The sequence below is a fragment of the Myotis yumanensis genome, unplaced genomic scaffold, assembly GCF_028538775.1.
Source record: "Myotis yumanensis isolate MYYU_CA2020_CCGP unplaced genomic scaffold, mMyoYum1.0.hap1 SCAF_14, whole genome shotgun sequence".
Classification (NCBI taxonomy): Eukaryota; Metazoa; Chordata; class Mammalia; order Chiroptera; family Vespertilionidae; genus Myotis; species Myotis yumanensis.
In genome coordinates this window covers 37,110,108-37,181,693 of record NW_027223765.1, presented here as the reverse complement: position 1 = coordinate 37,181,693, position 71,586 = coordinate 37,110,108, and the positions used below count along the sequence as shown (strand labels likewise).

General features: G+C 49.2%; 1 protein-coding gene across 1 annotated transcript; it reads left to right on the top strand.

Moving 5' to 3' along the window:
• Window positions 1–12,277: 12,277 nt before the first annotated feature.
• LMCD1 (LIM and cysteine rich domains 1) lies at window positions 12,278–71,106 on the top strand. Its single transcript, XM_070390692.1, has 6 exons — window positions 12,278–12,436; window positions 45,954–46,042; window positions 50,773–51,028; window positions 54,543–54,872; window positions 69,052–69,267; window positions 70,462–71,106. Exons 1-6 carry the CDS (start codon window positions 12,395–12,397, stop codon window positions 70,618–70,620), a joined length of 1,092 nt encoding a protein of 363 aa, XP_070246793.1. The 5' UTR covers window positions 12,278–12,394; the 3' UTR covers window positions 70,621–71,106.
• Window positions 71,107–71,586: the final 480 nt, after the last annotated feature.

Here is a 71,586-nt window from a genome sequence, read left to right as displayed (position 1 = left end):
GGCTTATCCTCTGGGAGCCTCAGCCTCCTCATCTGTGAAATGGGGACACTGAGAGTGCCTCACTGAGGATTATTGGGAGGATTAAGTGTGAGCATATTTGTAAAGGGTTTGGCTCAGTGCCTGGCTACATGGCAAGAGCTCCACAAATGTTAGCTCTTAATCCTTCTAATGGAGGAGTATTTGGAGTTATTTATTCAGACACCCCAGAAGTAAAGCCACTTGAAACTGATGTTTTAGGTAATAAAAAACTGTAATCTCCGGCCAAACCAAACTTTCACCTCAGGGCCCACGCTTCTCTGATCATGACGCTCCCCATTCATCACCTTAGTTGTAATTGCTTGTTTAAGATCTGTCTTCCCAAGGAGAATAGATCCTGTGAATCCTTTTTCATTTCGCATGCCCAACACCCAGCAGAGCTCTTGGTACAGAAAGAGATATACAATAGTAATTTGTCGAACGACTGAAAGATTGAATGACTGATGCACCGATGGGATGACAGACTGAATGAATGAACCACAGACCAAATGGCTGAATGACCAACTGAGTGAGTGACTGACTGACTGAATGAATGAATGAGTCATCTAAACTCAACTGGATGATATGAAACTACTTTCCTAGCATGACAAAAGATGAGACTACTAAATACAAGATTTTTAATTTGAAAAGATAGCATCTTGGGGGGGGGATATATTTATAACTGTTTTTTAACATCTTACAATTCAATTCTTTACTCCCTAACCACCCCCCCAAAGATGGGATAGATGTTAATATCCTACTGGAAAACATTACTCACTCCACACTCACGTGGCCCTCAAAATGCATATCCCCCAACCTCCATCATAATCCAGGATCTGCTTGACAGCTTCTGGCCTCAGTGTGTCTATCCATGTCAGATGACATCATGGCCAAACCATGTGTCTTGGGCTATGAGAACAACTGGGGGAATCAACAGGAAGCCCCAGACCTTCCACTGCCTGACTTCTGATAACTAAGAATCTTTCCTGAAATCTCCCACCCACCCCTTTCTTCTGGGTGAGCTCATCCAGGCTTTCCAGAAAGGCTGGTCAGGGGTCAGGCATTGCTGGACTTCGTCAGGGGGATTTGGTGTCTTCATACCTTCTTCATCAGACACAGGACACACTCATCTCTCAGAAGCTCTGGAATTCTGCCATGGACGTCTGGACATTCCATCGCATTCCCACGGGGCCTCTTAGGGTGTACATGGTTACGCCATAGGAGATCCAAATTGTTTTTAAATTAAAACCTGCCTCAAAAGAACATCTTAAAACAACCGCTGAACTAGTGTTTTGACTAGTCTATCCTCCTACAAAGAATCTGTGATTGTAATGAAATAAGTGAAACACATATTCAATGTCATTTTCCTGGTAAAAGGGAGGGGGAATCTCCTAAATTCAGGCTGATCAAAACCCTAGAAGTCACAGGGAAGATTTTCTAATAAGAGAACCAAACATGGTGACTGCCTACCTGGCAATTCCTAAATAACAATTACACAGCTGCCAAGAATCAAACACCTTCTTCAGGCCAGGCACCAGAACACATGTTTTCTATATATCAGAACATCTCATCTGCATGGCAGTACTATGACACAGGTATTATTGCTTCCATTTTATGGAGGGGTAAACTGAGGTTCCCAGCAGGTGCCCAAGCAGGAATTTGAAGCAAATCGTCTGACTTCAAAGCTGGTGCTCCTACCCCTCCACAGGCTGCACCACAGCCACCAAGATAGGAGGGAAGGATGACTGCCGATGAGGTGGGATGGAATGGTGGGATATAATTTAGGCGGAATAAAACAATGCCTGAAATCTGGAGAAAAGCATGGAGAGAAGACCGCGTGAACACATGACCACAGTTTTCTAATAGATCCACTGTCATCAACGGGAGAGCCCCTCAATGGGTTCCAAGGGCTGGAAAGAACAGACGGGTGACAGCGCTGGGCACACAGTGTCAGCCCAAGGGAGTGAAGCACCTTCTAACCATGACAGCTGTCCGAAACTGCTGGCACCGACTGCTGACACAATGAGCTCTCCGACATGGGAAGCATCCACGCAGAGGGTAGGAAACATCCTGTGGAGGCCACCGAGGTGAGGGCGGGACGTCTCTGAGGTCCTGTCCTACTGTTTGCTTTGGGCAAATGCTCACTCATCAGCTAAGAAAGTGCACCCCTGCCTGCACTCAGCCATTATCTGTCACTGATGAGCAGTAAAAGATCTGTGTGTGTGACAGTTCCATCTCCTTGAGGATGGAGGAACCAATGAGGGGACCTGTTATTCTGAACCTATTCGTGATAAACAAGGGAGAATTGAGTGCACCTGAGAAGGGAGAGGAATCTTGGGGAGAGGAAAGAAATATGGCCATTACTGCACACCAAGAAATGGGTTAGGTGCTTTACACAGCTTCACTCCTAAAGCTGGGTACCACCCTCTTGAGGAGGGCTGATCATTTCCATTTGAGAGCTCGAACAATCTCAGAGAGAGGTTGGCTTGCCCATGGCCACATAGCTAATATGTGGTAGAACCAGGGTTCAGACTCAGGTATGCCAGACTGCAAAACCCTCACTCTTTTCTCAACAGTGTGCTGCCAAACCCAGTGAGTGGGAGGCTGGCAGGGGCGCTGAGAGAATGGTACCTAGGGAAGGTAGATTTTGATGGGCAGAAAAAGGAATAATAATGTGGGGAGGCCTGGGACAGGAGTTGGCTGAAGGCGCCTGCCCCTGCCTTGACTTTTCCAAACAAGTCTGAGCCCTCCGGTGTTTACTTAGAAACGTCCTTGCTTAAAGGACGCATGTATCTTCTCAAGGATTCTTACCCTACTGATAGTATCTAATAGTTAATTTTAGTGCAAGCTGTTGTTACAATCAAGCCTAAGGAGGCAGGCGAACAGGGCTCTTTGCTCCTATAGCCAAGCAGTCCCTTAGCCTCTCTTTCACAGAAATGCGTGTCAGAGTAATCCATTCATCCGTCGCTCAGGGGCTGACCAGCAGCCCCAGCGAGTGGTTCCCCGTGTGAGGAGCCCTGGCATAGTAAGGCTACAGCATGGGCAGTACACAAGGAAATAGGTCAGAATGGGATGCCCAGGCAGGTCAATTTAATCACAAAGGACAGGCAAGAAGGAGAGAAGAGATGGATCAAGCCAGACATCACCCCCTTTGCACTTCAGTCTAATTTCAGCCCTGAGCCCAAGCACAGAGCTGGTCCCAAAGCACAAATGATGCAGATTCACACACACAGGACCTCAGATACTCTAATCCAAACAAAACCCACATATGTCAACTTTGCCCCGAAGGTAACATCCGGAAACATCTTCACCATTATTTTCCAGAGTATAGGATGATTTCAACATCTCATGGAGAGATGTTACCAGGGAACGCAGGTTCACGAGGGAGGCTTTGGAAAATTAAAATGCCAATAAGGCAAACAGAATGGAAAATATGAGCGTGGGAAAAGATGTGAATGATGACTTTAACTACACTGATTTTTATCTCCTTTGTCTCCTAACTTCCCTTGAGAAACAAGGGTGCCATGATGCTCCCCAACCCCTCACTCATTAGAGATTTTCTGATGGGTTGAGCAGGCCTGCTGAGTAGACTCTTATTCTAAAATTGAATTTTATTCTAAATAGTTCCCATAATTAGGTTGTGGAGGGTTACCTACAAGTACAGCACAGGTGTTAAGTGTGGATGTGTGGCGGGGAGATGAAATGTCTCTTACTCCCATGCTAGGGATGCCGAGCCGATAGCGTAGGGAGCTTGGCAGAGCGTGGCAGGTGATAGACAGCCCAAGCAATGGTGGCTGGTGCTTTAGTTGTTGTTTTATAGGTTTTATCCGTAACAACTTTGGAGTCTGGTACACGTGGGTCCAAATGCAGGTTCTGCAACCTGAATTGTAACCTGGGGGAAATTACTTCATGTCACCAGGGCTCAGTTTGCTCTTCTATAAATGGGAATAAGACCACCTGCTTCAAGGAGCTCGGAGGATACAGTGAAACCGCCCTTAGATAGAGAGCAGCAAAGTCATGCTGATGGTAGCTCAGAAGTGGAACTTGGTACCAATTATCCTGGGCATGCCCCTTGAGGCTGGGAAACTCCCCTTTGAGAGGCCACTGTACACCCACCACCCAGGCCCCTCCAAGCTAGTCCATCCCGCCCAAAACGCCCCTCCTCCAAAGATCAAAATCATCCTTAGACTAGGAACTTGGAGTTGCAGTACTAACCTCTAAGCCTGTATAGTGAGTCACACCAACACCTCACCCCCAATGGGCATGTAGAACACAACATGTAATTTGCTACATCTCACTGCCAACTCCATGCAGGTCAGCGGATCACAGTGATTCAAGCTACAGAGGGCCCAGCTCAGCACAGTGCTCCACATTCCCCAGCGTCTCACACCCCAGCCTCATCCCCAAAGATTCAAGGCTGGCTTCCTGTTAGCTGGAACCCTGGGCTGGAGACACTCCACACTGGGAAAGGCCACCAGGGCTCAGACCAGGCTTCTGCACACTGCCCACACTCACTCCTCAAAATGAACCCACTTTTTACAGATGAGGAGACTGAGGCACAGGGAGTAAAATACCTACAGTCACTGTCCATGGCCGAAGGAAAACTCCACAATCTTCTCCTGACACAAGGGCAGCCATGTGAAGGCTCCCCAAATTTCTTTTTTTGCCTCTCCCAGCACTTCTACCTGATTTTCCTGTTCTAATTAGTTGCCAAATCCCAATTCCTTTAACAAATTCACGTGCCAACAGCAAAAAGACTATATAAGAAACACACTGGGCAGCCTATATCTCAACAACCTAGGAAGGTCGCCCAGGCCTCACCCAGACCCCCCTTTGGCTTCCATATGGGCCAGGACCCTCCACAAGGGAGAGTAACAAAGGGCCTATTAACGAAGGAGAAAACAGGGTTCAAGGAACTCACTAGGGAGGAGGAAGCACCCCAGGCCGGTGACAGCAGGAAGCCAGGAAGCTGGATGCCCCAGGCCCAAAGGGCTCAGAGGGAGAGCTGTCCCAGGCGGCCAAAGCTTCTACAGGCAGAGAAACACCACCACCTTCAATACCCAGGCCGGCAGCGGAATGTGGAGAAATGAAGTGCACCCACCTCTGACCTCCACCGGAGCCCCTGCTGGCTGAACCCGAGGGGAGTCCAATGCTGGAGCAGGTCAGCCTCCCAGGCAGAGCGGGAGGAGCCGGGAAGGAGTGGCTCTGGAGGGACCTGAGGACATCCAGGCGCCCCCAGGCCTGGGTCCTGTCTCTGCACCTCCCCCCAGGCCGAGCCCTCACGCCGCCCCAGCGTCTCCTCCGGGAACCCAGCTGGTTTGGGATCCTGATTAGCGCTGAGGCTTGAGCAGAGCTTGTTTCTCACCTGTAACTCGGAATCACAACCTCGACCACCTGGGGCTGCTTTATGGATGAACAATCCAACCTCTGCCCCAACCACTCGCTGCAGGCGGCGTTTTCTGGGCCTGTTTGTGAGCAGCTCTTCCCTTTTATCCAACAGCTCAGCACCTGAGCGAGGCTGAGGCTGCAGCGGGAGCCCAGCTCTCTGAGCTTGCTCTGCTGCCAGAGGGGCCAAGAAGAAAGAAGCAGAGAGTCAGCCAAGAACGACAAAGACCCAGTGAGCAAACCTGGGGCAAGGCCCAGAAGAACACAAAGGCACGGTTCAGGGCAAGCTCAGGCACCTAGTCGGGTGTCACAGCAACATGACAACCTCTGTAAGGAAGTTCCCAACCACCAGCTTAGAGCCCAGCCTGGTGGCTAAGAGACTGAGGTTGCTGGGCTCCTGGACCAGGGCAGCCCTGCAGGGGCCCGTAGGGAGGGACTCCTTAAACCAGTGTCCAAGCATAGAGCGCAAGGAACGTGCACCAGAAACACCGTGTGCGCGTGTCCCAGCTGCTGGTGAAGATGCGTGAACAGCAGGTCCCACCAGCTGTACATTTTGAAAAATAAAACTTTATTAAGTCAAAAATTTAAAAAAAGCAACACACACACAATTTAACCTCATAAGTACTGACAGCACACAGAAAATACCAGGCACGCATTCACTTCACCTGTTCACTTCCTTCCTGCGACCCAGACTGGCTGCTGCAGAAACCAGAGAATAACACACAACACACACACACGCACGCACAATGGGTAGGCTGAGTGTAGCGTTAAATATTATACCTATGGAAATTTAATGTGCAATATGTTTCTACCACCACCACCACCACCACCACCATAACTAGAACCCTCTCTGAGATAAAGAGTAAATGCTAGTTTAAAAAGGAGCTACTCGACACATGAAACTTTTTGCCCCAGGGAGCTTCAAGCATTACGAGAAGCAGGGGTATTTCTTTTTTTTTTTAAAAAAGAAGAGGCACCAAACTTCACTCCAAGAAGTAGCAGAGGGAAAAACAAAGTAGCAGAGAATTAAACCTTTAAAACAGACCCAAGAATCATGAGAATGTTTTCTGTGCTGTCTACCAAAGGACCACAAACTCAGCAGCTTAGAACAACACTCATTTATCATCTCATAGTTTCCACCAGTTAGGAGCTCAGACATGGCTGAGAGGGGTCCTCTGCTCAGGGCATCACATGGCTACGATCCCGGTATCAAGGTTTCAGCTGGGGCTGCATCTCCTCTGATGCTTGGCTCCTCTTTCAAGTTCATGTGGGGTTGGCAGAATCCATTTCCTTACAGATGTAGGACTCACGGCAGCTTCCTTAAGGCCAGCAGGATCTAAGCAGAGATTTCTCCTGTCTCCGACCTACACAGACCTTCTTTTAAAGGGCTCGCCTGATTAAGTCAGGCCCACTCAGGACGATCTCCCTTTTGATGAACAATTAGGGACTTTAATTACATTTGCTAAATCCCTTCACTTTTCCCCAAATCCCACCATCTTTGCCTCATTCTATGGGTTAGAAGCAAGTGACAGGTATCACCCACACTCACAGGGAGGGGATCACGCAAGGGCCTGGGTCATCGGAATTCCGCCCACTGTGGACGGTTATAGATGAATACGTGAACACACTTCGTAAGGCAGGAGGAGTAAAGATCATTATCCTCATTTTTCAGAGGCTCTTAAATACATTGCCCTAATCACTGATCTCGCCCCCGTGACAGAGCTGAAACACACAGAGTTCTTCTGGGTCTGAATCCTGTGCTCTTCCCACTCCCTTGTCTACCTGGCCAAGAAGAGAATGGCTCCACCACACCATCAGGGGGGAGATGTATCTGAACCTCAGACAAAGGGATCACTTGCTCCCAGTAAATAGTAACAAATCTGGGTTGTACATGGCCTTGCAGGTGATGGTCAGCCACACCATTGTTAGCGAAGTGAGGATCAAAATGCAGGGCTCTGGACTCCTGGTCCAGTGCTCCTTCACCATGGGCGGATCTCCTTCTGTCTTTCCCTGTCCCTGCCAAAGACAGGCTATGAGGCAGGGGGATACTCGGTTCCAACAATCATATTTTGTTTTTATCCCGATGTTTCAGCCTTAAAGGCAATGTCTTTCTTGATCTAGGAGGGCATCCAAAAATATGGGGAAAAAAGTAGTTATTCTAAAATTAAAGTTACTGTAAAAATGGCAGGAAAGAAACCAAAAATTTTAAACTGTGAACAATTCACCTATATATGGTACAAATGATGGTCCAAGTGGATACAAATTAAAATACATTATGTGGTTCATGGTATACATATTTATATCAATTAGTACACATTAAAATATACTAGGTGAAAAAATATAGTATAAAAATCATAACCAAAGAGAACCTATCACTCAACTAAGCCATGCTTGCTACATTGTAACAATTTAAAAAATCATCATTGTGAGTGAGGGTTATTGGGATTTCCTAAAGTATCTGGCATGAACCCAAAATATCCGGGTTCAAGGTTTTGCTTGGCCTCCTTCTAGCTTCGTGATTTCGGACAAATGCCTGTCCCTCCCAGCACAGTGCTTGAAACAGAGTAGACCAGACACTCAGCTATGGGTGCCCAGCCTCTTGGTCTCACCATCTGATAATGAGGGGTTGTTAGTTACTAGCCAGGTTTCTACTATCAGTACTTCTCAGGTGTCCTTGCTGTGAGTGAAATAGTAAATCAGATATTGCCACGCCCCTGCTTAACACTCTTTATAATTTCTCTGTCCAATACAGTAGCTATTGAGCATTTGCAACGTGCCTGATCGCAACTGAGATGGCCTGAAATATAAGACACATCCAATTTCAAAGGTGTAGCATGAAAGAAAGTACGTAAAACATACCAATAACATTTTATATCAATCATATTGCACAATGTTTTGGGTTAAATAAAACATACATAGTTCACCTGTTTCTTTTCACTTTTTTAAATGTGGCTACTAGAAATTGTGAGATGACATATATGGTGCACATTATATCTCAGTTGGAAAGCAATGATCTATAGCTTCTTACTGTTCTCAGATAAAAATTTAAAACCCCTTAGTGTGACCTACAGGGCCCAACATGACCTAACCCCTGACTACCTGTCTCAGGTCCTCTCATACATTCTCCATAGGCTGAGTGTAGCGTTAAATATTATACCTGTGGAAATTTAATGTGCAATACGGTCCCACCCCCAGGACCATAACTAGAACCCTCTCTGAGATAAAGGGTAAATGCTAGTTTAAAAAGGAGCTACTCGACACATGTAACTTGTTGCCCCAGGAAGCTTCAAGAATTACGAGAAGCAGGGCTATTTCTTTTAAAAAAGAGGCACCAAACTTCACTCCAAGAAGTAGCAGAGGGGGAAAAAAAGTAGCAGAGAACTAAGCCTTTAAAACACACCCAAGAATCATGAGGATTCTATTCCATGATTCAGAAGGAAGTGAGCAGGTGAGGTGATACTCAATGGCTTCGCTTCTATTCCAGTGGGGGGAGACATGTGAGGCAGGAACCTTTCCTGTCTTATTCACTGTCTTTTGTATTCCCAGCTCAGGACCCAGCCCATCCTCCCTGGCCCTCATTGCCCTCAGCCAGGCTGACCTTATGATCCCTCTGACGTAGCAAGCACAGGTCCATCTAGGGTCTTTGCACTCATGACTCCAACCTTCTGGAATTTTCTTTCCATGGTGGCTCTACTCATAGCTGATTCATTCTCCTTCTTCAGGTCTCAGCTCACATGTCACCTCCTCCATCAGGCCTTCCTGGACCACCTGCTTTGAAGGAGTCACACATCCAGTAAATTCTTCCTCCATTTGTGCCCCCAAGGCACTTGCTGCCATCCTTACTCAGTTACCTTAATTATCTGTTTGTCCGCTGAATGCCTGTCCCCCCCCCCCCCCCCCCCCACTGGAATAGAAGCCCTGTGAGGCCCGAACCTTTCCTGTCTTATTCACTGTCTTTTGTATTCACAGCTCAGGACCCAGCCCATTGTAGTTCTCAGGTCACCATTTGTTGAATGAATGAAGAAATAAGTGAATGAATGGTGAAAAGAGCATAGCTCAAAAATCCCAGTTAGGACAAACGTAGCTCTAGTGATGAGGACAATGCCACCATCTTACCAGGTGCCCACTCTTTTTCCCTATAATCAGTCCTCGATGGTCATTTTAGGAGGAAGTGGGTGTAACTGAAAGGACACGGTCTGGAGGTAGAAGCTCTGAGTTCAAATTTCAGTTCTGCCACTTACTGTCTGTGTGACCCTGGACAGAGCCCTTGACTGTCCCCGATCTCCATTTCCCCCCAGAGTGGTTGTCTTGAAGTTCAGATAAGAGAGAATCTTATAAATATACCAGAGAGCCCTAGATATTTATAAGACCAAGATGTTATTGAAAGGGAGAGATGCTTTCATTTACCTGGATGTCCCCAGTACCCAGCACAGGGTTTGGCTTAAGGCAGGTGCCCTCAAACCGCTGCATGGATGGATGAAGCTTCTAATGAATGAAGCCTCTAACAAGCCCCAGCATCACAAAGCAACGAACCTTGGGGAAGTCAGATCTCTCTGCTGTTCCGGCCTGGAACAGAGGCCTCATTTGCTCTCCAAGGGAAGCAAGTGGACCTCAGAGTTGGAGTGAGGCTGAAGTGTACCGGCCACAACGCCTCCGTTTCCCAGAACAGCCCCAAATAACAGTAGTCTGCCCAGGTGTCCATGAAAGCTCTGTCGGTCTCCTGGAACATGTGGCTCCTGGTGTCCGGGTCAGCAGCCTCAGCCAGGGAGAGAGCGAGCTCCGGCCGGCGGCAGGACCACCTGTCAGCCACAACACGTTCTCTTCCAGAAAGGAGATCGGGCCACTCCAGGCAGTAGCTCCGGATTCCCACACTCTGAGAAACAGCCACGATAGCCGCTCCCTTCACTGCAACTGGGCCCAAGGGTAAACATTAGGAGACGGGGAGGGAGTGTTGTGTTTGGAGCTAACAGTGTTCAAGTTAACAAAATTAGGATGATTCCATGGAACAATGATTTCTCAAGACGGGCAAGAAGGTGCCTGGGAAGGGAGTGGGAAATGACGTGGGGAAGGTTTCTGCCCAGCTTGCCCGGGATAAAGCTTGCCTTTGTTATTCTCCCCGCTGCTGAATTAGAAGGCCTCAGGCATGACAGCTCAGTGCAGCACTATTGTTCCTAGCATTTGCTACTGAAAGGCCTGTTCACGCGGAAACCTCTCTCCGGCCAGGCTTCTGTTGGCTGCGGGTTATGTATTTACACACTGGCTTAACGTGCAGCCCACCGGGGAAGTTTGGGCAAACCAGACCAGGTGTAGCATTGCACCATCTCTCCCTAGTCCACCTCGCCTGCTCACTGCTGATGAAAAGCCAGACTCCAGCCTCCGTTCATTCAACACGTGTTCTGAACATCTATTACGTGCTGTGTTTGGGGCTGTAGCTGGGAAGCAAGCAAGACAAGCACCAATGACAGCAGAAATCTGAGAAAGAAGGAAAAGGCTATCCCGGGTCTTGCAAGAAGGGAGTCACCACCAGAAAGCCCTTTCCAGGAACCTGGGGTCACAATCTGGGATCATTGGTCCAGGTTTGTGATTGCTGGAGATGATGATGTGTTAAGAACCAAAAGGCTTTAAGAAGGAAAGTGCCTCTGATAAGAAGGTTCTAGGGTGTGACCTGCAGCTTCCCCTGCGCCCCCAAATCAGTCCCACGTGATGTGCTTTGAAACAACACCAACCTTCAGCCCCTCTGCAGCCGGGTTTTATTTTAGCCCCTTGAGCCTGGTTTCTAGCCCGGCCAATGTGGGGTCCAGGATGGAACCCACAGAAAGAGCAGTTTTCTCCCCAGAGTGAGATGGGGCTTGGGTTTAGTCCTCTGTCCTGGCAGGGAAAATGCCTGTGGGAACCCAGGTCTGTGGAACTGGCTCAGTAGAGGAATGTGGGCTTCAAGGCAGACAGCAGGGCATGGAGGGAAGCCTGGCCAGTGCTGTCCTAAAGGAGTTGTTGTTAGATGCTGCAGCACGAATTTCCTGAATTATGGCTTGTAATCCTGTGCCCCTTCTCCCCAGGTGAGTTCTCCCCCTGGGTCCCGGGTGAAAGCCCTGCTGGAGAGTTCCGCTTCAGACCAGGCACCCTCTCTGATCACGTTTCTTCACCTGTCAAACGGGAGCGATGGTCCCCGTGGTAATGCGATGACTACAAGAGAACATTCTGGTGGGAGTGAAGACTTACGCCTCGGCATCCATAAAATCAGGACGGTCTTCGCTTCCTCGTGGAAGCAGGAGGCTTCACACCAGAGCAAGTTATGAGAGGCAGGTTCATATTTACAAACATCACGTTAAAATACGCATCACTCGCTGGAACGCTCACCTCCTCTCTGGGGATTGGAGAATTTGCCCAGGTTGAGGGGGAAGGGAGCCAGCCATGGCCATGCGGCTGCAAGCCACCTGCCCTCCCTCGGCTGCACCCCGCCCAGGACGATCAGGCAGGAGAGGCGGGAGGGGCACCGAGCTCAGCATTTATTTTTGGACCCAGCTCACTAAAAATATCTCCGCCTTCCTGTTTGATCACTCTCCCTTTTGACCTGAATGAATCGCGGCCGGCGGCCCGCCCCTCCCTCTGCCCGTTGTCCTTTAAAGGAGAAGGGCGTGGGGACGGGCTCCTGCCGCTGGAGGGACGGGCGCGAGCCCCGGGGGCAGGCAGGGGCCGCTGCGCTGACATCAGGGCAGCCCCAGCTCGGCTGCAGCCTCCAGCCCAGCCCTGGCCGCCCCGAGGGAGGGGGAGGCCGCGCGCTGGGATTGGCTGGCCCGGTGCGAGCGCCCGCGCGGATTGGCTGGCGGGGTTTTAGAGGGAGTCCCACTCTCCAATTAAAGGGCCCGCCGCGCCCCGCGGCGCGCAGAGCTCCGCCCGGGCCCGCGAACTTGGCCATTCAGCCAGCGCTGTCCGGGCTGAGCGCCCTCGCGCCTCCGCCTGAGAAGCCGGGCGCTGAGTCTCCAGCCCAGAGAGGATGGCGAAGGTGGCCAGGGACCTCAACCCGGGAGTCCAGAAGGTGAGCCGCGACTTGTCTGTCCTTACCCAGACTTTTTCTTCTCCCCGGTTCCCTCTCCCATGCGTTCCTGGAGACTTAGCTAGAAGCAAGAAGGAAACTCATTAAATTCCAAGACTTCGCAGCAAACAAAATAGTTGGGAACACTTGTTTAAACTAATAGGCACCCCTTCAGGCATAAAAACAAACAAACAGCAGCAACAAAAAGCCCTGGTGTGAAGTGTTTGCAATGAGTCTTAGTTCTTTGGTCATGCTAATTGAAATTTAAACAAGCTGAAAACCTTCTTTTACATGGTCATCCAATGGTCTGTTGCGGGAGGGGGAGCCCCACCTCTCCCTCTCCCTCCCCCCTCTACCGATGGAGGTGAAGGTCGGAGAGCGGGGGACTGGCTTGTACTGTTTACTCACAAGGAATGCCCCCTTGCGCTGCCACCCCAGTGCTCTGTGTTTTCCACGCCCGGTTTTTCAGTTGGTGATGTTGGCAGTGGCAGCGGTTCCAGCTCACGGGAACTAATTTGTGTCCCCAAGGTCTGCACATTTCCCTTTCAAGAAGGGCTGGCCAGGAGCCCAGGAGGTCATGGGTGAATCACTGCAGGAGGGACCTGCAGCCTGGCCTGTAGCTCCAGCACCCACCAGTTCCTCACCTGAATGCAGTCCGGGGAGGGCGCAGGCTGGAGGCTTACAGGACAGGAGCTGGAAGGGAGCAGACCTCCTTGGCCAAGGGAGAAACGGAGGCCCAGGGTCAGGCAGAGTTGGCCCCAGCAGGCAGCAGGGAATAAGGAAAGACTTAACATCGAAACCCTGGCCCTGCCTCTTCTTAGCTGCACCGTATGGACAGTCTCTTTTCTGAGCCCCTCTTTCCCTGTTTCCAATGCGGGGAGGGTAGTGCCCCCCCCCCCCCCCACACACACACAGCAACAGTAACAGTGATGGTACAGTGTAGGCTAATCTCCTAAAGCTGTCTCTCCCTCCACCATCCCCTTTTTAAAAAGATCCAATCGGCTTTATTAAGGGATTTGTGAACCGGGGCAGTATCCTATGTACTAAATAGAGAGGTGCTCCAAGAAGTTCCACATCAGTTATTTTTAAACTCAGATTTCAGGGGACTTGGTCTTGCAGGGCAAAGTCCTCCTTAGACATCTGCCATTACCTGCGGGGTAGAATGAGGAGAAGAAAAATAAAGAAATGATGTCAGAATCAAAATAAAAACGCAAGCCCAGCCACTTAGAGGCGCAGCATTCACGCATCCGATTTATAGCTGTTCCTCTGCAAGGCTGACCTGCACCGACTCCCACACTGAAGCCGGCGACCCTTCTGAACATCTACACCCAGTCAGCCTTCATCCGGGCCTTTCTCTGGAATGCACCATGCACCCCTTGCACTTGCCAGACTATTTGCAGAATCGATCCCTCTCTCCTTCTGTGGAATTCTCGCCACACTTTCGACCCACTTTACAGTTGTGGGTCTGTGAAACCATTTATTCTTGTATTATTAGTTATTGTTTTATCTTCCATATGAACAACTGTAAACCTACTTTTGCCCCACCCTGCATATACTCTATATACTCTATGATGTGATCGCCACAGGAAGTCTAGTAGCCATTTGTCACTGGATAAGTTCTTATGATATTCTGGACTACATTCCCTGCCTTGTTTTTCTTCTTCTTTGCATAGGAGAGTGTGATTATCTAGGTTAGAGGTGGGACATGTTCTCCTTCTTGTCCCCTCTGGTGTCAGCTTCCTCGGCCTGCAAAGGGTTTATTTTTCATTTAGATCCAATTACAGGCTTAGAGAAGGAATGTGGTGGGTAGAGATGAAAGGGCAGATAGTCTTTACCTCTTGGGCCTGTGACAATCAGTAGGAAGATCGCCACTTTGTAGCTTAACCAATGTCTTCAACTCAAAACGTCAAGGGAAGGGGCGGGGGGGGGGGGGGGGTGGCGGGGGGAGTGGGGAGAGGAGAAGCTCTCCTTGCTGAGCGAATATAGTGTCATATCCACAGCATGCTGAAAAGCTTTCATTGCATATTTACTTTTTAAAACTGCAACAAGTGTGTGTGTGTGTGTGGGGGGGGGGGGTTATAACATTTGGCACCAGAGTGCATAATCACATGTAGGCATTTCAAAATGATTTCATAGACACTTAGAGCTTCAAGGGACCTATTTACAAAATGAGAAATAATTTTTAAATGGCATATAAGCTGTCTCTACTGCCTTACCCCCCCCCCCCCTTCTCTCCCCACCCCCGGCCAGAAGCTGGAAAGTCATAAAAAGGTCTTCAAGCTAGAACATAAAATACATAACAACTGGAGCAGTCTTAGAGGTCCTCTGACCAACCCTAGACAGACCGAGGGACTCCCCATGGGTCACAAACAGTTAGTGACAGAGCTTAGAAACAGCTCCCTACCTCCTCTCATCTGCGCCAAGTCCAGTGTTCCCATTGGATGGATGCTCTTGAGGTATTTGTTTTCCTGCTGGGGAAGAGAGGTCATGTAACACAGAATTCCCTGAGAATGACGAAATAGCCAGCTCTGCTTGGTAGCAAAGAGCCTTGAAGGCCACATGCCGTTTCTCTTGGTGGAATCAGCCAATATTGTGGGTTTGTTCTTCTGTTGTTTACTAAGTGTATTTAAGAATTTGGGGTACTGGTATTCTTGTAACCAGATCCGGGTTCAAATCCCTGCTCTACCAATTACTGGCTGTGTGCTCTTGGGCAAGCTAATTCGCTTCTGAGTCTGTGCCCTCAGTTGAAAATTGGGGAGCCAGTAGCAGCATCTACCTCCCAAGATGACTGTGATTATTAAATGAGATGATGTATATAAAGGGACTTAGCACATGAGCTCTTAAATAGAGTCAGCCATTGTTATTGTCCGTGGCGGTGGTACATCTCCATGGGTGTGTGAATGCTGAAAGGAGTCTTTGGCTGAATGAAGGACACACTTTTCTTTATAAGTGTCCAGAGCAACGAATTTTCATTTGGCCGAACCAAAGCCCATTGCTCTGCCTCGATGAGCTAGGACAAGGACCAATGATCTCATCTGCATTCTAGCCCAATAGATACATGGAACATGGAACTCTTGTCACCCTTTAGATAAGGGCACGGCGGGCCAGAGGGATCAAGCTCCTTATCTGAGGTCGCTGAGAACCTATGCTGAAGCCCATTGAGCTTTGCAAGTATACAGGCCCCTTGGCTGCCAAGGAACTTGCAGGAATTCCGAAGGGACGAAGACAAAGAGACCTAAGAGCATGCTCACTGTTGACTGAGTGTGTGCCGGTGGACTGGCTCCAAAAGGTTCTATTTTTCACCCCTCAGCCCAATGTCAGGGGAGCACTCAGCGATGGTTCTTCTGAGCGCATTGCCAGCTGGGCGTCTCCCTCCACCCTGTCCACGTCACATCCCTCTTGGCTTTCCTGTCCTTCAGCTTTCTCCTCCCCTCTGTACTCAGCCCTTCCTGCTTTCACCTCTAGTTCCTGCAACGTGCAAAACTGCTGGCACATCGCCTGGGTGAGCAGATCCAACGTAAACACGGCTCCTCGAGAATTGTCGTTGGCTCCCTCAATCTTAAAAATATAGTAAGCTGTCACTTAAAGGCCTTAATAGCCATAGCATTGGAGACATGCCCATAGGTGTATAAGCAACTTGGCCCAAAAGAGAGCCTTAGTTAGAGAGAGAGAGAGAGAGAGAGAGAGAGGAAGGAAAGAAAAGAAAAGAAAAACGAAATAAATTATCTAAGACCTTAAACAATGCCCCAAAACAGATGCTGAAGCCTTTACTTTGTAAATTGCAGATGCTTGTCATATTGTGCAGACGTGTCGTGTCTGAATATGTAGGGCTGGGGGCTGATGATGGCTTTCACCAATGCATCTGCCACCTGTGGTGAAGGGAGGCAGGGAAAGGCTCAATCACAAAGCATTTCTAGGCTTTAATCTAAGCATCTCAGCTCCAAGGCCTTCTACAAGTAGGACAGTGGAAAGGTGACTTTGCTGTTCCCCTCTGAAGGTCAGTTAATCTCTCCACATTAACTGACCAAAGGTGACAAGGGCGAAAAAGAATAGGTTGGATTCAGCAAAGGCTGGGGACCAGGAAGGAGGGACAGGCTTTCTTTTTCGCCCCTACGCTGCCACTTCCGGTGAGGATAAGGTCAGGAGCAGAGAAGTGGGGGAATAGTTCCCCCTGCAAGCCACTAGAATCAACCTCAGAAGAGGAATTTGATTTGACTTTAAAAAGGGAATCATTCTTTCCAAGTTGCTTACTCAAAATAGTGTGTGTAAAATAAAGTGAAAATCTGTCATGTTAAGTACAGACCTTGGGAGTTCTCATATCTCGAGTGTTCGTCCATCAGGGTTTAAATATTTATTATAAGAAAAGTTTTGGGGCAAGCGGTTGAGTCATTATAACAACGGTAGGCATGTATGCACTGGGTGACGTTGGACAGGCCACTTTTCCATGAAGTGGCGGACCTGGGATGAGAACCTTCTAGTACGTTGACCTTTCCTGCCTACCAGGCTGTCTCCCAAATAACAAATGATTATGGAAAAGTGGGCCTAAAACTGTTCCACTGAAAGCAGAGCTGTGGAGCGCCTTTCGGGACACCCAGAAGTAGAGACGGTTGCTTTTTAAGTGCCTCCGTCTGGAAATGCCTCCCCGCTCCCTCCCCCCAGCCCCCGCTTTCACTTGGCTGCAGCTGCCATGATCTCGCCAGATGCAGGGCCACCAGGCACTTCCACAGGAGCCGCTCAAGTTCATGCCATTTCTTTAACTTCACGTGGAACCTTGGGGTGTCCCAAACCCATCTCAGAGCTTCTCATCTATCAATGGCACAGATCTACAAAAGCTCAAGAAATGTTTTCTATGAAGCTTGTATAGAAAGAGTTAAACAAGGAGTTGGGGCTCATATATGCCCATGTGAGACTCTTTTGGTGCCTGAAACTTATATTTGGTATCTAAGTCCAGATATCTGACGTGGAAATTCAACTGTTTTCACAAAAACAGAAACAATAATGCAACTGCAAAGCCCTATAAAACTCATTGTCTGCTCTTTCATATGAGAAGCAAACCCTTTTACATTTGTGGTCTTACTTTCACCATTGATTTGGCTCTTGTCCCTTCAGGACTCTGCGGGAAGACTGATTCGTCTGTTCTCTTTCAGGGCAGACAAGTTTGAGGGAAGGCAAAAGAGAGGAAGGAAAGACATTTCTTAAAGGCCCACGGGTGGTTGACATTTCTCACATCTCATTCCATTTAGCCTTAAGGACTGCCATGCGAAACTATCAATGACCTTTTTAAACATGAGTAAATTAAGACTAAGGGTTTGAATCATTTGCCTAAGATCAGAAGATGGCAGGTTAAGAACACAAACCCATTCTTCTCTGATTCTAAAACTTAAGCTCTTTCCACTCCAAGAAGAAATGAGAAGGCTTTCATCAGAAGCAGAGGTCTGGTGGAGAGGGACTATGATCATTGCCATGAGCTTCACAGAGATCAAGGCCTTCCTACACAGTGATAGTCTGATCCAGGAACCACCCAGCATTTGCCAATGTCACTACGCATCTGTACCTCTCTGATATCGCTAGGTCACCACCAGGTGTCTACTACCACCCACACCAAGTCAAAGCCATTTCCCAAGCATAGAGCAAGGGCTTCTAGATTTCTCCTGGTTCCTGGTTTTCCAGAAGCCTTGTAGAATTCTCTAGTGAGGAGTTGTAGGCTGGCAGGGAGACAATCTAAGGCATCATATAATGTTACCCTGAAATAACTAAAGAAGCAGTAACACTTGACAAAAAGAAGAAAAGAAAAAAAAACTCCCAGAGATCCCAGGCCCAGAGCTTCCAGGAAACTCTAGCCTAGGGATAAGCTTGTGTATCCATGCCTGGTCAGGCTGACTCATGTTCTACCCCTAGCACGTGAATCAGGACCAAGCAAAACATGGTGCAAGCCCCCACCAGGACGTGCTTTAAAAGGGAATACAATTGCTGAGGGGGAAGGAACCAAAGGCTCCATTTGGCAACTCACTCTCGAAGGACAAAGCAACACCAGGGTCCAGCCCATGGTTGCTGTTTCAAAGCCACATGATTTCTTTATGGATTGTTTTTCTTTTCTTCCTCCTGTTTTAAAATACTGGCTTCTCTGTGAAATCAGTCTTTGGAGAACATGCAAATGAATCACTATATAAAAGAGCTGAGCCAAATCTAATGATCTGCTTGGTCAGTCCCTTAATGTTGGAGATGGGACATGGGGGAGAGAGCTGGTGTAGCCAAAATTTACATGTGACGTGACTGAGAGGTGCATTGACTCACAGCATCTTTGATGAATAAAGGAGAAAAGGGTGTCTTCTATGTTCCTTCACTTCCATGCTCAGAATACTGTGATTTCAACTTCATCCTCAGAAGGTCAAGTGAACGTTTTGGCTATGAACTTAGCTTTGGCCACAAGGTTTAGAGGCCATTTAGAGGAGTGGTCAATCACATGACCTTTGCAAGCATAACATCTAGATGTGATTCATGTTCTGCCATTTGCTAGGTCTGCAACCTTTGCCAAGTCGCTTTTCTTTCTGGACCTCTGGTTCCTCATTGGAGAGAGAAGAGTTAGTAGTAGGTCTGCCTTTAAACAATAGTTAATGAGATAAAGCAGGTAAAGTGCCTAGATGCATAGTAAGTGCTCAAAATATATCCCTCCTGCTGTTGTCGGCATCCCCATCATTAGCACAGTGCAGGAATCCCAGAGGTAGTTAAGTGCTGGAACGTGGAAGAGCAAGTCCAGCTTACCTACGTCACACGTGGCTTCTACGCTATCAGATTGCAGGACCTTCTCTTTGTAGCTAAACTTAGACCTCGCCATAAATATACTCAGGCCTCATCATATGCAAAACCATGACAATGACAACCATTTGCCCTGCGGGTCTGGTTGCTACGCTTCCAAAAAAGCAGCGGTCCCCAGAGAGGCACCCAGTCATTGGCCTCGGATGTGCGATCTTACACGGGCACTGCATACCCTCACCAAGCCTTGGATGTCTTACTTGTAAGTCAGGGTAGTAGCCACTCGTTTCTTCATTTAGAAAATATGTTTTCAGTGCTTACTATGTGTCAGGTGCTGTGCTGAGTGCTGAATACAAGACAATGACTGAGAAAGTCTTGTTCTCAGCCATGTAAACTTGAGCCTGATGAAATTCATTTCTCAAAGATGGGAGAAAGGCCAAATCATGCCAGTGTTCTATGATTCTTTATGTCCCTCGACCTCCGCCACCACACACACACACACACACACACACACACACCTTTTTCTCCTCTTTTGATACCCACTCTCAGATTTCCCAGCACTACACACATCTGAGCCACATCCCAACCCTGATCATCTTAACAGGGTAACAGTGGAAGTGAGCATAATTCTTCTCCCAGTTGTTGCACCCTAAACAGAGCATTGAGTGGAGAGAAGTCTGAGGCAAGGGCAACTGACTACCACTGGCAGCTCTTAGGTACCACTGGTCACCAGTGGCCACTTCCGCCTCCTTCCTGACCTGTGATGGTAGACAAGTTGTCTGTGCTCCATCTATGTCTTCAGAGGCTCTGTCCTTCGTGGTGTTGATGTCAGGGGCACCAAAGGGCAGGAGCATAGGGAAAAGGCTCTTGGCTGACTAATACCCCGTAATAAACCTGCCTTAAGAAGACAGCATCTATTTGGGCTGCATGACTAAATGGCATTTCCAGGTCTGATGCTGAGGCTGAGCACTGAGGTGACTGACCTGGTTCATCAGCTGGCTGGAAGGGGTGGAGGGAAAGTGACAGCCCTGCCCTCATCCTAGAGCAGAGCCAGCCACCTGCCTGCCACCGCCTGTGCTCCCCACCCCAGCCCTGGCCCTGTGGTCTTCAGTGTCCTTGTTCAGATGGTCTGGCCCTAATATGGGGAGGGGTCAGCACTTGGGGCTTCTTATTTTTAGATGAAATCAGGGAGAGAGATTTTTTTAATCTTGTTAATGGATAGAGGTGACGTTAAAAAAGGGATCTGTGGCTAGAATTGAGGGTGCCCAGAATGTAAATGCATCTTTACATCCCCAACATGAAACTGAAATTTAGCAATTTCTTTAATAATGAATGAAGACAAAGCCCTGGCAGACAAAGCCCTGGTGTCTTCTTTTTCTAAAAAAAAAATCAAATAAAGCTATTGTACATGACATTTACATTAGAAAAAGATAGCTAGATGCAGGCCCTGTGTCCTTGACACCAATGGAAATCTGGTATTTTCATAGCCTATTCCAGCAGTGGAAGATGCCCAAAGGACCACTTCTACTGGTCTCATGCTGAAATAGTAGTAATTACATCAGCTGCTAATTAATTTAATAAAGGCACAAATGTTACTACCTTTGTTTTTATAAATGTTTGTAATCCTACATACTTTATTATATACATTTAACACATTGTTCTGGGAAGGAATGCTTTCATGTCAGTCAAAAGAACCCAGCTATATTAAGACCTCCATTGAAATAAAGCCATATATATATATATATATATATATATATATATAGATATATATAGATATACACACACACACACACACACACACACACACTAGAGGCCTGGCGCACAAAAATTTGTGCACTCAGGGGGGTCCCTCAGCCCAGCCTGTGCCCTCTCGCAGTCTGGGACCCCTCAGGGGATGACCACCTGCTGGCTTAGGCCCGCTCCCTGGGGGGATCGGGCCTAAGCTGGCAGTCAGACATCCCTCTGGCACCCCGGGAGCCCTCGGGGGATGTCCACTTGCCAGCAGGGAGCAGGCCTAAGCTGCAGTCGGACATCCTTAGTGCTGCTGAGGAGGCAGGAGAGGCTCCCACCACCACCGCTGTACTGGCAGCCATCAGCCTGGCTTGTGGCTGAGCAGAGCTCCCCCTGTGGGAGAGCACTGACCACCAGGGGGTAGCTCCTGCATTGAGCATCTGCCCCCTGGTGGTCAGTGTGTCATAGTGACCAGTCATTCCCAGTCGTTCTGCTGTTAGGGTCAATTATATAGGAGTGCCTGGCCAGCCTCAGTGAGGGGCTGATGGCTGTTTGCAGGCTGGCCACAGCCCCTTCAGTGTGGGGGTCCCCCCTGGGGTGCCTGGTCAGCTTGGGTGAGGAGCTGATGGCTGTTTGCAGGCTGGCCACAGCCCCTTCAGGGTGGGGGGTCCTGCTGGGGTGCCTGGCCAGTCTGGGTGAGGGGCTGAGGGCCGTTTTCAGGCTGGCTAAGCCCCCCAGTGGGGACCCTCACCCCATGAGGGTTTGGCCAGCCTGGGTGAGGGGCTGATGGCTGTTTGCAGGCTGGCCACAACCCCCAGCCACCCAAGCTCCCAGTGGAGGCTGGCTGGAAGCAGGTATCTGGGATTTATTTGTCTTCTATAATTGAAACTTTGTTGCCATGAGCGGAGGCCTCAGCCAGCTCAGGGCTGGCAGGAAGCTTGGCTTCCTCCATCGCCCAGGCAACCAAGCCTCCGGCTTGCTCCAGCTCCGTGGCTGCCGGCCGCCATCTTGGTTGGGTTAATTTGCATATAGTCGCTCTGATTGGCTGGTGGGGCATGGCTTAGGGCATAGCAAAGGTATGGTCAATTAGCATCTCTGTCTTTTATTAGTGTAGATATATATATACACACACACACATGTACAACTATAGTGGATTGAGATCTGAGGTACTTGGCATAGAAAAACTGGGTTTCAATCCCAGTTTTGCCACATGTTTCCTATTACCTTGGACAAGTCATATTAGCTCTGAGCCTCAGTTTCTTCATCAATAAAATGGGCCTAAAAGTTTTCCTCACACCAATTATCTATTTAGATCTTAACACAAAACTTGGCAAATAATGAATGTGTATAAGTTAAACATGAGTTATCACCCTAGTTGGTTTGGCTCAGTGGCTAGAGCGTCAGCCTGTGGACTGAAAGGTCCCAGGTTCGATTCTGGTCAAGGGCACATGCCTGGGTTGCGGGCTCGATCCCCAGTAGGGGGCATGCAAGAGGCAGCCAGTCAGTGATTCTCTCTCATCATTGATGTTTCCATCTTTCTCTCCCTCTCCCTTCCTCCCTGAAATCAATAAAAATGTATTTAAAAAATAAATAAATAAACATGAGTTTTCACTATTAAAAGAACTAATGAGTGAAGTGGTAAAGAGAATAAAAACATTGTTTTGATTTATTTTATTTTATTTATTGATTTTAGGGAGAGAAAGAAGAAGGGAGGGAGAAGTGGGAAGAGAGAGAAAGAGAGAGAGAGAGAGAGAGAGAGAGAGAGAGAGAGACATCAATTTATTGTTCCACTTATTTATGCATTCCTTGCTTGATTCTTGTATCAGTATGTGCCCTGACTGGAGATCAAACCTGCAACCTTGGAGTATGGGGACAATGCCATAACCAAGTGAGCTACCTCGCCAGGGCCAAAATATTATTCTGATGAAATTTATTACCTACCTCTGATTTTGCAAACTTTAAAAATTTACTTTGTGCAAGCACATATGCCATGATTATGTGCCCAGGGACTGAGCTGGGAAGTGGAGAAGTAAAAGGAAAGGAATCCCAGGAAAGGAACAGCCAGTTCAGCCATCCAAGATTATACCGGTATCTAAAGGCCTTGATCAGAGATACAAACATGGGCCTCAGAGATCAGAAGAGGAGGTACTCAACTTACCTGGCGCTGTCAGGGAAAGCTTACCCAAAGGCGACATGTGAGCCAAGTGCTGAAAGACAAGGATGGATGAGCTATTAGGATCGGGTCACAGTCTAGTTTTATGCCTTCCAAGTCTGACACCCAATGTTTTCCATCCTATTTAACTTCTAACTTGAGGGATATCATCCATCTTACACTGTGGAGAATGCATTCCCCTGTATCCATCCATGATGCACATCTATGATTTTCCATCTGAGAACTTGCTGCTCTTGCCTCTCAACCAAAACCCTTTGGGGTGGTGGGATGGCAGGGCCTGCCAAGCTAGCCTGCAGGACATTTCTTATGGCAGCGGCTGGAGGCTCTCCTAAGCCCAGCAGTGGAGTGCCAGCAAGCGCAGCCCAGCGAGTTTGATTTTTTGCAGGAAGATGTAGATTCATGTTATATCAGAAGATAGTCTATCCTCAGTTATCTTCTGATATAATATGAATATATGGAAAGCAAGGACAAATATATATATGGAAAGCAAGGACAAAACACACACACACACACACACACACACACACACACACACACACCAGTAGGATTCTTCGATGAACTGAGAGGAAGAAAATCAGCCTTTGAAATAGGGGCACTTGATTGACAAGATCCAGAATGCAGCAAAACCATCCCTTTTGCACTGCTCTGATTTCCCATCTCCGACGGGTCTACAATGTGGGTCCCTCCTTGTCCTGTTGTGGAGCAGATGATGCATCAAAATGAACAACACACGGCTTGGATATTAAAATGCCACTGGGGGGATTGTTCTGGATTTTTGTCAGTTGCATATGGTACATTAAACAGAGAAAAAGAGATCCCGCTAATTAACTAGAAAAGGAAATTATGGGGATCCTCCCTGTGTTTGTAAGGACCTGAAGAAGAGGCAGGTTTTGATGGACAAGCTGTGTCTCCTCGTGTCTGTCCTAACAGCCCACAGGCCCAAGCAGCCTGCAGGGAGAACGCGCTGTAAGAAGATTCACGCTAATTAGAGCATCTACTCTTACCCACTCGGCACTTTTCCTGGGACCCAGCCCAGACTGGGGCCCTCACAAGGGAAACAATCATATACCTATTTGAAGAATTCTTATACTGTATTTTTCAGCAATTAGAATTAATTTTCAACAGGTGGAGTGGGCTTTGGAGATTCTTGAGGTCAACTTCCTTGTTTAACAGATAAGGAAACAGATCTGGCAGGTTAGGTCAGAGAGCTTGTTAGTAGAAGAGCAAGGATTAGAATTTAGGGTGTCAAAGTACTTCAAGTCCAGAAAGACTTAAAAACTCTATTTTGGTCCAAGTACCCCATCTAATACCTTAAACGCGAGATGAACTGGGAAGCTAAATGCTGTAAGAATACCACTGGTGAGCATTTATTCCTCCTAAAGCGTTCTGTTTTTTCTTAATCCCTCTAATTATTAGGTAGCTCTTTTTTTATTTGAGCTAAAATATGTCTCTCCCTCTCTCCCTCCCTCCCTCCTTCTCACCATTAGTTCTCTGTTTCCTTAGTTCAAGTTGCAATGGCCAGTTCCTGTTCAGCATCACTTCTGTGTACCTCCTCCATCTGGGCAGGGTCTTCCCTCTCCTTCCTTCTTTACCCAGTGGGCAAGGCCACTCCCACACCACCAACTATCCTGTTTCTTAGGGGAGTCTTTACAGTGGAAAAATGTGCCAAGACAAGGGACTCGGACATTTTAAAACACTAAGAGAAGTACTCCAAACCCAAGTCGTAAATACTCATGAAAAATTAGCACTGTTCCACATGCCTCATTCATAAAAAGGAGGAGAGAGTAATATGAAATCAGAGAAAGGTAGGAGGAAAAGATGAAAACCTTGGTTAATAAAGAAAATATCTTTTAAAAGCTTTTTAAATTATTTGCAAAGTTGTCATAGCTTATTACTTACTATATGGAATGCTAAAACAGTAAGAGAGCAATCTAAGTTTTATGTCCTTGTGACTTTTCCATCTAAAGGAAATGCTCAATAAATAAATATGAGCATTTTAATGAGCTGGCCATTAAAATTAACTCTCATTTAAAAATACCTCTAAGAAAGTGAAAGACAATCCACAGAGAGAAAATGTTCACAATACATATATCTAACAAAGGATTGTATCCAGAATGTGTAAATAACTCCTATAAATCAATAATTTTTAAAAGTCAACCCAATTTTTTAATCCTCACCTGAGGATGCATCTTTTTATTTATTTTTAGGGAAGGGGAGAGAGAGAAAAAGAGAAATATCAATGTGAGAGAGAAATATCGATTGGTTTCCTCCCATACACACCCCAACCAGGGATTGAACGCACAACCTTTTTGGTGTATGGGATGAACGCTCCAACCAACTGAGCCACCTGGTCAGGGCAAGACAATATAATTTTTTAAAAAATAAGGGATGACTTACTGAACAAGTATGTCACAAAGAAAGATGTCTAAATTATTAATAAGTGTAGGAAAAGATACCTAACCTTATTATTCATCAGAGAAATACAAATTAAAAGGACAATAAGATAGCATTATGTACCCAGCTGAATGGTAAAATTAAATAATGACAATAGCAAGTGTTGACAAAGACGTGGAGCAACTGGCACTCATACATTGCCAGGGAGAATGTAAAATGGTACAATCACTTAGGAAAACTGGTAGCTTCCAATAAAGTTAAACGTATACCTACCCTATAACCCAGCAATTTCACTTCTAGGTTTATACCCAAGACAAAGGATCGTCACTACTGTCCACAGAAAAAGCTTGGACAAGAGTATTTGGAGCAGTTTTATTGATAATAGCCAAACAATGGAAATAATTCAAACCTCCATCAATGGAAAAATGAATAAACAAATCCTTTTATATTTATACAACAGAAAACTAATTAGTGATAAAAATATCTAATATTTGCAACAACACGGGCAATCTTAAATATGTTTGACGGAAGCGAGTCACAAAAGCCTACCTACTCTGGTCTTCCATGGATGTGATCTTCAAAACCGGGCAAAACCAACCCACAGTGATCGGAGTCAGAAGAGTGGGTGCCTTTGTAAGAGAGGCTGTTACTGACTAGCTAGGGGCATGAGGGAACTTTCTGGGGCACAGGAAGTGTGCTGTGTGTTCATCAGGACGGTCGCAGAGACTATCCGTGTAATCAAGTGAATACTTGAGATGTGTGAATTTTCACTACCTGTAAATTTTCCTTGAAATACTGTTAGAAAGTAAAAAAGAGTCCTAACTGGTTTTGCTCAGTGGATAGAGCGTTGGCCTGCGGACTGAAAGGTCCCAGGTTCAATTCCGGTCAAGGGCATGTACCTTGGCTGTGGGCACATCCCCAGTAGGACGTGTGCAGGAGGCAGCTGATTGATGTTTCTAACTCTCTATCCCTCTCCCTTCCTCTCTGTAAAAAATCAATAAAATATTTTTTTTAAAAAAAGAAAGTAAAAAAGACAATGTTTGATAAATAATTGGAAAGTGTTATGTATCCAAACAGCAGAAGGGTGTGGGGACACGGAGCTGAGGGCTGGGCTCTTGCTGCAGCCCGTGGAGCAAGCATGTGGAGCAAGCAGCTTTGTCTCAGGGACCTGCTCCTAGGGATTCTTTCCATTGTTTCCGGGGACCTTCGTTTGGAACTGAAGTTTCTGTGTGATGGGTCCCTTTTCGGCTTCACCTCTCGCTACAACATTCTGCCTCCCCACACTGATTGGCCACTCGTTCCCTGACCATATGTTTTCTTCCTCACATGCATGCTGCAAGGCCTTCTTCTCTATGGGACAAAACGCCCCCCCCTTCCCCAGTCCCCTCCTCCATGAAGCTGTCAGTCCTCCGAACTCCTGGTGTGGATTTACTCCCTTACTGAATGGACGGTTTGAATGGCCCTGGAACATGTACACTCAGCCTTGCCTGCTTAACTCCTGTACCTTAATATCCTGTTCATGCCTAAATTCTCATTTTATAAGTCCTTGACTCCGGGACCATACCTTATTCTCCTTTGTGTGCCCCCACAAAGCTTGGCATACAGTAAGGGCTCAACAATGGCACTGGATAGAAAATGAAATAGAATGAAGGATACAGGAGAGAGAAGGAAAGGTTTCAAAGGAATAAGAGCAACTCAGTTCTCCATCCTGACAGAGGGGAGGCATCCTGCAGGGATGAAAAGGGGGAGAGAGAACATGAGGCCAGAGGATACGAGACAAACGTGGACTAGAGTGGGTGAGACCATCGGCCACTTCCAGTTGCCCCACACATGGAGCTTAATCTAAAACCTGATTTGTGGACCGAGATCAGGAGTGGGGTGAGGGGAGAGGGAAGGACTTTCCTTGGTGCTGTTGTTTAGGTTTAGGAAGGATCTTGAGATGAAAAGGAAATGAACCTGAGAGGGTTGGGGAAGGCATGATTCCAAACCAGACCCTGAACTTCTAATGTCTGGTTCCAAGTTTATGATCCTCCTTCCAGTTTGTCTACAAAAGGACTGACTTCAGGATGGAGGATGAGCCAAGCCTTTGCCGTGTTTCCTTCCTTCAGACGACTAACTTGAACCTTCATCTGAACCCGAGGCCCCCTTTCTGGCTGGGAGTCTCTTGAGAACAAACGCCAATGGTTTGCCTGGTCTGGGAGGCGGTTGGCTCAGATCTCGAGACAACAGCAGCCCCGTCTCAGGAGAGTTGGCCCTCCTGAGAGGCAGGAGCCAGCGAGGCGACTGGACACTGGCTGACGTTGAGTCCAAACCACTCCTAGCTCAGGCCCATATCTCCTTTAAGTTTCTAGTCCTTGATGAATATTTATACCCAAATAGGGCCAGTGGAAAAGTTCCATCTGGGTGGATTTTAAGAGTTTTGCCTTTGCTCAGCTCCGTTGACCAAACTCAGGAAAGTGGTGGAATCTTTGCCAAGTACACGCTCTTTGAAGTGTAAGAAATTCTGAGAAGGCACTGGGCCCATCATATTTCTTCTTATCCTGAAGACTTAGAGTTGGCACTCCCTTTTTTAAAAACGCTTAATATCAACACCTCTGGGCTTTGTAATTTTAGCCAAGCCCTTGACACCGAGCTGACTGCGAATGCTCTTTTGAAACAGTGGGTGACAGTCCATGCTAAGTTTTGCTGGCGTTGAAATTGCTTTCTTAGTTGACATTTTCCCCATGTTTTAAAAATCATAATGGTTCAATTAATCACTTTACTTCTGCTCTTTACTTTGCTAGTAGAGAAACAGCCCCACATTTTCTCCTTAGTTTTGCTAATTATTCCACACTCGCCAGAACCAAAGCACCAGAAACTTCCACCACGTTCTGCCCTTGATATGAGGGGCAAAAATAGAAGGCTTGCTCTTGCACTAGGCCTAGTCGCTGCACTTATTAAGCATTTAGGCCACATGCAGGCATTGTTCTACATAGTTCTTTTCTAATGTTTCCGCCAACCTCATTTTACAGATGACTAAACGAAGAATCAGAAATAAGATTTAGGGACTAAGTAAATTGCCATGATGATATAACTAGTATGATGGATGTGAATAGTAAATGTAGGGAATCCAAACCACATCTGCACACTCTTCTCTGTGTACCTTTCCCATCTGTACCCAGCATGTTCACCCAGCAGGGTTCCAGAAGGATGGGCCGTGAGCATCCTGGTCATACAATGAATTCAGTTGGTACACAGTCATGCATTCACAAATTCAACCCCATAAGCATCTTCCTCCCTCTTCAGTTCCTCCTCCTTCAGATTATGTCAAGGAGACAGCCTCCACCTGAGGCTTAAGTGTCTCTAAGACCTCGGACACTTACCCAATTCCACGTTCAAGTATAAGTCTATGGGGGCAGGGTCCCTGCATGTCTAGTTCATTGCTCTGTCACCAGTGCCTAAAATAATGCCTTGCACATAGTAGGTCCTCAATAAACATCTGTGTGAGTAGCTTACTTTATAACACTTTCATTTTTGCCTTTCATCAGTGCTTCTTGGTGCATTGATGGAGAGTGGGCCTCAGGCTCAGAGCATTTAGAGAGCAACAGTATTAGCGAGAATTTAATAATGCTGTTTCATATTTACTGTATTTTTATGGTTACCTCCCATTTATATACATTTTAAGGATAAAGATTTCAAGAAATAAGTTTTTAAGAAGTGATTTGTTTCAAGAAGAAATTAAGTAAAGATACCACACAGATGGCATATTGAGGACAAAACTAATGAAGGAGGAACATGAGTCCCTTAAATATCTCATGTTTGGTACTCTCTACTCTCTACAGCACTGTAGGGTTTTCAGAGCATCTCATGTACATCATCACAGTTGATTCTCAGAACAACCCCATGAAGCCCATAGGGATTGCGATCCATTTTAAAGATGAGAAAACCGAGTTTCAGATGCAGAAACTGCTCGCCAGGGGCGCACAGGCAGTGAAAAAAGTAGCCAGGGCTCAGGTTCAGCTCCTCAGCTCCAAGGCCAACAGTTCTCCCTCACCTCTGCCAGCAAATCATTTGAAGGGCGGGCGTGGATAAAGGGATATTCCAGAGCAATGCGCCAAGACCAGAAATGCCATGGAAAGTCTGCAGAACTTAATGACTCTCATGGATGGGCCTGGCTTTCACAATTTCCTGGTGCTTGTATAGATTCTGTTTCATGGAAAGCCTGCGGTTGCCACGTTCTGAGTTTCTCTAAAGAAGTCTGATTTTCTCTAGTGAGGCACCTTCCAGAAAGTTCAGAAACTGGCACTCCCATCGGGGAACATCTACCTTCTGTGGTACCTCATGGAAGGGAGGACACAAACTAGAAACGGGCCCCTCGATGAGGAAAAGTCCGGTTCTGCCCAATCAGAAGAGCTTCCTTTCCAAGTCTACTTGACTCGAGCAGCTGACTGGCATTCAGACCGCAGGTCCAGGTGACTGCATGGGCAGGGATACCATCAATGTGGGAGAACCAATGGGTTTGAGGGGCAAAGAAGGTGAGTTGGCAGTTCCATTGGTCTATACTTGAAAACACCCCTGGAGATAAAGCTGAGATCTGGAGGGAAGAGTTGAAGCCATTTGAGCAGATTCATACCTAAGAGAAGAGCATATTGAGAATGAAGAGAAGACACGAGCCAGGGCTAGAACCTTGGAAGGGAAAGGGGAGCCATTGAGGGGGAAGGGTTGGCCTATAATCCTAGGATCCAGGGTGGTTCTTTTTCCTTCCAACCCCTCCTGCAGGCATCAGCCTCAGATGTGTTAGCTTTTAATGCACCAAGAAGCATTGATGAAAGGCAAAAATGAAAGTGTTATAAAGTAAGCTACTTACACAGATGTTTATTGAGGACCTACTATGTGCAAGGCATTATTTTAGGCACTGGTGACAGAGCAATGAACTAGACATGCAGGGACCCTGCCCCCATAGACTTACAGTCTAGCAGAAAAGAATGACATTAAAGAGTTACATTCACAACGAACTAATTAGAATTGTGATGGGTACAACTAAGAAATACAAGACGCAGGGTTTTCTAAGACCTTATGTTAGGGGTGTCTGAGCGAAGATTAGGAGTTTGTTAGGTGAAGGGAGTGGGAAGTGGTCCAAGCAGAGGGAACTGAATGTGGCAGGCTCAGAGGTATACAGGAATTTGGCATTATTCCCGGGGCATATGGTTAAATGAATAATTCTAAATTTACTCAAGAGATAATTTTCTGGAAAGAAACTTGGCTTCTGTAGTTCTGATTTTACATTTTAATTGTGTTAAATGAGCTTCAAAGGTGAGACCTTAAAAGTGAATCATTTGTAAAGTGAATTACCATGTACCAATGTCTGTTTCATAAAACTGGGCTTACAGAAACCTGGCCTAAATACTCTCTTAAGGCATTTTCATTTCTAAGAATCTGTGACTTTCTTTATGTCATATTTTCTTAAACACAGAATTCAACTATATAAACTTTGTACAACTAATGCATTATATGAGTTAAAACCAAGAAAAGGAGGAAATACTTGAATGTGTATTGAATGTTAGTTTTAAAAACATATAACAGCAAAAAAGAGAGAAGAGGGAAGCCATTTAGAAGAAAATACTTGTTTTAAATGAAAAAGTCTTGCTAAACATCATTACACTAAAATATAAGTGGTTTTTTTTTAACATCAAGGCACCAATATTGGATGAAAGGGGTGTGTATGTGTATATGAGTGTGTATGTGTGTGTGTGAGTGAGTGTGTGTATGAGTGTGTGTGAGTGTGTGACTCTGTGTGTGTGTGTGTGTTTGTGTATGTATGTGAATGCTTCCATTGTATGAGTTAACCTAAGAACTTGGGCCTGAGATTCCAGCAGGAACCATTTGCATAAGCAAGGCCTGCAGACTTTCTAATAACAGAGCAGTACATGGACACAGCACATTTCCTTTTAAGACATTAAGATTCAAATAGGCAAGATTACAAATTCTCCAACTTGGTTTGCTAAGTCTCTCCCATTTCCAAAATTATTCCAATAAAAGTGTGTTATCATTGGAAAGATCAGAAATGCAAGTTAAGAAATCAGACACACACACACCCCAAATTACATCCTTATAGGAAGGCCTCAGGCCGCTGAAATCAGGAGTCCTGTAAACCATGGGAGGTACAATGAGGACACATTGCTGGCCTCTAGCTTACCGTTTTCTACTTGAGGAGTCAGTCAATTAAGAGCTGAAACCTAACAACCATGAAGCCAATTCGATTTTAATTCCCAAGCACAACCTGAAGATACTAGGCCTCGGGACACCACAGCTTGTTCTCATTTAGGAAAAGGGGGTGGGGGGGGGGGCAGAGTCCCTACTCGGACTTTCTTTTCTTTTATCGTGTGACATCCCCGAGCTCCTTGGTAAATCTCTAGATAAGATTCCCAGAGGATCTGGGTAACTTCTGGCCCGTAGTGAGGCTGGTGGTTTTCCTGATCTCTTCCAAAAAGCTGGCAGGGCCTGTCTAAGAAAAGAAGAAACAAAAGACCATTTCAAGGAAAAAAAAAAAATTACATTGGAGCCTCTGGAAACACTTAGTTTGGCAAGAAATGCCAGGACAGCTCTTGACCTGTGGGATCCCGTTCAGAGTGGAAGAAAACAACGCCCCTCTGGGAATCCGTGTGTCTGGCGAGGTCCATGTGCGGAGGCAGGGGGACCCTCCTCCCACCGACTGTTTCCGTGAAGCAGGGAACCCCTCAAATAATGGGCTGACTTTCTAGAAACAGGGAGTTCTCAAAAACAGAGGAGGAAGGTTTTGCCCCTCCGCTGCTCCTGTCAGCCTGCGTGCATGCACTTCCTGTGCCCTTGGCTGGTCAGTGGCTGCATCTCCTTCAGCGGGAGCTGGTGTCAAAGACCACACTGGTTCAGCCTTAAAACTCCTATCCCTGCCCGAGCCGGTCGGCTCAGTGGATAGAGTGTCGGCCTGCGGATCGAAGCGTCCCGGGTTTGATTCCTGTCAAGGGCATGTACCTCGGTTATAAGCTTCTCCCTGGCCTGGGCCCTGATCCTAGTCAGGGCTCGTGCAGGAGGCAACCAGTGGATGTATTTCTCTCACATGGATGTTTCTCTCTGTCTTTCCCTCTCTCTTCCACTCTCCCTAAAAAAATCAATGGAAAAATATTCTCAGGTGAGGATTTTTTAAAAAGTCCTATTCGTTCAGTGCAGCAGGGCCCCTCATACATGGACTCAAGGGCCTGATTTAGATCCAACCATGTGTAAACATCAGCTTTCAACAAGAAACAAGTGGGGAAGAGGCCTCGACCCTGCTAAAGGGTGTCAACCAAAGGGGTCAGCATCCTTGCTTCTCTGTGGCCCTCGCGCAGACCCAGGGACGAGCGACATCACCTTCGGGATAAAATGATATTCTGCGAATACCTCGCCGCTGCCCGCTTTCAACTGGGAGCAGGAGCCCCGCCTTGCAGACGGCTTCCTCCAGTTGCTACAGCTCTTCCATGCCAGCGCCCCTGTGGCAGGCCTTTCCAAGAGCTGCAAACCCTATTTTTTTATGAACGTGCTAAAGACACAAAAAGGTACAGTTATCGAAAAGGCAGACAGGAGAAAGGAAAAGGAAGGGGCAGACCATCCCTATCTTGCTGGCGGAGCGTCAGCTGCATCCTGCCAAGTGATAATGGGGTGGGAGGGAGACATTACTAACCGGCTCCAAGGGCCAGCAGGCCAGGCCAGAGAGAGGAGGGAACTGGGGCTGTAATCATTCATTTTTCGTCGGGAGATTTCCAGGATGCAGTTAAGAATGGGGTCACTGTCGGGGTGGGTGAGGTTTTAGAGACAGTCATCCCCAGGCAGGCTTGGCGGCTCACTGCAGCCGTGGCCCGGGGTCCGGGCATGCCCCCGTGTCTAGAACCAGCTGGGGTGGGTGAAGCTTTGTGGCCAGAGCGGGAAGGGAGGCAAAGGCAGGGTCTTAAACAGAGAGACCTTTCATTCTGTATTTCCCTCTCCACATCTGGACTTGCTTTTCCACTCCGTTTTCAGAGCCAGATTAACCCTTTGTGTCCACACCTTGGGGATCTCTGATCCTTTCCTCCCCTGAAGGGGAAGAAAGACCCAAACAATTGATTACAACGATAGATGTTCCATAAAGGCGGAGGCCTGGTGGCTAGGAGCTAGCTCATGGGGGAGGGAGAGGTACCGAGCCTGGGAAAACCAAGGACCTCCCTGAGGAAGGGACATGGTTTCCAGAACTTTCCTAGAGGCATGTTCATCGAGGGCCTGGCAGATGATTAGGACCCACCCCCTCCCCAAGGGTCTGGGATCCCTCCCCCCCCCCCCCCTACCTGGCCCCAGCACAGCAGGCTTCTGTGACTCCCTGCTCCTGCCTCCCCGCCCTGACCTGACCTTAATCTTACCAGTGAAACACAATGTGTATATTCTGTCCCAAACCCAAATTCTCCTAAAGCTGAGCCTGGGCAAACTATCTTGGCAGACAAAAACGAAACAAGACAAAACGCCATTTCTTATAGAGGGTAGCAAGTACCCTTTTGTTGGGCATTTTTACAAAATTTTATTTGGGACATCAGACACTGCCAACATCAGACACTGCCAAATCCACCAAACTAGCTCTTCCTACCACAGCCGTCCACGTGATAAATTTAACATATACAAATCACCTAATAGGAAAAGAATGGAATCTGTACCGTGAACTACCAACAACCCAGGCACTTGTGCAATCAGAACGGCACCCACTAACCGTTTTCCTCTTCTGTTGCTTTAAATAGGATCGGTCTTTAAAAACAAAACAGGAAAAAAAAAAGATTTCCACCCATAGAAGTCTAAGTACTAGATCACTTGTGCTAATCTCAATTTGTTTAGTCTGTGCATTTCTATCCTCGTTACACAATTCAGGAAACTGGTATCTAAATCGAGGAGATTTCTTCACATCTGTGCGTGTCCAGACAGAGTAGTAGACACAGCCCAGGGCAGCCCCGGGGGAGAAAGGACACAGCCACACGCGGCCCTGCGCACACAGAGGTCACCTCTGATGCAGACGAGGACTTCGCTGCTGCTGCCGGTATCGGAGTAGCCGTGCTTTTAGGAAGCGCTTTATCTGAAGTGGTTTCCTTGGCTGATTTGCACGTCATCATGGAGCCCACAGGTCCAATGGTGCAGAATGAAAATTCAAACAGGGAGAAAGACCGCCGGCAGCCAGTTCCGCACACTCCTCTGCCCGGTGCTACCGTAGCTAAGCCTGTGGTCTTGAGGCCAGAGGGGTTAACGCTAGACCCCTCCAGGATCTGGCGACAAGTCCCACTCTTCCCTCTCCCACTTGGGGAAGCAGGGTTCTCTTGGCCACACCTGCAGCCCCGGCCTGAGGCCTCCCCAACCAGCGGAGGAGCGTCAGCAGGGAGATAAGTGAGCCAGAGGACAGGCGAACACAGGGCACCAGTCCTGCCCGAGACTGGAGTGGGCAAGACAGGGAACGTTCATTTCACATCAAAACAGGAAAATACATATTACGGAAATGCATGCTAAAAGGCATCCTAATGAAAAGCAAACACAGGAAAGAGCCTTGTTGTTGGCCTTCCCAGCACCCCTGGGGTTCTGGGCCCCCTGCACCACCGGTGACAGGGCCTGTCACAGGGAGGGTTTGTGGTCAGGAAGGGTGGCAAAGGGAGAGGCAGGTATTGTGCTGGTGAGTTACTGATTTCATTACTCTGTTAAGATTTTGTAGGGGGCCTGGGTGAAAAAAATGAAGGGATTAAGCAAACAAACAAACACCTTATGACAACAGTATGGTGATTACCAGGGGGAAAGGGGGCTGGGGGGAGGTAGAAGAGGGGATAAAAGGTGATGGAAGGAGACTTGACTTGGGGTGGTAAACACACAGCTTTAAAAAAAAAAAAAGATTTGTAACCCTTTTTTAGCAACTCATGTTTTCAGTTGTTGGGGAGCTTCAAAAAGTGGAGGAAGTCCAGACCCCTGTCAAGATCCTGGGGTTCTTGGGCAGGACAGTGAAGTGCCCCCTTATACCTCCCAGCCAGGCCACTCCCAAAAGGACCAAACTTCTTAAGAGAAAAACAAACTGACAACTCTTCATGTTGCAGCTTGTGATCATCTGGGGCCTCCGGTGTCCCCAGTTTGGGTGTCCCCAGTTTGGGTTCCTCCATCTGACGGGCTCTCTCAGTTCCCACCCCCCATGGCCCTGCAGGGTGGGGAGGACTTCCCTGCTGTCCTCAGGCCCGGCAGAGGTCTCCACATCCAAGAGAGCCCCTGAGAGGAGGCAGCCAGCCTGAGAAACTTAGGAAGAGAGGAAAGGGCGTAGCTTCCCCTCTGTACAGCTGTTAAGAACGTTATTGCATTTGGCACAAAAGCCTATGAGGCAGGCTTGTGCCAGGGCAGCTGGGACCAAAATGAAATGACAACAGAAGTCAGGCCTGCGTGAAAACTCACCTTGTAGGAACTGTGTCTGCAAGTTGAGTATGGTGGTGGGTGTTAAGCCAATGACGTTAAAATCCAAGTTGGAGCAGCTGAGGATACAACAGTGTGGCCCCATTGTTTCCAAACTTATCTGCACATCAGAATCCCTTGAGGTTGTGGCTAAAGTGGCCTGGGCTTTGGGAGGGTGAAAAGATCCGCAGGTGATCCTAACGTGCAGACAAGTCCCTCACTATGAACGTATGGTACTCGGGGCCTGGCAGGGCAGCTCAGTTCATTAGAACATCATTCCAATAGGCCAAGTTTGTAGGTTCCATCCCAGGACACATACAAGAAGCAATGAATGCACAGATAAGTGGAACAACACATTGATGTTCCTCTCTCTCTCTCTCTCTCAAATCAGTATAAAATAAAATTAAAATAAAATAAAAAAAGTGTGATCCCCAGACCAGCAGACTGGCTCCCCCAGATTTGCTAGACCAGAATCTGCATGTTAGCCAGATCCCAGGTGAGCTTTATGCTAATCCATGTCAGATTAATTTGAGAAGCTCTGATTTTTCTCCTTCCTGGCACTGATCACATTTCTAACTCTACATTTCTGTGAGTTATTTGAGAAGAAAATATGGAAGGGCCCCAAAGTATCTTGGAAATGGCTTCTTGGCAGCACTTGCAGGATATTGGTTAAATTAAGATGGAGATTCCAGATTCAGAGAGACCTGGGTTCAAATCCAGGCTCTAGAGCTTTAATTTGACCTCTGTGAATCCTCTTCGTTAGGGAGCCCAACTCCTGGCTTTGTCACTGAAAGTGTTTCATCCAGGCCCAGAATCAGTTTCAGGCAAAGCCACACAGTGAGTTACCCTTCAGTGGGCTCGTGTGCAACCTTGGGAGACCAGCAAAGATCAGTGGTTTTCATAGATGTTTACATCTAAATCCCCAGGAGGGCTTGGACAGCCAAGGTGAGGACTGAAGATCTGCAGGGCTAACAAGTTCCCAGGTGCTGCCTGGGGACCACACCTTGAGGACCCCTGCAAGGTAACCTATCTCATGCGGGTGTTGCAGGGTTTGCATGAGCTCAGGCTTAGCTCAGTGACTGGAAAACCGCAAAGCCTAGTACTTGTTATAGCTGATATGAATTCTTTTTATTATGGAAAAATGGGACTTATTGTAATAACTACATACAGACTTATGGGGGAGAAGGGGGGAAATGGAGATTACTTCATAAATTATAGAGATGTCTAACCACTATGCTGTACTCCTGAAACTAATCTATACTAATAAAAGAGAAAGATGCAAATTGACCATCCCTCCATGATGCCCACAAGCCACGCCCACCAGCTAATCAGGAGTGAGTATGCAAATTAACCCAACAAAGATGGTGGGTTAATTTGCATACACAGGTGTCAAGCGTGCCGGGAGGCAACGGCAGCCATGGGCTCCCAGGATCTTTGCTGGACCCCGGGAGGTGAGGCCGGCCACGCCTAGCCACACCTGTGGGCTCCTGGGACCATCGCTGGTGGAGAGCAGAGCAGGAGAGCGGGTGGAGAGCGAGCGGTTTGGAAGACGTGGCAGAGCAGGAGGCCGTTGGACATAGAGCAGAGTGAGAGAGAGGGTGGCTTGGAGGGCGTGGCTCCCTCTGTCACCCCAGCTTCCTCATCACAGCTGTGGAAACTGACAGCAGGGAGGAGGAAGTCCCACCCCCACAGAATCAGCCAGAATCAGCCATTGGTCAGACAGCTCTCAGAGGCCTGACAGTGAGGACTCTCATTTACCTGCATCTCAGACCGTGACAGTAGAGAGGAGGGACTATGTCTAAAGAACAACTATGTCACAACGTAGCTCTGCAGCCGAAAGATGCTGGCATTATCGACAGAAAATGTCTGAAGAGCAGCGTGCGTCTGATCCTGAAAGAAGGCGGCGCCTGCGACAGGATGTATCTGACCACCAGCTACTGGAAAAACATTGCTCTGATGCCAAAAAACACCAGCGTCATCGACAGAAAATGTCTAAAGATAAACGTGCCTTTGAAGTTGAAAGAAGGCAGTGGCAATGACAGAATATGTCTGGAAAACAGTCATCAACAAGTACTACCAATTCTGGTAGAAACTGCTGTCTCAGCAAAAAATGGAGTACATGAGGATGCGATTCTCGAACATAGTTGTGGTGGAATGACTGTTAGATGTGAATTTTGCCTATCCATAATTCCTCTGATGAAAAACCATCTGATGGGAAATTTACTCGATGTTGTAGCAAAGGGGAAGTCTGTCCAAATGATATACATTTTCCAGATTACCCGGCATATTTAAAAAGATTAATGACAAACGAAGATTCTGACATTAAAATTTCATGGAAAATATTCGTTCCATAAATAGTTCTTTTGCTTTTGCTTCCATGGGTGCAAATATTGCATCACCATCAGGATATGGGCTGTACTGTTTTAGAACACACAGACAAGTTTATCACTGTACTGGAACTTTACATCCTTCGAATGGTGTTTCTCAGAAGTTTGCTCAACTCTATATTTTGGATACAGCCGAAGCTACAAGTAAAAGATTAGCAATGCCAGAAAACCAGGGCTGCTCAGAAAGACTCATGATCAACATCAACAACCTCATACATGAAATAAATGAATTAACAAAATCATACAAGATGCTACATGAGGTAGAAAAGGAAGCCCAATCTGAAGCAGCAGCAAAAGGTATTGCTCCACAGAAGTAACAATGGCAATTAAATATGATCGTAACAGTGACCCAGGTAGATATAATTCTCCCTGTGTAACTAAGGTTGTCATATTCAGAAATGAAGATGGAGAACCTCCTTTTGAAAGGGACTTGCTCATTCATTGTAAACCAGATCCTAATAATCCAAATGCCACTAAAATGAAACAAATCAATATCCTGTTTCCTACATTAGATGCAATGACATATCCTATTCTTTTTCCACATGGTGAAAAAGGCTGGGGAACAGATATTGCATTAAGACTCAGAGACAACAGTGTAATCGACAATAATACTAGACAAAATGTAAGGACACGAGTCACACAAATGCAGTATTATGCTGCCTCGACAACTGCCCTTGAGGCCTGTCCGTTGCCTTGAACATCTGTCTACACTTTAGTTTATTTAGCAGAAAAAGGTTGGATGGTAGAAATCCCGGGACCAAGGTGATCATGACATTTTCCTAGTGGCCCCACCCTAGCCCTTCCAGGACTTCCCACCCCTGCAAACACACCGTCCCACCTGCAAACACACCCTCTCATCCCTTTGGATCCAACAGGCCTGATGCCCAGAGCCCAGGCCAGACTCGGAGGAGGCTGTTGGGGCCTGGAGACTCCTGGTGTGGTAGGAAGTCACAGGATCTGGATTCCACAGACATGAGTGTGAATCATGCTCTGAGCAGCAAATCCCATCAGTCCTCTGAGCTTGCTTTTCTCACGAGCCAAACGCAATATATCCACAGCCTAGGGCTGATAGGAACATACTTTGTAAACTGTAGAGAGCTCGGTGGGACGTGCCAGGGCAGAGCGGACGAGAGCCTCGCTCTGCAGTAAGGCTCCTTGGTTCCACTTCCTGCCTCTAGCACTTAGGAGCTATTAGATCCTAACCTCTCGGCCTGATTCCTCGTCTGCAAATGAGGTTAGTAAAAGTCTCTCTCTCGTAGGTTCATCAAGTAGCTTTAGTTAAATATCATGAAAATGCTTGGCATTTCCCCCCGCACATAAGGCGTACTCAGTAAATGTTAGTACCGTCGTAAACATTAGGAGAGATGAAGCGTGTGCTTGAAGGCCAGTCCAGATCCGTGTACATTAGAAGGTGCCACCCCCCAGATGAGCTCCAGTCCAGACCGCTCTGAAGGCACAAGTTGCTTCTGTGCCCAGACGCACTGTCTTGCATTGCCGGTTGACTAGGAGTAATGGGGACACCTCAACGGGCTGTCATAACTGCTAAGGAAGAGAATGCTTAAAGGAAATCACCCCGTAGGCTGTCAAGCTGTTATTATTTTGGGGTTGTTGATGGTAGTGGGGTAATTTCCGGGATCACTTTTCTGGATATGATCTCAGCTCTTCTCTGGACCTTCTCATAACTTCACTCCACCCCAGCCATCTCCACCCTCTCTCCTGGGAACCCCTAGGGGAGGGTTTGTGTTTAAGTAGCGGAGCATGTTGACCAATAACCTTTAATAACACGTAAGCTTGTGGCGCCTACTTGCAAAAGACATGTCAGAGTAGTTGACTTGGAATAGGATTCAGGGCCAATTCAGAACACCCCAGCTCAGAAGGCAAGCCCATGCAGAGTCAGGAGGGCATGGGATGGTGTTAAGGTATAATTTTCTAAAAGGTACAACCATGACTCTTGTGCAAATATGAAATAGAACTTAGCAAAGATTTTAGTCCACTCATTCGCTAATGAAAGAATCAGTAAGAGATTCCAATCAGTTCAAAAACCATTTAAGAGAAGCATGGAACTGACTGAGAATCTCAGAGAGAAGGGTGGCGGAGGGAAGAGATTAACCAAAGAATTTATATGCATACATGCATCACCACGGGCACAGACAATGGTGCAGTGAAGGTCTGAGGGGGAGGAGGGGTGTGAGTAACGGGTGGAGGAGAGTTACTTGGGGGGTGGGGGAAGGGGACATCTGTAATACTTTCAACAATAAAGATGTATTTTTTAAAAACTTTTAAGGAGCTAGGTATTCATAGTCAATTTAATGTTAGGACAAGATTGATGGGTTAGGTACAAGACTAGTTCATGTCCTCTAGGTCAGTGGTTGGCAAACTCATTAGTCAAACAGAGCCAAATATCAACAGTATGATTGAAATTTCTTTTGAGAGCCAAATTTTTTAAACTTAAACTATATAGGTAGGTACATTGTTATTAACTTAATTAGGGTACTCCTAAGCTGGCCTTTGCTAAAAACGTCCTCAATCTGATTGAGGTACGTTCGCTGAGGTCGACCCCTTCCAACTCTCCCATCCACACTCGTCTTATATACTTGTTTCGTCTATCTCCTTTCCGAAAACCGACTTCTGCGCATGGGCCACGAAGTTTCAATCGCACTGTATGTGTGCGCCTGCATGTGGTATTTTGTGGAAGAGCCACACTCAAGGGGCCAAAGAGCTGCATGTGGCTCTCGAGCCGTGGTTTGCCGACCACTGCTCTAGGACAATAAACCATAACCTATGGAGTTATCTTCTTCAAAAGAACATCGCCACCGGAGAAAAAGCTCCAAGTTAACATGTCACACTGAGTCTTGGAGCAGAGCAAAGTACATTTCTCCAGATAATCCTCGAGGGTGTGGGGGCAGAGGCAATGCCATGTTGCCAGCATATGATGTTGAAAGGATGCGCCACCCATCTTTCTGCCTTGTTTCCAAGTTTTGGGTTTTGTTTTGTTTTTTTAATCCTCACCCGAGGATATTTTTCCATTGATTTTTTAGGGAGAGTAGAAGAGAGAGGGAAAGACAGAGAGAAACATCGATGTGAGAGAAACACATTGATTGGTTGCCTCCTGCACGAACCCTGCCCATGGCCCAGGCTGGGGAGGAGCTTGCAACTGAGGTATGAGCCCTTGATTGGAATCGAACCCAGGACCCTTTGGTCTGCAGGCTGATGCTCTAGCCACTGAGCCAAACCAGCTAGGGCTGGATAATTTTTAACAATGGTAAATAATTATTTCACTTTATAAACAACCTTTCAACCTTACATGATGCTTACAACACCATTGCTGAGACAAAAAGGACAAGGAAACCCCACTCATCAGGGGCGAAAACTGAGTTACAGGGAGAGAAGCTGAGCTGGGCGGAGAACCCCCATTGCCAAGTCCAGGTCTCCTGCTCACCCCTAAAGTCCGCATTGCATTCCCCCTTTTGGGGTCCTCTTCATCTGCAGCCTACATTGTTCTTGGTGGCATTTTCCCATCTAAGATTTCCCGTGGGGTTCACCTGAGGTCCATGCTCAAAGGCAGGAGGAGTCCCTCTCGCCCCGCCCCGTGCATCCCCAGGGGACTTGGTCTGAGTCCTTTTCTGCCGCTCACACAATTAGTTTCCACAACATCAGATGAACCAGATCCTACTATCCTGAGCCAAAGAAAATTGTCAAAACATTTTGTCCTCCCCTCAAAAAAAAAGGACAGAATCGATGCTACATTCCAAGAACCCATTTTTTTAAGTGACAGGTCCTTTTAAGCTCTTCTCTTCTCTGCTTAGCTACTGTGGGCCACTGTGCCATCTGTCATCAGAGACGCAGTCCGCATCAGACAAGCCCACAGCGTATAAGCCTGGATATCTCACTTGAACACTATTTCTGGTCAGCCCCTCCCCCCCCCGGCCCCATAAGCAGGATCGTTTTCTGTGCTGGCGATAGCTGGGCTGGCTGGCTCCGGGCTGATAGCACGCAGTGCACGGGTGGCTATTTAATGTGTTAAACAGTCTGCCAGGAAACTGGCTGCAAGTGTGGCCTGATGCCCCAAATCTATTTCTTCCTCACAGCGCCATTTATTTCCCTCTCCCACGGACTTCTGTCGCCATGGAAACCGTCCCACCAGCAGGATGGAGACAGGGGCCAACCCTCTGCTCCCTACACTTACAGAGGCAACACATATACGTGAAACCAAGTAAAGAGTAAGAAAGACTATGTGTGGGTGTGCAGTTAGGGAAGTAGGTCCCCTCAAGTCCCCTAGCGTTCTGAAGCTAGCGGGGGAGTTATTTTGAGAACATCTGGGTCTCTCAGACTGTTTACACAAGACATAATGACAACGACAAACAGTCGGTACGGAATAAGTGCAGGCTACGCCCCTCCCATGCAGCACCCGTTTCTCCCTCACAGTGACTGCACGGGGCAGGTGGTTCTTATCAGCCCCGTGACACAAGCGAAGAAACTGAGAGTCCCCAAGACCCGTCACCTGCCCAAATTCAGCTGAAAAGGGCCCCAAATGGGGAGTAAAACCCTGACTGTCCAACCCCAAAGCCTGGACCTCTAACACACGGCCACACAGCCGCCTGCTCCCCACCTCCCACCTCTCCCCTCACTTCCCATCAGGCCAGGCTTCAAAGGCTCCGGCAGCCAGTTCCATCCCATCTGGCCTCCCGTTTTCGTTTGAGCATGTGATCCTCCCTGCCCCCGGCCCTGGACCACTTTATTGCATCCCACAGAACAAGGGCTCTGCACGGCAAGATGTGGGCAACCCCGATTCCGCCAGGTTTCTCATTTTCCAGAGGAGCAATTTAGGCGGGGCGAGGAAATGAGTCGCCTCTAGCTGCACAGCTCATAAATGTCAGAGTTGGCACCACCGGCCAGCCCTCCTCCCTCTCCCCCTCCCCCCCCCTCCCCGCCCCCGCCACTGCTCCGCTTGCTGGGTTGCCTCACATCACTGTTTCTAATCCAAACCCTGAGCCAGCAGCGCGACTCCCCCAGCCAAGCACCAGGGCTAATCCCCTCGTAGGCTGGCGGTGAAATCAGCCGCTCATTAGAAGAACCATAAAGCTCAAGCATGCAGGGTGCTGGCCACTTAGGAGGTGCTTCCACACAGCTCTCCTGTTCCAGGCCTCGCTGCCCCTGGATGCATTTAAAACAATCCGATAATGAAGCCCCGTTCATAAAGTGTACGCCTCCCAAGCATCACCTTAGAACTACCACAGAGTGTGAAAGGATCGCGGAACCTCAACCAGTGGAACCCAAGGTGTTGAGGACAAGAGGCGGAGGCCTGCAAGGTTTCCCACGCCAATGGCTCTAGGAGCAAAGTTCTGCCTGGGAACGAAAGCTCCCAGCTCAGGACGAGCGGGTGGCGGTGCGCTTCATCTTGTTTTTCCATTTTAACATGAACCTTAACACCACTATGAACAGGCTTCCCTTCACGTACCTGCACCGTGGCTCTTGCTCGCCCAAGCTGTGAGTGCTTATTAGATCCAAGAGCGTGGACCCGTCTCGAAGAGCATGCTCAGACAGCGGCCCCCTGCCCGTCGAGCCCTTGTGTACCTTTCTGCCCTGGCACGTTCTCTTCCTTCTGCCAGGAATCCCTTTCTCCTTTCCTGCCAGCTCACCTTGCACTGCCCTCGTCCACAGTCACCGCCTCTAAGAAGCCTCCGGGGATTTCCCATACGGGTTTATTGAAACCTTATTCTCTGCTCCTAAAGTATATGTGAAAATAACAGAAGCTATCATTTTTTAGTGCCTAATACAGTCAGACTCTTTACATGCATTATCTCTGTACCTGTTTGGCAGGCTCAGCTGGTCCAAGGTCAATGTGGCTGCTAAGTCACGAAGCTGGGTTTGGAATTCAGGTCTCTCGGGCTCCAGAATCCATGCCTTTCTCTTACACAACTGGCAGCTTTCCTGCCTCAGAATTACCCCTTCCAGGAGCAGGTGACAAATATGTGTTTCCTACTCCATCTGCCTGCAGACTGTGACTTCTTCTGGGGTGTACCTGAGTCTTATGATGTATCCCTGTGCCTGGCACACAGGAGATGCTAAATAAGTGGTTAAGTGGAGCCCTAGCTGGTTTGACTCAGTGGAATAACTATCAGCCTGGGGACTGAAGGGTCACGGGTTCAATTCTGGTCAAGGGCACATGCCCGGGTTGTGGGCTCGATCCCCAATAAGAGGTGTGCAGGAGGCAGCCGATCAATGATTCTCTCTCATCAATGTTTCCCTCTCTCTCTCTCTCTCTCTCCCCCTCTCTCTTCCTCTCTGAAATCAATAAAAAATATTTTTAAAAAGATAAAACAAAAAATAAATGGTTAAATGGATCAATAGCTTGTTGAATGAGCTCATCCCTTTATCTGATGAAGCCTTGTTTTTGATAAAATCATAACAATGTACCAAATCACACTCCGCACACCCCACTCCCAACGTAGTCAGGTAAGTTTCTCAGCCAGCAGATCCATATACTAACCCACTGCTTCTCCAGTTCTAATGTAATATAAGTCTCCTAAATATTTTTTATATCTTGTAATTGATTTTTTAGAGAGAGAGGAAGGGAGAGGGACAGAGAAATAGATACATAGATGAGAGAGAAACATCATCAATCGGCTGCCTCCTTCACACCCCCCACAGGGAATCAAGCCCACAACCAAGCACATGCCCTGACCAGGAATCAAACCAGTGGCCTATTGCAAGCATGTCAAACTCAAAGGCTAACACGGGCCAAATAAACAAGGGTTAAGTTTACGTGGGCCGCAAGAAACAAAAGCTTCCATTTTCATAGAAACATAGGTTTATTTCGTTGGAGACACGCTGAATACAAAGGGCTGAAATAATGAGTCATCGTTAATGAGTATTCGTTGTGGGCCGCACGTTTGACATGCTTGGCCTATTGGTTCCTGGCTCAACGCTCAACCCTTGAGCTATACTGGCCCAAATTTTGTTAAATTGAAGGTTCTGATTTAAAAGGGCTGGGTAGGGCCTGAGGGTCTGCATTTCTGGCAAACTTCCGGTGACGCTGCTGATTCCAAGACCTCATTTGAGAGCCATTTGGGTCTCAACGCAGTAGCAGCAGCAGCCATTGGACTTCTGCTCCCTTTGGCTGGTAACGAAAAAAAACAACTTCTCTCGTGGGTTGTGCTCTTTCCAGAGCAGGACCAGACTGCGAATGCTCCTGATTTTCCATGTTTTAGCAAAATGTTTAAGTTATGCTTTGGGCTATAAACATTTGGCAGCATGAACATTGGCTTGCACTTTGGTTTAATCACACCCTCTCAATAAATTACAAGTAAATGAGGGAGAGGGGACATTTGCTGGAAGATTCCATTCCAGTGACAAGTGGATGGGGAAGTGGAGGAGGGGGAGGGAGGTGGCAGATGGTCCCTCACAGCGGCCTTGGCAGCTAGTGACAACTGCAGGCTGGGAGGGAGCCGCTGCAGGTTTATGGGAAGTGCCCCACGCTCGCATGCGGCCTGCCCTTTCCCAGCGGGTCTCCTGGTAAACAGTCAGCGATGGCTGGTTCGTCTCAAGCCCTCTGAACCCCACACCACCCCTCTGCTGGCATGCCCAGTGTTTCAGAGGTCAGGCATCCGGGTCCCAGATGTTTGGAAGGAAAACACCCTCTTTTCTGCTCCTTTTCCAGATGTCCCTGGGCCAGCAGCAGTCAGCGCGAGGTGTGCCTTGTTTGAGATGCAAGGGGACGTGTTCAGGCTTCGAGCCGCACTCGTGGAGGTAAGGGAGTTTGTCAGGAGGCTCCGTCCCCTGCGCTTCTGGGCTGTCCTCTCAGGGAACCCTGGTGATTCTCTGCTGGGGCTGCTTGGGATGGGGAGGAGTGGCCCCGGGGCTATTGCACTCCCGCTCCGCCTAACTCAGAAATGCCAGAGAGCCCTCAGGAGCCAGGATGAAGCAGGAGTTTAGTTCTCCCTTAACCGTGTCAAGGCGGAGGCCCAGCCCAGCAAGCGCTGCCCCCGGAAGGTGTGGGCAGTTGTTAGCTGGTGCCTGGTCCACTCTGGGTAGAGCTCTGGCCTGGGGTTTGGTGCATGGGGCTGCTCTCGTCCTGCTGCACCATCGTCCCTGTTGGTGAGTTCTGATCTAAGTGCCCCTGGGACAGAAGTCAGGGTGTCCACATACCTAAAACCAAGACCTGGAATTCATACCCATGGGGGAGGACCCCAAGAGCCAGCTGGACTTTTCTTTCTTTCTTTCTTTTAAATATAGTTTTATGGATTTCAGAGAAGAAGGGAGATGGAGAGAGAGATAGAAACATCAATGATGAGAGAGAAACATTGATCAGCTGCCTCCTGCACACCTCATACTGGGGATCATGCCACAACCCAGGCATGTGCCCTGACCAGGAATTGAACCGTGACCTCCTGGTTCATAGGTTGATGCTCAACCACTGCGCCACACCGGCCTGGATGGACTTTTCTTTCTCTTATTCATTGAGGGCTCTGAAAACTGGAGGTGGGGGTGCCACACTGCACAGTCCCACTGCTCACACCAGCAACTCTGTGCCTGGCACCCCAGGAGCTGTGCAGGGCACAGCCTGCGTGACTGTCCCTGCAGCCCTGTGGGGCGCCGTAGGGCACAACAAAAAGAAAGCGCTTTTGTCTCCACTGCCAGAGCGACGCCCTGGAGGGCACTCAGTGGGGGGACAAAATTTGGGACGTGTTTATCTTAGAGATATTAACTTCCACTGTGAGAAGGCAATTCCAAAAATACTGAACTGAGCTCAATCTTTTGTATTTAAATGTTAAAATAACCCTAAGTGGTGTAGTATCTCCGTTCTGCAGAACAGGAAACTGAGGGTGAGTAATGGGGAGATGGCTACTAAATGGCAGCATTCACACTCGGGTCTGTGGGGAGCCCCAGCCCATTCTGCAGCACTGCACGCCGTGAGCTTTCACAGCACAGAGCTGTTTCTTCACTCCATTCCTTGACAGTCCTCACCTCACAGGAGCTCGCATGGTCTTCTGGATGCAAAGACTTTAAAAGGTCATCCAATCCCAATTCCTGTTCCTGCACAAATTCCTCCCACAGCTACAACACTCCCAGGACGGGGAGCCCCCCACCCCGTTTTGGCCACTTGAGCTCTTTCTGGCCTGGAGGAGAGTCAGCTTCCCTATCACGTCACTCCATTGGTCCTGAGTCTGCCCGGGGCATCAGGGTGCCTGGAGTCATAGAACAATGTTTAGAATCATCAGCTTAGGACCTTCAGACAGCTCCTTTCAGAGTTCTGGGGGCAGCGGGCTAATGATCCCCACATGCACACACAGTCTGTTCAGTAGCATGTCCTTTCTCGCCAGGTTCACAGCCCCATGGTTTCTGTCGTCTGACGCCTGAAAATGACTGTTTCCTATAGTTGGTCCAGTTTTCTAGGTGTTTCTGGGTGGCGGGCAATTCTGAGCCCGGGTTCCTCACAGCTGGAAGCAGACATCTCTCAGCATCGTTTACATCCCTACATTTCCTCACCATCTGATAAACGATTTGAACATCAAGTGAGTGTATCCTTGAGAAGGACAGCTTGCAGCCTGTGAACTCTTTGGTTAGAACCACCTTAACAGGGACCTAAATTCAAGCCATTCAGGAGCAGTGAGGTCCCACCTTTAGGGGGAAACCATGTCAGACCACTTTTATGCTCCAGTTCCCACACTCTCCTTAGTCTGAAATAGAAGTGAAGATCCAAGTAGCCAGCCGGGGTTAGTGGGAAAGGCCCTCAAGTAAATCACAGGACAGCATTCACGTGCCGACTCTGCCTGGACAGGGCTCCTCCCTTCTCCAAGCCTCAGACTTCCCAGCTGAGAAACGGGCCGTTGGAGCTGATGTGCTCTGGGGTCCCCTCTGGCTTTACAATCCCATCGTTTCAGGCAAATCGTTTATAACCAAACAAACGACTCACATGTTAGAATCAGGATGGAATTCGTGTCAGAAGCACAGGAGAGGAGCATCGCTTAGAGAGGGGGGTACAAGAGCAGGCTTTCAGAACAAACAGATGATGCAAACAAGGGGGAGACTCCCAGCAGCCTTCCCTTCAGCATCCCGCTCTCCCAGTCGCCACGCCCGCTCCTTTGCCCACCTGGCAACCCTCACAGGACGCTGGACTCCCCTCAAGGTGGGGACCCCTCCGGGAATCCAGGTGTTTCAGAGAGAGCCCAATGCAAGGTCCCTCCCCAGCATGCAAAGATTTCTTTATATTATTATTATTATCCTAATTAGCTTTATTTTTTTTCAATATACACTGCCTTCAGTGGGTAGAGAGAGAGAAAAAAGCACCCTGATTTAAGGAAAACTGGAAACATAATATGAAAAGTGGAAGAGAGACCACTGGCTCTTCAAGTTAAAAAATGTTGCATTCTTCAGGGGTCCTCTTGATAGACTCTCCCAGACTCCCCGTGTTGGCGCCCTTCTCCTGCGGCCCTGCCCCAGGCCAGCTGCAGCAGCCGCCTGGGATACAGTGTTAATTCTGCCCTTTCTCGCGGGCAGGGGATCGGTGTACATAATTCCGCAGTAAAATAGCTGGGCTTCCTATGCTTTTTGAGGGACAACCTGGAGAAAGTCGACCGGAGCTGCTTAAAGTCCCAAAAGGGACTGAGTGGTGACTGTCCCATTGGTGTGCATTGGAATCACCTCAGGAACAGGATCCCAAATGCCCAGCCCGGGGCCCATCCAGACCCATCCATGCCTGAGACTAGTGGGGCCCGGGCAGGCCATCCCCAAGTTCACCCAGCTCCCCGGGGGATCTGATACGCAGCAAAGTTTGGAGACTCCTCAGTAGACCAGGCGTCAGCAAGCTGTCTGTGATGAGCCAGATGGTCATCATCTTAAGCTTTGCAGGTCAAATGGTGCCCATCACACCTAGTCACCTTGGTCCTTGCAGCATGAAAGCATTCATTTATGTGAGGACATGGAAATTCATTCAAAATTTTTTACCCACTTAAAAATGTAAAAACTATTCTTAGTTCATGGGCCATACAAAAGTAGGATTTGGCCTGTAAGCCATGGTTTGCCAGCCCTGATGTAGAACAGCCCTCTGATTTGATGAGTAAGAAACAGGCCCGTGGACCTAGTGTTCAGACCGAGATGAGATCCCAAGCCTGTGTCTTTTCCACAATCAAAGGTTTTCTGTGATGGGCTGCAGAAATAGCCATTTTAACACCACTGAGGACCCATGCATCTGTGTCCTCTACAATCCGGGTTCCTGGAAAGAGAGGGTGGACTTCTATATAGCCCCAGCCATGGACCTAGCAACATGAAAAGCATGCCTAAAGGAGAAATAATGTGGAAACCACCTAAAGAATATCTCATTCGTTAGCATTTTTCATTTCAAAGTTTGCATTCCCACATCTCCACTAGCACCGGGAAGTCTGCGTTAACCAGGAAAACAACGGCAGCTTCTCCTCCCATTTGCGTACAGACGGCACTGGGGATGTCAGAGGGCCCGTGGGAAACCGGGATTTCCTCCTCCTCCCCCCTCCTCCCACTTCCTGCTGTCGCTGCCCACATCAGACCCACGGCGCTGTGGCCATCTTCTTGGAGAAGCTGTCTCCTCCATGCCTCGTAAAAGGGAGAGGCGAGAGGACGGTACTGATCAGGAATAAAATGCCCCAGTTCCACAAATCACGCAACCTCTTCTCATGAGAACGAAAAGACCTCATCTTTGCCCCAAACCGCCTTTAGGGTCCTAGTCTCTCTTGAAGTGCCAGACTTATCCTTGAGGTTGTCCATTGTGACTTTTCTCAAATTGCAGCCTATGAATGGGAACTTGGGCTGCAGGTTTCTCCTCAAATAACGTCGCAGATGCTGCGTACCTCTCCCACTTGACGTCGCACTGCACGTCAGTTCACTAAGACAGGAAGCAGCTCACACTAAACAACGGGCTCCAACTTCTGTAGCCCAGTTTTCCCAGCTCACCTCCACTGAGCCCTTGTCCACGCGCCACACACTAACATCCTGTGGTCCATCCAGCGAACCCCCACAGCACATGCACCTCTCATAGGGCCCCACTGAGTCCACCTTACGTGATAGTGTCCACCCGATTCTCTCTCCCCTCCCACCCCACCTGGAAGTTCTTTGAAGGCTGTGAAGGGGCCTCCTGCCCCTCAGGTTACACCAGGGTTTCTCAACCTCAGTGCTACTGACCTTTGAACTGGATGACTCTTTGCTGCAAAAGGGGGGCTGGGGATTGTGGGATATTTAACAGCATCTCTAGCCGCTACCCTATAGATGCCAGAGCACCCTACTGTGACAATCAAATGTGTCTCCAGACATTGCCAGGTCCCCCAAATGCAGTGCCACCCCAAGGGCCCATTGGCCTCAGGTTACCATGTGTCTGCTGCTAACCTTTCCAAGTTACTCAAGTTAAACTTTGCACTTGCTTTCAGAAGGGTAGATGCTGCCAGCAGGAGACCACCTCTCTTTTCTGGAGGTTGATCTCACCTGTCCCCATCTCTACCCGCCCCCAGGAAAATATGCAAGTCCTGCAAGTGCAGCCAAGAGGACCACTGCCTGAGCTCCGACCTGGAAGATGACCGGAAAATTGGCCGCCTGCTGATGGACTCCAAGTATTCCACCCTCACGGCCCGCGTGAAAGGCGGGGACGGCATCCGGATTTACAAGAGGAACCGGATGATCATGACCAACCCCATTGCCACTGGGAAAGACCCCACCTTTGACACCATCACCTATGAGTGGGCTCCCCCCGGAGTCAACCAGAAACTGGTAAGACAGCTTCCTCCAACCAAGTGGTTATTTTCTTGCCCTTGTAAATGTTAGCCATGCCACAGCTTCCCACATTTCAAGAGGGCAAGGTTACAGAAATAGTAGAAATAGCTGTGGTTTCATTTCTGTTCCTACCTTGCAATGTGACCTTGAAGTGAAGACTGTCTGAGCCTCGGTTTCCTCATCCATAAAATGGGTACAGTTGTTCATATGACCTCCAGGGCCCTTCCAGCTCTAGTACCTGGCTGCTCATGGTTTCCCTGTGGGCTCCTCACTTCTCAACAGAGGATGGCTTATCATCTCCAAGTGCTTGTCTGCATCTGAGCCATGTTCATTTCCCCTCATCGTGGCTGGGATGTGCCATTTGAAAGCCTTAGGAGAGCAGAGAAACGGCCCTTGCTTCTCCCTCGCAGCTGAAGTCTCTTGGGCTTAGAAGGGAGAACCAAACCGGCTTTTCCCTGCTATGGGACAGAGGCACCCAGAGAAGGCTTGGGCAAATAGTTGGAGAAGGCCTGAGGAGGGTAGAAAGGATAAGACCCACAGAGAATGGGTGACTTGCACAAGTCACCTGGCTACCCCCAGGAATCTCTGGGTCCTCCCTGGACAGCCCCTGGAATCTCCGGGGGCTCATGAAAGTCCCCATGCTGGGCCTCGCCCCAGACCATTAAACCAGAAGCTCCCGATCTCAAGGTCAGAATCCCCAGAAGTGAGCAGTTGAATGCTGCCCCAGGTAGCGCCATGTGCAGCCACCTCCAAGACGCACGGGACCAGTCCAGTTCTGAGTGGACCACGCAAATTTCAGCATATAAATCACCTGGAGAGCTTGCCTAAATCAGCCGGGACGCTTGGGTCCTGAGATTCTGCACTGCTGACAAGCTCTCAGGCGATGTAATGCTGCTGGTCCCCAGGCCACACCTGGGACAGCAAGAGCCTAGGTCAGTGGTCAGCAAACTTCGGCTCGCAAGCCACATGTGGCTCTTTGGCCCCTTGGGTGTGGCCACGAAGTTTCAATCGCACTGTACGTGTGCGGGCGCACGTGGTATTTTGTGGAAGAGCCACACTCAAGGGGCCGCAGTTTGCCGACCACTGGCCTAGGTGATTTCTACACATTAGTGAGCTAAAGGAGTTTTAGAGATGCAAGCCTGACATTTAGTTAAATCTCACCTGGGAGGAAAGGAGAGCCTTTGGAATCCCACATGGTTCCATCCCCACAGGCTCCTCCCACAGCTCCTGTTATACCCCTGCCACTCAGTACCCTGCTATACCCCTGCCACTCAGTACCCTGTTATACCCCTGCCACTCAGTACCCTGTTATACCCCTGCCACTCAGTACCCTGTTATACCCCTGCCACTCAGTGCCCTGTTATACCCCTGCCACTCAGTACCCTGTTATACCCCTGCCACTCAGTACCCTGTTATACCCCTGCCACTCAGTGCCCTGTTATACCCCTGCCACTCAGTACCCTGTTATACCCCTGCCACTCAGTACCCTGTTATACCCCTGCCACTCAGTACCCTGCTAATACCCCTGCCACTCAGTGCCCTGTTATACCCCTGCCACTCAATACCCTGCTGTACCCATCACTCAGTACATCACAGCCCACTGGTTGTCCTCCTTCCTGCTCGGAACACACTAAACTCTCATCCTCCTCAGGGATTTTGCACTTGCTGTTTCCTTCCTTGGCGTGTCCTTTCCCTGTCCTTGCATGGCTGGGGCCTTCTGACAGTCAGGTCTCTAACTCTCCAAACTGCGGAAGATGCCACCCACTCTCCGGCTCTCCTCTCGCTCGCTATCCATTGTTTCTTTAGAAGCTTTTAGAAGCAAACATAATAGTCTCATGAGCGAAGCTGGGCCCACGAGGGCATCCTGTCCTGTGCACTGTCCTGTCGGCCCCTTGCACCGTGCAGGGCGCATAGTGGACGTATTTGTGCCGCGTCGCCGCCCTGCGCAGTGACACTCCACATGGGTCTGTGGACGGTGCCACTGCACAGAACCCTCGCAGCTAGTTCACAGTGAGAAGTGCAGCCGCTGAGAATAAATGTGGGGAAAGTTTTGTAGCGATTGACATCCAAGGGTGTGATCCCTGTGGTCAGACTCCTGTGAAAGTCTCACGTGCCAGGCGCGCCTTCTCATCGCGCGCAGGGGCCCACAGCGCTCTCTGCGGTCGGTGGGAGAGCCAGCCCACACCTGCCCCTCACCACAGAGTCTGAGCAGCACAGCTCCAATCTACGCAGAAGAGGGGTGGTCCCCTTTAGGTGAAGAGGACAGAGGCACAGATTGCTCTTTAAAGCTGTATTTTTGAGAGGTCTACCTTAAAAGAACACTTCAGCATTTGTGAGCTCAGCCACCCTGTGAGGTAGGAATTATTTTACATGTAAAGAAACTCAGGGTAGTTAACTGGCCTTCGACAGCTTGAGGGGCTGGGCAGGGGCAGGTCCCGGGCCACAGAAGGCGGCGCCAACAACAGCAGCTCCAGGAGGTGGCGGCCGGTTCCGAAGGCGGGTCTGCCTCCGGTGCGCAGGTCTGGGTAAGCCATCCAGTGGGCCTCTGAGATGTCAGTGGAAACTGATGTGAGCAGCTCTTAAAAGGGCTGGCTGTGGGCGCCAGGAGCTGGCTGGTGAAACCCCCCAGGGCTGGGCCCCTACTAACCAGAGGACGGCACCGTTGGGCCATGGTTCATGCTGGCTCATACACCACACGGTAGACAGGCCCCTCTGTCAGCCCTGCTCATTAAGAATTGCAGTTGATTCGCATAGTCCCCATTGATGAGATATGAGGCAGGCAGGTTCTAAAACAGTAAGTTCGGCAGCAGCCACCTGGGCAGTGGGAATCAAGCAACCTGGTGGTGTGTCAAGGTCATGCCCAAGGTCAGACACAGAAATGGAGAACAGTTGTCAAGGATAAGCACTTTGCCTTTCACAGTTTCTCGTACTGCGTGGCTCTGACCTCTACGTCCCCCTCTCTCCCATCCCCAGGACTCACCCAACTAGAAGATTTCTGTTCATTTATTTTTTTTCTAAAAAGGCCAAATTGGTGGTTATCTCTGAACATATTAATATTCAAATGGTTTCCATTCATACCCATGTGGAAATGTTACTGACTTCAGACCTTATTGATTCTACTGTTGGAAGGTGCCTTTGCAGATTTTTAAATTAATAAACCATGAAAACCCTTACATCCATAATGATTTAATTATATTTTTCCAAGAAAAGCAATTTTAAACTAGATTGACTTTTTTAAAATTAGGCATCAACATGAGGTTAGTAAAGTAAAAACATTCCATTTTGAAGGAAACAAAATCCATGTCCCAAAGCCAGCAAATCTAAAATGAACACCTGCTTACGTCACACCATTCTCATCAAGGAAGTGACCTGTGACCACCACTTGGGTGTCACCACTCCTCCCCTAGGAATCCTTGGGTTGGGCCAAACCCTGAAGAAGCTGGAGGAGGTTCCCCAGTTCTCGGGTCTCTGCTGGGGCTGGAGAGTCACGTCGGTTTCTCCCCCTGCCCAGGGCCTGCAGTACATGGAGCTCATCCCGAAGGAGAAGCAGCCGGTGACGGGCACCGAGGGCGCCTATTACCGCCGCCGCCAGCTCATGCACCAGCTCCCCATCTACGACCAGGACCCCTCTCGCTGCCGCGGACTTTTGGAGAATGAGCTGAAACTCATGGAAGAATTTGTCAAGCAGTATAAGAGCGAGGCCCTCGGCGTGGGAGAGGTGGCGCTCCCGGGGCAGGGCGGCTTGCCCAAGGAGGAGGGCAAGCAGCAGGAAAAGCCGGAGGGCACGGAGCCCACCGCCCCGACCACCAACGGCAGCATTGGCGACCCGACCAAAGAATACGTAAGTCTCTCCCAGGCCGCGGGCTGCTGCAGCCGCTGGGCAGGCCTCCTCCCTCATCCCTGCACTCATTCATGAAGTCAGGCCCCCAGCAGCGATTGGTGCTCATTCACTCTGTGCCTGGCACTGTCCTGTGGACAATAACACAAGGTCATGCCCTCCAGAGTCTCTCTGTCCAGTGGCAGTCACGGACAACCACACTGTGGCAGCTTAGGGAAAGGGCATCTACGCTTGCTTCGGTGAAGGTGGGTGTGGGTTAGGAGCCCACCCCCACTGGCCTCAGAGCTAGGAGCCGCCCAGGCCCCAAAGAGGTGAGCAGGTGCCGTGAAAGGCCCAGAGAGCAGAGCGGAGGCAAAAGATGGAAGGAAATCCCGTCAGATTAAAGGCAGGGTGAGCTGGGGGGAGGCAGACACCAGGCTGGCCAGGTCAGTGGGGATCGCTTCCTGAAGAGTCAGGCCATCCATCCATCCATCCCTCTGTCCGTCCGTCCATCCATCCATCCATCCCTCCATCCCTCCATCCCTCCATCCACCCACCCATCCCTCCATCCACCCATCCATCCATCCATCCATCCATCCACCCATCCACCCCATCCATCCATCTACCCACCCATCCCTCCCTTCATCCATACATTCATCCATCCATCCATCCATCCATCCATCCATCCATTCCTCTGTCCATCCATCCATCCATCCATCCATCCACCCATCCATCCCTCCGTCCATCCATCCATCCATCCATCCCTCTGTCCATTCATCCCTCCCTCCTTCCCTCCCTCCCTCCCTCCATCCACCCACCCATCCATCCATCTACCCATCCACCCACCCATCCATCCATCCACCCATCCACCCATCCACCCATCCATCCATCTACCCTCCCTTCATCCATCCCTCCATCCATCCATCCATCCCTCTGTCCATCTATCCATCCATCCATCCCTCCGTCCGTCCATCCATCCATCCTTTCATCCCTAAGTGCTGATCAGCCTGTGCTGTTTGCCGAGCTCAGAAAATCAAACAAGCAGCATACTCTCCCCACATGGGAGAAAGCCCTGGCTTACGGCTTCACTCCAAGGGCCATGGGGGCAGTGGCAGGCTCCCCGGGAGGTATCGTGGGATTGGAGCCCTGCTTCTGAAAGCTCTCAGAGCCAGAGTGAGGGTGATGTACGAGGGGCGGGGAGGAGGGGGGGAACCTCTGGAGGCTGTTTGGGAACACACAGAGGAAGCCAGGGTCTGGGTGGTGGAAGCCTCAGGGATGGGTTTGCCCCCCAGGAAGTGAAAGGACCAGCGTGAGGCTGTTGTTGCTGAGTTTCGTGGCTGCCAGCTCCCTTCCACCTTTTGCATCATCCCCCTCCCCCAAACCCCTCATCAGTCAGGTGGCCTCAGGCTTCTATTTGACATTTGGAGATAGAAGTACGTGGTCCTCAAGCAAATCACCTGGCTTGCTAGGAACAGGCTACAGTCACTGTGTGAGCCAGACACCCAGGGCAATGCCAGCCCAAATGGCCCTGTCCTCGCTGCTGCATTGACGCAGACTCGTTATCTCAAACCGAGGCCTGCCTCTCCCACCCCCGTGCTGTTGGCGCGTCCATCTAGGATTACCATCTAATAAACTGTGTTTATCTGAGAATTAAGACAAAAGAACAAAACTTACTTTCTCTACCACACATTTGGGGGTGATGCTGAAAAGACCCATTTCTCAGGAGGACGACACGTCCCAGGGACTTTAAAATTAGATCCTGTTTTATAAACAAATCTCCTCCCCGACGCTGCCTTCTTTCCACCCTCAAATAGCTATTTGTCCTTAGGATTAATCCTGTGTAATTCCAAGTTGGAAGGCGACTTCTTTAAGTCTTTGTGACATTTCCCAGTTGCCATTCCCGAGAGACAGATGTTGATCTAAGAATGTATTTTCTCTTTGCCTCAGCCCCACGTTTTGTTCAGGGTGGAAGTGGGGCAAAGGTGGCTTAGGATCCCAGGTCCCTGCCCACAGTCAACTTTCGGAAACACTTCTGACACTTAGGAAGCGTTTAAGCAAGACCAGACAGTAAATGGCAGATTCCACAGTGAGAAAATAAAGTAGGGACTCCAAAGGAAGCCACTTGTGACTAGCCTGGGCGTTGTCCTTCCTTCCCCCACCCCCAGTCTTAATGCAATAACCAATTATGTGATCAGCGGCTGCAGGTCTGTCACCAGCGCTAGAGGCTGAGGTCTTGTCTTGTTCATCTTTGTAGCTGCAGCCATGCCTTTGATAGGCATAGCAGGTGCTCAGTAAATATGTGACCCATGAAGGAGTGAACAAATTCATAAATGAATGGAAGTTCAAACTAAGTTGAGTCTGGAAAAATGGGGACAACCTGGATGGCCATGGTGCCTGGGGGAAGGAGGAGATCTCAAGGTCACGTTTATAAGCACCTGGTCTGAGCCAAATGCGATGCTCACTCTTTCGGGGTCTTTGTTTAATCTGAACAGTGGCCTAGTGGGGTGAATTTCACCAACCCCACTTACAGAGGAGTGGGGAGATTCAGAGAGGAGAGGTAATTTTTCCGAGGCCCCCCAGCTGCTAGGTAGAAAAACATGGATCTGAAAGTCTTTCTGGAGATATGAAACCCTGCTTGTCATCTGTTCCGGGAAGAAAGGAGGCTGCTGCTCTTCTTTAACTCCCTCTTTATCTCCTTGAAGCCAGTGAGCAAATCCTGTCAAGGTAGCCAGATAGCCCCTCAGGCCATAGACCGTGTGTGCCCAGCAACGCCAGGTTTAGTGTGGACATGGCTGCACTCCCTGAGCGGTTCCGCCTTACCCCAGCGGGTGGCCGCATTAGGTAGACCTGGAGGCTGGCCATCCTGGGTGCTGTGCCCTTGTTTCTCATAACAGGGCAGTGTGGGCAGGTACCCAAGGCAAGAATCAGGTGCAAGGTCTGATTTCTGCTCCCCTGATGAGGGCAATGAACTTGACTCAAAGTGGTCAGGGCATTCAGTTTAACCTGGGGGTGAGGAGAAAATTGTAGGACTCGGTCTGATATCCCAAATCCAGAGTTTTATGGAGAAAACGGAGGTCAAAGGGGAAGCACATGAAACTATTATACTAGAACTGTATTGGTAACATATTACCACTTATCATCCTAATAGTGGTCATTATTACTGCTGCTAATAGCGATGATTTAGTGGGCATTGCTGTGAGGCAGGGGAGGGAGTGCTGAGCTCTGCCGTGTCTGAAACTCCCACTCCCAGGGGCCCGAGGAAAGACCATGGGGTTCAAACCAACTGACAGACCCCAGTCCATCCTTCCTGCTTCCAAAGGCCAATTCCTCAGAAAGCTAATGCAAGGGTCAGGTGGCCATGTAAGTTTGGGAGGCCTCAGAGTGAATAAAAATGAAGCGCTTTTCTAGGCTAAAGCAGTGGTTCTCAAACTAAAATCGCTAGAAGGCTTGTTCATATTCGGAGGACTGGGTGCCACCAGCGCTCCCTGCTGAGGAGGTACAGGCGGGGCCTGAGCATCTGCCTGTGTCACGAGCCCTCGGCGTGATGCCGACACTGGCCTGGGGGCCACACTTGGAAAACCACAGCTAACGAGTGTTATCAATGACCTTATGTATCAGCTCAGTAGAAATGGCATCAGCAGCGGGTCTGTGGTGAGGGTCCGGGAGATGATAACCAGGTATTTCCTAGATTTATGTGGCTTAGGGCGCCCAACTTGGAGAAGGCTACACATCAGTCTCACATTTTCTGAGTTGCCATGGGGAGTTTTGGAAACACAGGCACAGCATTTAACACACTGTTTACACCAGACCCTGACCCCCGTGTCCTTGACACACGACACTCAGCAATCAGGGGCCACCAACCAGCTCCCACTTCGCTCTGTGCTGCGCCCCCGCCGGCACTGGGGGCCAGTTCTCCTGGGAGCTCAGCTGGCTCCAACCTGGTACAGCTCAGCCTGTCACAGTCATGACCTTCCTCAGGGACCTTGGGCGGGGCTCAGGCTCTGGTGAGCAAGGTCAGCTGCCCGCCTCCTCCACCAGTGTCCTCAGAGGAAAGGCTCATCCAGACCAGAGGAGCCTCGCCGCCAAAGCCTTTCCCAGCTCGCCCGTGTGGGATTCCCACCCTCGGGCTGAGCTCCGAGTGAAGCCAGGTAACGGAGGACCAGCCTCAAGGGTCGGCCAGGCTGTGGGGACAGTGCCACTGAGCCCGACCCATCCTTTCGGCCAGAGCTGCCCAGAGTTCGCAAATCTGCACCCCCAGCTTCCAACCCCCAGGCCTTCGGGCGACCTAAAATCAGCCGTGGCACATCTGAGATGACCCAAGGGCTGTGGCCGCCCCCGCGGACCGCAGAGCAATGCGCTAAATGTGTTACTATGAGACTGAGGTTAGGAGAGGCAGACACCACAGGTGAGGCCTTGAGAAATCCCTCTTCATGGGGACACACCATGGCAGAAATATCCCAGACACGAACTCACCCCCTTGTCCCGTCCAAATCATGCCCTTTCAATCAGCGAGGCCAATTAAAAACCCCAAAATGTTCAGCCTCCCTCTTGCCCTCATTTGCCCACTACGTGCTTGTGGATGGGTGGGAACTCTTTACTGCACAGCAGGCCCATTCTTCTCTTTGAATCCCCCTAACAACCAGCTAGAGATGTGACAGCCATTTCACAGATGTGGAGCCTGAGTCACAGAGAGCTTAACCAACTTACTGATGAGAGATGTGGCTGGGACTGCATCAGACCAGTGGATTGTGAGAACTCCTGGGTGGGACCCAGCAGTGTGGGTACACCAAGGCAAGGGGGGTGTATTTCGGTTTCCGGGGGTAAACAGCAGTGTTTGGAGTAACTCACAGCCCAGCCCAGTGGATAATTTGGGGACCTCTTGCCTGGGTGCCAAGAACAAGGGAAGGACTTGCCTGCCCCACCCCAGTCCCATCCACCGTGGGTCTTGGGGCTTCAAAGGGTTCTGTGGCCAGGGAGCTGCCAACTCCAGCAACCGGGACCCTGTCACACCAGAATAGTGTGCCCCAGACTCCCTTTCCAGGCCCCCCATTGCTCCCCACCTCTCCCACCTAAAAGGAGGCTATGGGTGTCTGTGCACCCTGCGGACAGTGACCTTCCTGCTCTGATCGTTACCATCTCCCCCAAACCGTTTCCCTGCATTTAGGGAGCTTACTGGATATTCTCTCAGAAATGGGATCTACAGATTTCCTGGGCATGGTCCTTTCGCCCAGGCATTTCCGCCCTTCCCTACACCCCACACTTGTAACTGAAGAAGGGGGAAAGGAAGCCAGAACATAACATTTACTGCAACCTCCACCCTTCGGTGTTTCTTATTCTGCCCCCAGCCCTTGCCCACATCCCCCTTTATCAGGCCAAGCCCTGCCAAAAAGAGTGACTCCGAGGAGGGGAGTAGGTTGGGAGAAGGGAAGACCTTCCTGGAAGTTGTAAGGATTTGTTAGTTTGGTCCAAAGTGCAGCCTGGCCCCCACCCTCCTCTTCCCACAAGAATGCAGAGGAAGGACTGGCGTGCGCCCCGCCCTCCCCGGAGGTCTGCCTCTCAGATGGAGACTCAGCAGCTGGCAGCCCAGCCGGACTCCAGCCCCAACAAGGGACATATTTGTGGGCGAGGGACTTCCAAATCTCTGTCCGAGCAGATGTTTGGCCCGTGGGCTTGGCACGCTGGCTTGCCTGCCAGCCCCTCTCTGGGAATATGAAACCACTGTCCGCCCCCCACCTTGTGCCCATCTGAGCTGGAGGACAGGAGGGTCCCAGGCCCAGAGAAGCAGCCCCGAAAAATCACCATGGTTACCAGGCTCCTCAACATCTGCCTCCCTCTTCCCTGTGGTGGAAATATTTTAATAACAGTAAAGGAGTTATTTTTTCACAGAAAATTCCCTTGATCCCACTTTTTATTCTTGTAAATACTTTTCCATGTTGCACAGAGGCCTCACAGGCATTTCTCTTCTGAAGTGGACCGCATAAGATTCCATTGACTGAAAGAGGGATTGGCAAACTTTTTCTGTTAAAGGAAGAGAGTGAATATTTTAGACTCTGCAGTCACACGGTTTCAGGCACAGCTACTCGCCTGTCTTTGTAGCACTAATGCAGCCACAGACAGGGTCAAAACCGATGAGGATGGTTGTGTTCCAATAAAACTTTATTTGCAGACACAGGCAGTGGGCTAGATTTGGCCCATGGAGGGAGTTTGCTGACCCCAGAACTAGAAGAAGCATAAAAAAAATAATTTTTTTATGAATTACTTTGGCTTTATCTGATTTTATTTGGCGATTATAGGTTAATGGAAGATGGGGATGATGATGATGAAAATGATGATGATGATGTTGATAATGTCATCAACCACCTAGGTTGTGCCAGGCACTGAGCCAGGATGTACGTAGTTATTTTATTTAATCCTAAGAATTATCCTACAAGGTATATGATCCCCTCCTTTTTGAAGACTAAGATATTAAGAGAAGTTCTTAGCCAAGTTAAACAGTGTTTTCAAACTCCAGGTCACAACCTATCAGTGGATAGTAAATCAATTTCGTAAAATTATAACCAGAATTTTTTTTTTTAATTATTTTGAGAAAAATAAAACACAGAAGTGCTTCTGGGGTGGTAACTATTTTTCTGGGAACCTTTCGTCCCAGGGTGTGATGTGCACATGTGTGTACTACCTCGGGCCATACCATGCATTTCCTGCTCTGGATCACAGACCAAAAGAAACACGAGAAAACATAGTTAGGAAACTGTCTAGTGGCCTCGCTGGGGAGTGGTTAAATCAGACGGGAACTCGGGCCTGCCTCATCCCACGCCCAACACAAACTCCAAAGACCAGGCACTCCGGCTGCCCAGCAATGACCTCGTGGAAGGCTTCTCCCTCCTGGGCAGCCCCTTTGGCAGAAGGTCCGTCGTTGCCCACCCACTAATAAGCAAAGCTGGATTCGAGAACGCCCCGGCCGATGGTCTCCTTGTAAGAGAAGTGTTATGAGCCTTCCTGGTTCCCTCTTTCCCTCCACCAGACACCAGCCTGGGAGACTCAGTTAGAAGTGCCTCCATCAACACACAGGAGGGCTTCTGGGATAGAAACTGCTTTCCTGGGGACCTTTTGTCTCCAGGGGGTGTGTGCACATGTGGAATGTGCCCCATATTCAACCACCGGCCCCAAGGACGTGGGAGGCCAAGGGGTGGCCAACCACAGTGACCTCACATGTAAAGCATTTCCCACGAGCAGGGCCTGCCACCTGCTTCAGAGGAGGAAAGCGAGGCTCCATGAGGTGGGTGACTTGTCTGAGGCTGAGCAGTGACGAAGCTGTGGTAGAGGCCTCAGTCCAGAGGCCATGGTCCTAAGCATGGCACCCAGCCGGCCTGTCCTGCCCAGGCAAGAGCCTCAAGAGGGTGATAGTTATGGGGAACAGAATGCAATAGGGTAAGGAAGCCAGAAATGACCAGGAGCCAGGAAAGAGAAGGGAGGAGAGGAGAGGAGAGGAGAGGAGAGGAGAGGAGAGGAGAGGAGAGGAGAGGAGAGGAGAGGAGAGGAGAGGGAAATAAACACTGACTGGGATACGTAAGGCTGCAAAGCAACGATGGTGAACAATCACCATAAGAGGAAATGAGGAGATGCTGTTTATAAGTGAATTGGGGAGCATTTGTATTGGAAAGGACCCAGGCCGAGTGCACGGCCTTGTGCTAATATTTACTGTATTGTGCTGGTGCGACTTTCACAAGGCACTCCGGGTTCAGGCTGGGTAGGCCTTTGGATAAGAGCCATCCAGAGGAGACAGCGGGATGGGACAGGACTCTGGCAACCCTGACGGAGAGATTACCGCCGGTTTAGAGGGTTCTCCGTATCTGCCGATCCCTCTCTGAAGGCCAGCGAGGCTCAGTCCTTAGAGACAGTTCTTTGGCCGAAACTCTTGGCCACTGGCCTTATTCTGCTGTTGCCTAAAACTCTGTGTCTTGACTACGTCCATGACAGAAGTCTTCAAAATCCCGTGTGCCCACACCTGATGGTCCCGTTACCTAAGGCTACCCATCAAACCTCCCCAGGATGCAGAGCAGGGGTGGGGAACCTCTGCCGAGGGCCATTGGGTATTTACAGCATCATCCGAGGGCCATACAAAATGATCAACTTAAAAATTAGCCGCTATATTTGGTCAAACATTTAATGAACTCATCCCTACGGCCTGGGCAGGGCCAGACCAGATGACGTTCCCCACCCTGGTGTAGAGGCTTAAAACAATAACCTCTGTTGGCAATGAGGGCAGGGCTCGGTGGGGAGAGCTTATCGCTGTCCTGTCCCCGCGGCATCAGCCAGAGCAGCTGCAGGCTGGGGCTGGACTCCTCTGACTCACACGTCTGGCCTTGGTGCTGGGAAGACGCGAGCAGCTGGGGCTGGGCCAGCCGTCCGCTGCTGTGTGTCTTCTCCACTGGGTCGCCCCAGCCTGGAGGCCTCAGGACCTCTCCTGCCTGCGCTGGGCCAGGGTATGTGCAGTGACAGCCCATGGAGGCTGTGTTGCCTTTTCTGACCTTCCTCGGGCATCTAAGAGATCCCTTCCATTGGACAGAAGCCAGCCATTAAGGCAGGACCACATTCACAGGAAGGGGGTCAGGCACCCAACTGGTTGGAGGAGGGCCCGAGAATTTGCAACATCATTTTCACACACCAAGGGACCCCAACCCTGCAGGGGTCTTAGTGGCTGAGGTGAATCTAAAATGCGCCTCAGCTTTCTCACAGCAGGTGATTTTACAGGTTACAAAGGCCCAAAGTACAGGACTTTCAAACTTTCAGTTACACCCTCTTCATTAAGAGGCTGGTCACCAGAGCGGGGACAGGACAGACCTTCATGGCACAGGGAAAATGTCATGTTTGTTCTGCCTGTGACAGGTTTGTGCCACACGTCCTCCCCCCAGGGGAACAGTCTGCAAACTGAGTGTATGGCAAACACTGGAAAGGGTCTCATAAGCAAGCTCTGATTTTTATTTTATTTTTTTAGAGAGAGAGAGAGGAATGGAGGGGGGGGAGAGGGAGAGAGAGAGAGAGAGAGAGAGAGAGAGAGAGAAAGAGAGAAACATCAATGTGAGACTGGAACATCGGTTGGCTACCTCCTGCATCTCCCCACTACTGAGGATCAAGCCCGAAACCCGGGCATGTGCCCTGACCAGGAATCAAACTGGCAACCTTTTGGTGCATAGGATGGTGCCCAACCCACTCAGCCACCATGGCCAGGGCACAAACTCTGATTTTAGATAGCCGGGAGTACGAGTAAGAACCAACTGATATGCTAATGACAAGTGCTCTTCTCTAAGCTTTCCAACACAGTCCCAGAGGACTCCTACTTGACCACACTACCTCCTTCACAGGCAAAGTAACCTAAGAGTGGCCACATCGAGCTTTCTTAAAAATAGCCTAGAATTGAAGCATGCCAGGAATTCTAATCGGATTTTGCTGAACCCGAATCAAGTTGGTGATACCGTTTTTGCTGGGTTTATTTATAAGATCGTTCTGAAACACTCTATGACAGTGGTTCTCCCGACCCCATCAGCATCCCCTGGGAAGGGGGAAATTCCTATGCCCCATCCCAAACCGACTGAGTCAGACCCTCTGGGAGGGGGCCCTGCGGTCTGTGTGGACAAGCCCTCTGGGGGAGGCTGGGCAGGCCCAGCCTGAGAGTCACTATCTAAGAGACGGTCGGGTTGGAGCGAGATCAGAGCAGGCCCACCAAGCCAGGCACTGGTTGTAGCTGAGTCTGGGGTTGTCCCAGACAGTGAAACGCACACAACTCGGAAGGAATCCTGGGCCTCCTAACCCAGCGCAGACCCCGCCTTCAGCCTGTCTCTGTCACCGTGGGAAAGTGTTAACTCCTCCGAGGCTCGGCTTCCTCATCTGTGAGGGGGGCTGGGGCAGGGAGTCACAGGAGGTTTTAGCTAATGACTGTTGAACTCCCACCAAGCCCACTAACTGTGTTATCTCATTTCATCGGGCAACAACCCTGTGGCGTTGTTAGTATCATTAGTAGCATCCTCATTTGACAGGTGGGGAAACTAAGGCACAGCGAAGCTGGGTAACTTGCCCAAGGTCACACCTCTCGGCCACCTCCCGCACTTTAAAGATTGTAAACCACGGCACCAAAGATGATGGAAGTAGAAGTCTGTCCAAAGACAGCTGGGGCCGGGATTGCAGGACCCCTGCAGGCGAGTCATTCTGACCCTTGGAGGCCAGCCTGCCCCTGGTGGCTGGGGGACCAGCAAGGTGACAGTCAGGACAGTCGGCCCCAACATTCTTTGCGACGACAGGGAAAGAGGCACAGAAAACAGCTCAGAAGCAAGAAGGAGTAAATTGGTTCCCGACACGTGCTGACAGGGCTCATTACCCAGACGTCTTACTTCCATAAAATGGCAGCGGCACTGTTTACTGAGAAGGGCTGGCTTCTGTCAGCAAGGCGGCCAGGAGCCAGGGGTGCCGGGAAACAGCAAGGGAAGTGGCCGCCTCACAGGGGCCCTTGACAAAGGCCTTTCAGACAGCGGAGGAGCTGGGACCAAGCTCAAGAGCATGAATCCCTCCTCCTCCACGCTGCCACCAGAACTCACTCTCTACAGTGCAAACCAGCACGGCATTCCTCGCCTCAAGAACCAGCAATGGCTCCCCATTACCTCCAGAGTGAATCCCAACCCATGACATGGGTTCAGAGCCACCCACGATCACCCCCAAACTGCTCTTCTGACTGCGTATCACCCATTTCCTTCTCTGGGCCATGGGTCCCTGCTGATGCCCTGAGGCCAGCCAGGCTCATTTGTGTCCCTCTCCCTCCCCACTGATGCATCGTGGTGATACCCAACCCGGTGTCTTGGGCCCACAGTAAGTCCCTCTGTGGGAGGAAAGGACTGGAAACTTCGTTCCGTGAAATTTAGAGAGCCAGACAGACAGACAGACAACTTGCTTGGTACTCAGCAGCCCTTGCCAAATAGTTGACACTTCCCAGCTACGCTGAAGAGATGGTGAGAATAAACGAATGCTGACTCATCACTCACTTTTGGTTCAGACGTCTGATGGGCTCCTGGCGAGCTGGGAGCTGGGACTGGGTCGCGTGCGGCGACACGGGGCTCCCACACCACTCATTCTTGTGGGCAGAACTGAAACCACAAACCCAGCCCGTTCTCAGCACCATCGGCAGGCGTCGGATCAGTTAACATTCCTTCTCTGGATGTTCATCCAACAGCCACTGTGCTCAGGGACGGCACGTGGACACTGTCATTTGGTTCCCTTTCCCCACCTTCCACCGTGTTAATTTTTATTTCCTCTTCAGGCACAGGAGGATGGTAGGTATGTGATTCAAGTGTTGAAATTAAGAACACTGAGTGAGTAGGCTCTTCACACATGCCTACTCCTCTCCATGTGGCAAAGCAATAACTGCTTCCATGGGAACTGACATGTAACTGCTGCTTAGTGACACAGGGTTCTCCTCCGAAGCCAGGTCAGCACGTGTTTTGTGGAGAAGGCCAAGTTGCAAATATTTCAGGGGTTGTGGGCCAAGATCCAAATCGGCAAAGTCATGTGGGTACTTTATGTAACAAGAGAGAAAAGAAATTTCCACCATATTTTAAATATGTGTCATTCAAAATACAGTTGATCCTTCAACAACACAGGTTTCAACTGTTTGGGTCCCTTGCAGTTCAAACCCATGTCACTCCAGGGCCGACTGTATTTTCAATCCACGGTTGGGAATCCAAACGTGCAGAGGGCCATTTTAAGTTCTATGCCGCTTTTCCACTGTATGGAGTGTCAGTGCCCTCAACCCCCATGTTTGAGGGTCAACTGTATAACATTATCATTAAGCACAGGTTTTTGTAATACAGGCTGTACTAGTCAGTGCAGGGTGTCATTATGGGGAACTGGGAATAGCACAGAGCAGGGGGCTTAAACAACAGGCATGCATTTCCTCACCGTCTGGCGGCTGGCAGTCCAAGGTCCAGGTGCCGGCAGGGCTGGTTTCTGGTGAGGCCTCTTCCTGGATTTCGGATGGCCGCCTCCTATGTGTCCTCTCGTGGCCTTTCCTCTGTGACATGCAGGAAGAGAGAGAGAGAAGTTGCTTATCTCTGGTCTCTCCTCTTACAAGGACGCCAGTCCTGACTAGGGTCCCCCCTTTATGATCTAATTCAACCTTAGGTACCTCCTTAAACAGGGGTCCTCAAACTATGGTCCGCGGGCCACATGCGGCCCGCCGAAAACATTTGTTTTTTTACTTCAAAATAAGATATGTGCAGTGTGCATAGGAATTTGTTCATAGTTTTTTTTTAAACTATAGTCCGGCCCTCCAACGGTCTGAGGGACGGTGAACTGGCCCCCTGTTTAAAAAGTTTGAGGACCCCTGTCCTTAAAGGTCCTGTCTCCAAATACAGTCACCTTGGGGTTAGGGCTTCAACATGTGAATTCAACATGGAAATGTGGTGGAGACACAATTTAGTGCATAACACAGATCTGCTCATGAGAAGAATTGAATTATTTTTTTTTTTTGAGAAAACATTTCACTGAATTGGAGTTCAAACATAAAACCCATTCTTCTCTGGTGGGTCCTACAAGAACAGGCCACGGTCAGGTTTGGCCACAGCCACAGTTGTTGGCCACAGCAACGCCTGATCAACCTGTAGCAGAACAAACCTTAGCTTGAGACAAGTGTTCCAACCCCAGCTCCGTCTCCTGTCAGCTGTACGTTACTGAGCAGTCGCTCAATCTCTCTGAACCTCAGTTTTGCCATATCTTGGGGGGAAATAATGAATTCCCTAAAAGGAAGAGGGCTCCAGCAGGGGAAACAATTCCCTGGGGTTTCTGTGAGAGGTATTAGTGATAATGCGAGATCCTGAGCACCGTGCTGGACCCAGACCTGCCTAAGGAAATGCCAGCCGCCACCACCACCACCGTTGTCATCATCATCATCAGAGTTCTGAGGAGCAGGATTTAACTCCCAAGTGACTCACAGGATTGTATGGATTGAGTGTGTACTCTGGGTAGGATGTGATGAGGCTGGCAATTTACCTCTGTGGTTTTCCTCCCAATTTAATGATAACATCAGACAAATCCCTACTGCGCGGTGCTCCTCCGAACTGTCAGTCATCACAAACAAGGACAGTATGAGGAACTGGCACAGCCAAGAGGGGCCGAAGGAGACAGGACGACTACATACAATGTGGTGTCCCGGACGGGGGTCCTGGGACAGGAAAAGGACATTAGGTGAAAGCTAAGAATGCCACAGACCAGGTAGCTTAGACAATAGAGATTTAAAGCTTGGACTTCAGTTAATAATCACATCTATATTATTCATTAGTCATGGCAAATATGCCAAATGAATGTAAGCTATTAATATGTGTCACAACTTTTCTTTAAATCTAAAACCGCCCTAAAATTTAAAGTGTATTGCAAAATAATCATCCATGGGCAAATATCCCTTCCAAGTACGTGGGCCAGTGGGTCTTCATGTAACAGGATGAAAGGCTGGCTGATATGCTTTCAAATTCCATAGTAACTGACTTTTGGGAAACTACCACTTGAATTTTAATGTAGAATCAAAGAAAACTATACACAGTTTGCTCGGAAGGCGATTAAAATACCCCTCCCTTTTGCAGCTCCATATCAGTGTGCGGCCAGATTTTCTTCATGGAGTTCAGAGAAAACAGCATCATGCAAAACATGGAAAGGGGAGGCGGTGTTCAGAACCCAGAGGCGCTTGTTGAGCGAGTCATTAAAGGGATCTGCAAAACTGTAAAGCAAGGCCCCTCTTCTCACTACACTTTCTGTTTTGAAAAACAGAATTATTTTTAATTACAAATATTTATGTTAACATTCTGGCTTATCGTCTAATGGATTAATATATAATTATTTAATGTTTTCTCAGTTTTAATTTCTCTTATGGTAAATATCAATAGCTATCACTCTATGAACAAAAGTTTTATACTCTTCTTAAGAGTATAAAGCATCCTGAGAACAAAAAGGTTGAGAGTCACTGTGCTAAATAAGTATTCTATTTGGTCCTCACACCAGCCTCCTAAGTGGGCAATATGAACCCACTTTGCAGATGAGAAAACTGAGGAACGACAGTAACTTGCCTGAGGTCACCCAAGAAGGAAAGAGACTGGAGTTGAAGCTGGACCCTGTGTCCCTTTGCTCTCCTGACTACCTTGTATCTTCGGGGTCCCCCCCACTCCTCCAGGTCTGTGAGCTCTGCAAGGGAGTGGCACCCGCCGACAGCCCCGTGGTCTACTCGGACAGGGCCGGCTACGGCAAGCAGTGGCATCCCGCCTGCTTCGTGTGCACCAAGTGCTCCGAGCCGCTGGTGGACCTCATCTACTTCTGGAAGGACGGTGCGCCCTGGTGCGGCCGCCACTACTGCGAGAGCGTGCGGCCCCGCTGCTCCGGCTGCGATGAGGTGAGAGCCAGTGCGGCTGCGCGGCGTGGGGCACCCCTGCAATCGCGGGGGAGGACCCAGAGGCCAAGGAGCGGGTGGCTTCACTGGAGATGTGACCCACAGAGAGCAAAACTGAGGCTCAGGCCGCACTCCATGCTCTCTGCCTGTTTCGCATCTGGAAAATGGGGCCAGTATTACTTTGCACCCCTAGGGTTGCTGGGATGGGTCAGACGCAGAGTGCCTGTCCACCTTGGCCTTGGCCCTTAGTAGGTGCTCCGAAGGACATGCCAGGGGCTGTTAAGGGGAGGCAAAGGCCCTGGCTCTGCATCTAGTACTTGTGTGGTTGCCCAGCTCCTGGGCCTCAGATTTCTCCCTTATAAAATGGGCAGGACCACAGTGCCCATGCCATGTTGCTATGAAAGTACATGAGATACTGAGTGAAAATGCTTGGCATGGGCCTGGCCGAGTAACTAATAAATAGGGGCTGCTGTTAGTCTTAGGATAAAGGAGTATAATGTGATATAACAATACAACATTCATATCATATAATACAGTAGCTAGAGATGTTGTGAGAGGGGTTCGACGCTCCAATATAGGTTAAGGCTAGAGGAACGCTAAGGTATATTAATAATAACTACTGTCATCATGCCTATGGTGACAGGAAACTCACTACCTTCATCGTTAGGTGTCCTCACCGGGGTATTTAATATTATCTTAGAACAATGGTTCTCAATCTGTGGGTCGCGACCCCTTTGGCGGTCGAACGACCCTTTCACAGGGGTCGCCTAAGACCATCCTGCATATCAGATATTTACATTACGATTCATAACAGTAGCAACATTACAGTTATGAAGTAGCAACGAAAATAATTTTATGGTTGGGTCATAACATGAGGAACTGTATTTAAAGGGCCAGAAGGTTGAGAACCACTGTCTTAGAGCGTAATTGGGGATTGCAATTGCCCCAAAGAGTGTCCCAGAGACTGGCTAAGAAAAACCTGCTGATGGTGGAGGCCTTTTCTTTCCAACCGAGAACCTACGATGCAACCGTGACTTTCACCAGACACTGTACTCAGTGCCTCAGATTGGTGTCCGAGTTCTCCAGGGAGGCATGTCAAGGTCAAAACAAGGTCAAGGACAGGCTGAACCACCATCCTCCAACCTGCCCTCAACACACTGTCTCTACCAGGTTCGTTTCCTCTGTTCTCCTCCCCAGATAATATTCTCGGAGGACTACCAGCGCGTGGAAGACCTGGCCTGGCACCGGAAGCACTTCGTCTGTGAGGGCTGCGAGCAGCAGCTGAGCGGCCGCGCGTACATTGTCACCCAGGGTCAGCTTCTGTGCCCGACGTGCAGCAAGTCCCGGCGCTCCTGAGGGGCTGCCCGTCCACGGCCGGGACCCACAGGCGCCCACGGAGAAGGAAAGCCAGGTGTGGGGAGGCCATCCTCAGGGTCTGACGTGACAGCCAGCTGGCAACAAAACCCGCGATATTGTTTTCAGTGGGAATATATACGCACGTATATTCTAGGTTGGGTGGTGGCGGATCCTTGAGGGTCAATAGTTTCAAAGCTAGAAATGACCTGAGAAGTCTTAGGACGGAGTTTCTTTGTCTTTGTGGCTGTTGTGTCCCAGCTACCAACTAGAGACTCAGCTGGCATCCTGCGAGGGACCTCCGGGAGGAGTTTCCCAGAATGCAGTTCTGAGTGATGGAACCGCGTAGCTGTAGAGTGCGCGTGCTTTGTGGTGAGCCTGGGAGCAGGCTGGGATCCCAACGACCGTTTGTTGCCTCCTTTCCGATGGAATTTGAATTTTAAATAACTTTTTTGGCATGATAAACAGCAATAAACATTGTATGCAGTCCACACACGCCCTTATCTGATTATTGACACGGAGGCCGTGGTTTCGTGGCACCCGTTTAGCCCGTTCCCTGGATGCTGGTGCTGGCACAGGCAGTGAAAGTGCCCGTGCGCCTCTTCGCCGGTGTGTCTCATCCCGCTCTTTGCGGAATGTAGGTCCTTGGGGCAGGATCCCCAGGCCCCGTTTCACGTTTCCCCAGATCCCGGATGGAAATGTGTGTCGCAACAAGCAGCCTCCTGGGAATGATGAGCTGCTCAAAGAGAAGGGACCCGACTCCCTGCACTCAGAGCCCAGCAGGTAATGGGGGGCCCTGGGTGTAGACCAGGTAGAGTGTTGGGGAGCCGCCAAACACGGCCATGGGACACGGTGACTTGTGTGGACAGACCTTGCCAACTGAACATTGAATGACCAGATACACTAGGTGCTGGAGTGCGATTTTCTCTCTTTCTCTGGCCTCTCTGAGCATGTGCAGCTTCCAAGTTA

What these genes read in the sequence shown, in the direction of transcription:
- LMCD1 (XM_070390692.1), top strand. Translation starts at nt 12,395, where the DNA reads ATGGCGAAGGTGGCCAGGGACCTCAACCCGGGAGTCCAGAAG. An exon ending in CCGGAGTCAACCAGAAACTG is followed by an intron (nt 51,029 to 54,542) that starts GTAAGACAGCTT and finishes CCCCCTGCCCAG; the next exon opens with GGCCTGCAGTACATGGAGCT. An exon ending in GCGACCCGACCAAAGAATAC is followed by an intron (nt 54,873 to 69,051) that starts GTAAGTCTCTCC and finishes CCACTCCTCCAG; the next exon opens with GTCTGTGAGCTCTGCAAGGG.